Raw genomic sequence first — 71,156 nt, forward strand, 5'->3', positions numbered from 1 at the left:
AAAACCTAAATACTGAATGGAGCTTGCCTAGTTCCTTTTTCTTTGGCAAGTGAGGCAGCATCAAAGAGGATGCAGGGCTGCCTCACACCAGCATGCCAAAAGCCGGGGACCTCTAATGGCAAAGACCAGATCAATGTGGCACGGATAAATTAGCCAGGAATCCATGAATTAGGGGATTGTCCCTTCATTACACTCCTATTTAATCCACTGGAAAGCAGACTGAGGAAAGAGAAGCTTAATGTGTCAAAATCATGACCTGGTTTGGGATGGCCTGGGAATGAAATTTCCTTCCCCTTCCTCTGGACTCTCAAGTGTTCCTACATGACAAATGTGCTGGGGCAGGTTAATTGGGAGCCAGAGTGCAGAGGAAGAGTCTAGTTGGCAAAGCACCCCTGAAGCTGGAGGTGTCTCAGCCCCTCCCTCGGAGTAATTTCCGTGGCTGTTAGTGTGTTCAACACTAAGCCAGCCCCAGCTGAAGATTGTGCCTTCCAGCCTTGGACAGAAAAGGTGCTGGGGAGGGGGAAGAGAAGAAAAAGCCAAACAAAACAAGCTAGGGCAAAACACGCGTGCGTCTCCAAACACTGTTTAACCTGTGTGCATAAATGTGAAGTCAGTGCTGGAGAGCCAGCCCTGGAGATCCTGTTTTGCTTTCTAATTTTTGGTGTGTACTTAATCCCGTGATTTCCAATGAAGGGAGGGATATTTAAAACACTGGGCTCTCCAAGTAGGACAGCCCTAGAAAGGAAGTTCTCTGAGGGCTTGATGCCTGTTACTAAGAGGCTCAAAATACAACTATCAGTTAATCAAATAAATAGCACTTCCCAGCCTCTGCCAGCTAGGCAGCTAATTGACTGAGGCTATTAATAAAGGAGAGAAATTTACACAGAAGAAAGTGAGAACTGGGGATGGAGGTACAGAAACCTGGATAAAACCCATACTGGAGTTAAACGTGTCCTGGGAGAAAGGGGTAGTGCCTGTGCACGGGTTCTGTGGGTCAGAGATTTACTCCGTTCCTGCATCCCCATTCTCCCAGGAGCACATGGTGCTGTGATCCACAGGGGCAGTGCACTGCTTTCTAACTTTTTACCCCTTCCCCATTTGCAGGCATGGAATGAAGCTCCCTCCAGTCACCTGCTGCAAGACACATTATCCAGCTTCCTAACCTTAAGGATGAGACCCTATCAATATTGCCTCTGCTTTTGTGATCAGGGTAGTAGTGCAATATTGCTTATAGGGTCTTTTCTTTTGAGGGTTATTCTTCATGGAGAGAAGAAAGCCACAGCAGGAAAAAATAATCCCATGTGCCCACCGAGTTAAGGGAAAAGTTGTGAAATGCTGAGGTTTGTTAGATAGGCGAGTAATTGTACAGAGATGTTATTCGTGACAAATAATCGTGCTATTCTGGTGACTCAGGTTGTGAGTAATGGGCATATTTTTGATGCTATCACAGGATTCAAAACAGCCTCGTGTTTAAAACACAAGCAGTGATTGAAACCAGAGAGACCCATCATGGTTCCTTTTTAAAATAGTATGAGTTCTGAGACGTTTGAAGGGTGTCTATATTGCACACTGATGTAAACACCCACCAAAGGATGGGAGGAGATACATTGCCATACTTGCTGTTTCTGTGCCTGATCCCAGCCCGAAAAACTGTGGTGCAAAGCAGAGCACAGCACAAAGAGGCCGAGGCTCTAATCCCAATAACCTGTGCGGAACAAAGCTGATGCCTCTGCCCGGCGAGTGCGGCCCGCCGGGCTCCGCGGCCGTGCCCCGCACCCGGGGCTGTTCCAAGGTCGGGCGGCGCAGCGGGGCCGGGCACTGCCTCCGGCCCTTCCCGAGAGCTGCTCTCTGAGGTACGTGGGAACGGAGCGGGGATGGGGGTGTTAAATCTCCTCTCCGCTTTGTGAGGATCAGCTGGGGGCTGACAGCAGCCGGGATGGCCGGGTGGGTGGCCCTGCCTTCCATTTCAGGTGGTCCCCGCGGTCCCTTTCGGGACCTCAGGGGCCCAGGGAAAGGGGCGGTGGGAGGGGACTGAGGGCCGGATCAGGGCGCGGCGGAGCAGCCGCTGCCTCGGGGCCCGGCCCGGCGGGGTCCCGGCAGGGCCCGGGGCCGTACTGCGGGGCCGTGCCCGCTGCCTCCCCGCTATACGGCTGCCGCTGCCCTCGGTTTAACGCTCCCTCCCCGAGCTGCCCCCCTCCAGCATCATTCCAGCGGGAGTCGGCCAGCTCGGGGACAAAGCCAGGATCTTCCCACCCCGCGCGGGCTCTCCCTTCGTGCCCCCAGCCCGGCAGCCGCCGCAGCTGCTGGGACCACCGGCCGGGCTGCCCCTCTTTCCCTGTTGCACTACTGTCACGGTCGCAGCGAGCAGTGCAATAATGAAAGGGCGTCAGTGCGCCGGGGAGCGGCGAGAGCCGGGGACGAGCCGGTGACAGCGCGCGGGGACGGGACGTCCCGCCGCCCCCCGAGAGCCACCTTAACGGGGCGGGGGGATACACACCACACTGACGGACGGACTTGGGTTGTGCAACTTTCTTTGTTTAAACGCGCAGCGGCGGAGAGCGTGCGCGCAGGGGCAGGGCAAGGTGAGCGGCTCCGCGCACCGCCTGCCCCGCTCCCGCCCCGCCGGCCCCGCAGCCTGGGGCAGCCCTGGGGCTGTGCCCGGCCGACACCAAATAAATAAAGTGACCCCCGAGTCCCCTGTCCCTGCTTTTTCTTCCTGGGGGGGTTTCTTGCAGGTCAGCAGCCCCTCCTGCCTCCCCGGCAGCCCCTCGCAGATAAAAATCCCCTCGACGAGTTTTTTTGCCCTGCGATCCCGTGTGCTGCTCACCCGTTTGGTCTTGTGGGGAGAGGCCGAAAATGCGAATAGGAAACGAGCGTCTTCCTTCACTGTGGAGCCTGAAAAACTCGAGTCGTGCCCTAGTGCTGGGTTCAGCCACGGGGAAGCACGGGTAGGGAAGTGAGTGTGAGGCGGGAGGGGAAGGGATTGCAATAATGGAGATGAGAACAGTGCTTTGCATCTGGGAGCTGTGCTGGGAAGGCCAGGAAATAGCCCTTTGATTATTAGTGGCCACGGCGAAATGGATACTTGTATAAAAGAGGGCTAGGGAGGGGTATTTCCTTAGCAAAGGACCTTTCTGCTCTGGCCTTTTGAACCTGTGCTTCTCCCTGGCACTTTTTCTGCTTCATCATGACTTTTTGCAAAGGAAGGTGAGTGCAGAAAGCAGGCTGACTGTCGGAGAGGGATGCAATGTAACCCTGATGAAAAAGCTTTTACAGTCTATGCTTCATTTCCTATTTCTGTTGGGTTCTCTCTATCTTCCACCCCTCACACGCACAAGCAGATACAAAAGCTGAATCCTTCCCTGCAGCCTTTCTCCCAGGGAAAAGTCAGCCCCCTCCCCAGCTTCACCTTCAGGCTTTGCGCACACAAAATGGCTGCAGCAGCCTGTGGGTGGGCATGGAGAGCTCAGGAAGCTGCTTTTCTTTTTCCCACCCTGCCTGCCCAGGAAGCCCTTCTGCTTTTATTTTCTGTGGCATTTTGCTCTTGCATAGCTCTGTGCAAATCCAAGGGGGTCTCCAATGTGTAATCTATGCATGGAATGGGAGCTGGGGAGGGAAATGGCCAGTTTGCATGAGAAGGGGACCTGTCGGGCCCCAGTGTTTATTTTTTTGCTGACCTTCTGGGGATATGGTCAGTGAGAGCTGTGACAGCTGCTGGAAGCGGCAGGGGCTTTGAAGATTGTGAAGGTTGTGACCTCGAGGCCCCTTTCCTCTCTCTGTCCCAGGAGCTGCTGAGTCAATCAGGGAAAAGGGGAGGTGAAATGGGGGCTGCTCTTTAGCCATTTTTCAATCGGTGAATGAAACAGGAAAGGACAAATGCAAGAAGAAAAAAGAGCGATTACTTCCACTTTGGTGCATTACTGAGAAGAGGGAATCTCTCTTTGGCAAAAGATTATAACAATAATGGGAAACCACTGTGCTCCTAAGATCCAGCACCTTGAATAAAGGATTTAACTGGGCAAGGAGCTGATGGCAGATCAATAACAGTAAATTAGGGAGAAAGCCTACAAACTCCTCTTGGTTCAAAGCAAGAGGAAATCCACCTTTATTTCCACCAGATATCAGCTCTAGATGTAGCAGCAGCAACGTTCCCAGTTGGCCCACTAGCTCCCACCATCTCCTTGACCCTACAGTAACACATCTTCATCTTTGCTGAGCTCAGCTGAACCCTGTGGCTGAGATTGCAGAGGCCGCTGACAACGGCTGCACCACACATGCCAAAATAAAGAGACAAAGTACATTGTGCGGGGCTGTATCCTTGATGTGTGTGTGCTTTCAAATGGCACAAGCTCCCCTGGCAATAGACACCCCTGGGCAGCCCACGAGAGGGCTCTCACTCATCCCCAGATCCCTCTCTTAAGCCCAGCGAGAGAGGTTTAAGTCTTTTTCAATTTCTGGATAACATGATCCTATGGATCTTTCCTTTTAAAATAGTAATCAGAACAGCAAACAGAGCACCCGGCTTCGGTTGACCAATACACAACAGAGGCAAAGAAAGCAAACAGCAGGCTTTTCACTTAGTTTACACAGGGGGCACTTAAATACTGTATTGGTTACATAATACCATTTGGGGGTTGGGGTTTTACACATTCTTCTACTAAATATATCTGTGAGATTTGTTTTAAAGTGATCAACATAAATCCAGCCACAGCTTTGAGGCTATGATTAGACCTAATACCACGAGGTAGCTCATAGCATATTTACTGAAAACCAAGGCACAATAGAATTTTTTCCCTAGACCTGCTGATCCGCACTGCACTCGCTCCACTGCAGCAGAGGGTGTACTTTGCCTCTAGAAGGGCTGCCATAGACAGCCACTTCCCTGCAGGAAGCACGAATTGCTGGGCTTTAGGGCCATATCCTGCCACTGCTCCACATCCAGTCCTCAGAATTCGTTTCAGCACAGACTGGACAGGACATGTTCTGGCAATTACAACAAACTAAGTGCTAAGAAAGAGGATAAAGCAAAAAATCTAAATCCTAGCTGTAATTGATTAGGAAAAAAGGTACAGACTGTTAACTCCTCCAGAGAAACCCGTTCAGAAGGAATACCTGAAAGTATATTCCCTTCCAGAAAAGCCCTCCAGTAAACATCCTGTTTCCATCCAAAGGGAGTAGCAGGTGGCCAAACTGCTCCACTGGAAGTTTGACAATGGCATTATCTATCCAGCTTTTCAGCTGAAGCCTGGCTAAATCTGTACACAACTTCTGAGACTCCAGCTAAATCCTTCCCGGGAATGGAAAGCTTCCCCAGGCAAAGGTTGGATCTAGCAGCCCTGTATTCTTGGAAAGGATGCATCCCTCTGCTCAGAAGTGAACAGATGGGGAGAAAAGTCTCAAAGCATCAGAGCTTTAAAACAGTGCTCTTCTCTTTAGTGTATTGTCACCAGAAGCTCCATGGGCAGGGATCTCTGCCATAAGGAACTAGCAGAACAGCAGGTGGGTGGCTAATTGAGAATGGAAGTTCCTCGGGGCAAACCAAAATAGTCTTTGTGGTACTGCATGAAACTAGGTACAGTTCCTGGGCTCAGCATCAGACACCGACTGTAAAGTTCCTGCTTACTCACTCACCTGGGAGGTAGGTGACCCTTTTAAACATCTTGAGACACACAGCATAATCAGATGAGAAGGATAAGCCACTGTCACGGTGCAAACTTGAATGCATCACTTTGCATGAATGCAATAAGTCAAATATTTGAAAGTCACCCTGCTACTACTACAACAAATAGCAGAGCCCTGCCTTCCTCAAATACTGGTATACTAAGAAGTAACACCTTTGCCAGGTGTTTTTTACATCTTTGTGAGCAGTTTGCCCAATTAAAATCTATGGGGAGTTACACCGAGTACAAAAGCCACCATCACACGGTGCTAGAAACAAACTGGTTTGTTCCACCACTGTGAATTCCTGTCATATTTCAGAACAAGGTTGGGATGATGGCCATCTGGGTTTACACAGCCCTCCAGCACAAGATTCTGTTACCTGGTTTTGTTTTCACAGCGGATACACCCTTTACACACCTCTAAATTATTTTTAAGAATTTGAACAAAAAAGGAGGATGTGTTCTGAGAGAAGGAGAAAATCAAAAACTTCCCATTCTGAAGGAAAAGGGGATCGCACCAATCCTAGAGAAGTATGGAGGTCACCTTCATGTGCAAGCTGATGCAGACACCAAGAAGGAGCAAAGCTAAAGATTTCTTGCTGCCTATCCCCAAACACCAAGTGATTAACTTAGGACATTTATAGCAGTGTTTGGAGCACGTGTAAGAGTAGTTCTTGTTGAATGTCTGCCTGAATTCTCTGATCAGATCCCTTCTCAGATCCCCCTCATTTCCCTGTTCATGCACAGACAACCTTACTGAAAGGTAACCTTTAACAGGAAGAAAACTTAACAAACAAACAACCAACCACCAAAGTCTTCCTCATACCCCGAAATATCTCTCTCTCACACACATACACAAAAGAGGAGAAAAAAAAAAAAGAAAAAAAGAAAAAAAAAGAAAAAAAAAAAAAAAGCGATAATTTAATTAGGAGCGGCAGAATCAGGATAATACTTAAATCGGGAGAAGTGAAGCCGAACTGTTTTCCATCTGCACCCTGTATTACGGAAGCCAGTGGGCTGAGGAGTCTTTAAAGCCTGGCCCAGCTGAATGAATGGCTCTGGGCACTAGGGCGGGTGGGGTAAAGCCCCAGGCTGCCTTCCCCCTCCGGGCTGGGGAAAGCTCGCCCGGCACCGCCCCGCGGCCGCTGCCCCGACGGCGCGGCGAGCCCCGGATGCCGGGAGAGCGGCTCGGGCAGCCGCTGCCGCCGCCAAGAAAAAAGGCTTTCGGTGCCGGGGGCTCATTTTCGGTGCCCGGCAAAGGCCAGTGCACCGCAGCCGGCTAAGCCCGACAGCCGCTGCCGGGTGAAAGCGGCCCCTGCAAAAGGAGCGTTTGGGGGTTCCCAGGGTCTCTGACTCGCGGCTCCTGAGAGGACCCCGCTGACAAGGCGGTCCCGCCGCTTTGTTCGAAGGCTCTGGCCGAAAGGAAGGCTTCGAGCCTGAGGATCTTCCCCCACCATGGCACAGGGAGGCAGAGGCGGCCCCCCTTCCGTCGGGGAAGGTGTGCTTGAAGCCTCTGCCTTCCCCCGGTGAAAGGCTGGGCGAGAAGTCACGTCCGCCAGTCCCAGCAGAGACGGGGAGGGCAGGCTCAGGGCGGGGGCAGAGGAGACACCGGCTAAAACAACTTCTCGACATAGACCTCTTGAAATTTTTATTAACTGGGGGGGCACACAATAAATATAAATTTGGGGTGGGGAGACACGGCAGGAGTAAGTATTGCTCAGTCTATTCGGTCACACATTTCCGATTACCTCTGCCCAAAATCCAAGAACAACATCCTTCCCTGACTCTTCTCTATTCAATTTAAATCCACTGATGCACATAAATGCCCTGGAGACCAGCCTGGAGGGAGACCAGCCTGGAGGGAGCCCGTCGGGAAATCTCCCGGGCCCTCCGGAGGGCTTGGGGAGTGAGCCCCCGCACTGTGTTCCGCCGCATTTCCTTCAAAGAAGCGAGTGAGAGTCTCCCACCCGCAGCCCGTCGGTCCCGGCGGCGAAAGCACCGGGCAGAGAAGGGCTGAGAGGGGTGGGGAACACGCCACCCCCCAGCTTGGAGCAGGAGCCGCAGCAGCCCGGGCCAAAGAGGCGCTGGCTCCCGGCAGAACACCCAGCCCCCACAGCCCTCCCCAGGCTCCCACCCGCGGCCCGGTCACCGCGCAGTCCCTGGACAGCCGGACGGGCAGGCAGAAGTCCCTGCCTTCGAGGGACCGGCAGAAGTCCCTGCCTTCGAGGGACCGGCAGAAGTCCCTGCCTTCGAGGAACAGGGTGGCCGTCGCCATTTTAACCCGCTCCGAGCAGGCCACAGCAGAGGCAGCGGGTGATGCTCCGCCGCTCTGGGGGCTGCGGGAGGAGGGCACTGGGGAGGGCAGGGATTCACCCGGGCAGGGCACCCGCTCTTCCTGCTGGCCGCTTGGCCACTTGCCTCGGAACCCAGAGCACTGCTCACAGACAAGGCAAAGAAAACCTATAACTCTTTTCTAGGTGGGATGAAGAAGCACCGACATGTTTTTGGGATCACTCAGCTCTGCAGCTACAAACTGAGGGCTGCTCGTCAGTTCCAGTTCGGTATCCATTCCAAAAGATCCCTAGAGTTTAGCTAACACCTTGTGAGGATGGAATTTTATTTTAGGTTACGTATTAAGGAATTCTTTCAGTATCAACCATAGTGTCTCAGAATGAATAACCACCACTTTTCCTTTGGTTTCTTAAGGCATCAGATATAAAAAAAATATGATCTAGTGTCAAGGTGGTTTTCTGGCAAGAAATCTAGACTGGGCAACTTTCATATGCAGAAGAGCACAGAAAGCAGGTTGGAGAGAAAGGCGACATTCAACATTTATTATTACTTTCCCAAAGCGTATTTTAATGTAGCATCCCATTCAGCACCAGCCTTCCCAGCGCCGCCCCCGCAGCATCTTCTCCCCAGTGGGGCCAGTGGGGCATGCAACCAGCACAACCTCCGCCGCGGTGCCCCGAGCAGGAGCGTGCTGCGGGCAGAGCAGGAGCCGCCCCGGCGGCAGGTCAGCGCTGAGGATGCTGAACCCCCTCCCCTGGGCAGCTCCCATTGCACGTCCGCTCCACGCCTGCGCCCTGCCCCAGCAGCCCCCGCCCCTCCCCGCCGGGCACCGCCGGGCTCGGGAACCCCCGCTCCCCGTCCCCGACACGCGTATTCACTTTGTTCTGATGCTCCCCGCCGGGAATGTCCGGGGCCCCACCTCCCCGTCCCGGCACAGCAAGAGTTGCGGGGCTCACCCGCTCCCCGGCTCGGCTTTCGGGTGTCGCTGGTGAGGAAGCCGAAAAAAGGTGTTACGTCAAATTTCCAGTCTTGGGGGGGTTCTCAGGCTTTCCTCTGCCACCCACCTCTGCTCTCCCTTCAACTTCAGCTGCCGCTTCCAAAAAATCCCAAGTACCCCTACGTTTTTGAGTAGGGAGGAGGGGAGTTGTGCCCTCCCAAGTGCGAATTTACCCCTTAAGGAGCGGATCTGTTCCCGGCGGTGGGATCGCCCCCTGTCCCCTGCCGAGCAGCATCCCTCCTGTCCTCCGGCTTTAGCCCTGGCAACGGCAGTTTTCCTAAGGAGCGTCAAGAAGCACTTTTTCCCCCAGAGCCGACACCGAGGGGCTCCGAGGCTGCTGGGACTTCTTAAGCAGGATTTCAGTTAATTACTCACAATAAACAGCGCCCATAGAGAGAGACAAATATTTTAACATTTTAAACTATTTTGCCCTTGAGACTGAAGTCTCTAAGCTCGACTGAGAACCGCTCTCACCGTGGGTTTGTATTGCTGAGGAAACGCAGCACAACATAAATGTGTTTTGCTGTGCAGCTTTATAGAAAATTGCCTGCAGCTCGTCAGTAATCATCTGCACATCCGCACCCAGCGAAGGCAGAGGTAATGCGTTCAAAAGTGTAATATTTGCAAGAGAGAGCAGATGGTGCTCCCTTGGGTGCAATTTCAGGAGAAGCCTTGCATTCTGCACTTCTCGAGGTCTGTTTTACCCGCACAGATTTAATGTTATAGGAGCTCCTCTATATCTTTTTTCTTTGGCGATGGACTCACAGGCACACCTAACGCTAGCCCAGATGTTGCTGGCACGCGTCATGACCCTTCCCGTTTTGAACAGGCAGGGAGGATACGAACAGAGCAGACAGCTGATTAAACAAGTGCCTCGACGATTATTGTACCGCATCACCTTCCCTGTGCCCGCCGAAGGCAGTGACCGAGCTACACGGGCTTGTTCTAGGATGGGAACTGCTGAGAATGCATTAAGGCGTTTCTCTGCCAGTGCCAGCAGCCGGACAGGGCCGGAAGCCCTCTCCCGAGCCCTATAAAAGCACGGTTAGAACACCCCTCAGCACGGAGGCCTCCGGGCGTCCTTGGTGCGGGATGAGCACTGCGGGCGCCCGTGAACCTGTCGGCTCCCTCTCCCGGGCAGGTACTGACGGAGCCGCCGCTGTGTTTTCTCGGCACAAGGAGGCACAGCCACTCGGTTTCGCAGCCTTTCGGGCTCTCGAGCTACTGGGCTTTAAACTTGCCGCCTGGCCAGCGGAAGTCGGGCGAAGGCAGCGGAGGAATCGCTCTCTCCGCCGCCCATCGGGCACAGGCGCTGCCCAGCGCAGCCCCGGCTCCAGGAGCTCTCCCATGGCAGACGTGCCGCGCCCGGGCTCTGCCCGCAGCCGGGGCTCCGGCGGGGCCGGCGCACACCGTGGGACCTCCCCGCTCCCTCCACGCCCCGCTGCGGCGGGCGAGGCTGAATACAGAGACGCCGATCGTGCCCGGCAGAGAGGAGAGGGATGGGGGCAAAGCGAGCCGTGAGAACAATTTCTCTACGAGAATGAGGGTCTCCTGCCAGCACCCAAGGATCGCCGTTTGCAGCGGCGGGCACGCAAACCTGGTACCCGGGATCGCGGGAGGCTGCTGTGCGAGAGCATCTTTCCGCTAGACATGAAAGAATATCGGCAGGCGGCGGATGCTGAGAAACGCAAATTGCACCGCCAGGCAGACACGCAGGGAAAAAAAAAAAAATCTACGTTCTTTTGGCAGGTGAGCAAAGCCCTCGGCAATAGCTGCGCTGGAGGAAGGGGAGCTGGACCCGCCGCTCGCTGTCCCCACTGAGGACGGCTGGTGACCAACGAAGGCAGCGGGAGCTGCATCCCGCAGGGTGGCCGGGAGAAGTCTGGCAGCGGCTCGCAAATCTATGGCACGTCGGTAAGAGAGGGCAGCTCGGCTTTCATCCTCACGCCAAAGGGAATCCTCGGCGGATGGCACAGGATCTACTCCAGGGGAAGCGGTCCAGCAAGAGCCGAGGAGAGCCAGGTGAGCTTCATTAGGGGTATGAGCTGTTCCTGTAACTACCACTGACGTGCAGCCTATTCTAGTTAGGAACAGATAGTTTCGTTTTAGCTTTTCCTGTCGAGATCTTGCGAAATGCAATGCGTTTTTTGTACATGACATGACAAGGAGAGCTCCCTTTTAAACGATCCTTTTGTGCGTCTTCTTCCCCCACCGAGCAGAAACCGGTATTTAATTTTACAATACAGATAATTGCCTTAAACGTATACTGTAAGCAAACAGGCTTCATCCTTGGCCGCACTTCAACGATCCTAAAGAAAAATAGTAAACAGAAACGCCTGAAGCACCGCTTCAGAGCTTATGCTAATGGTTTAAACTTCCCTTTCGAATAACCGAGCAGTACAGGACTTGGCAGAGCGCACCTAAGGAGGCACGGCCGCACGGGCGGTCCTGCAGCAGCTGATCGCCTTAGCAGTGTAACGCGGGGGAAGCGGATGTTATTTGTTTCCCCCCGAAGAGTATAAATCTGCGGCGATCAAAGCCGCGCTGCTGAAACCCCGCCGGGCTGCCAGAGGCACACGGTCGGCAGGCAGGCAGCGCGGGGAGCGGCGCGGCAGGCGGAGGAGCAGCGCTGACTAGCGGCCGCGGCTCCCGGCACCGGGAGAACCAGACGCGCCCGCCCCTTTCTCCCCAGAATGGCCCTGTTCGCACCCACCCCACGCGAGGTGTTATACAGCTCATCCACAGGGCTGTTCCCCAGGCAGGATAGAGTAGCCACCAACATTTAAGCGCAGAGAAGAGAAACTCTCGTGTAAAGGCTGTCTGCGGGCACCGGCCAAGCCAGGGCTGTGAGAGAATCAGCAGATGAAAAGTAACAGCATCGGACACCTACTGCGTCTGATGTTCAGCTGTGCTTTGAGCTGCATGTAGATTCACCCCACCTACTTCGATTTTCAGTACAGCACACACTTATATTGATAATGAGTACTCTCAGAAAATGAAGCTGAGGTGGATAAATAACCATCACGCAGATCAAGCAGAGGCATGGATCCGAGCCAAAGCTCGACAGTCCTCCAGACAGCAAAGCCAGCATCCTCACATTATTTTTACAGTTTAAAAAAAGCACATAGGAAGTAATAGCGCAGCTTTACAGCTTGTACACATTCTGATTAATTTGTAATGTGTTTAGTAAGGGTTTGGGACCCTTGAGATGACATACAGCTTCTAACACTTATCCTAATGAAGCAGGACACCATTTTCCCAAAGGACAGGAGACAGATGAATCCCTCACAGAACAGCAGCTTGAATCAGTATCAAAGCTATCAAAGGATTTCACTGTGAACTTTATGCTAATTTAGAGTAAGCACAATACCAAATATAGTAAAAAGGTTTTTAGAATCAGTACAATTTGATGCAATTTAAATAGAAGGAGGCACTGAACAGTGCAGCTGCTGAAGTCTACTTTTCAAGGTGCTCACTATATTCCCTCCTTGCTCATAGAGACCCAAAATAAACCAGTACTGTCCTCAGAGGAATTGGCTGACCGTATCTCAATCAATTCCCACGCATCATGGCAATTACAGCAAGTTTGATTCAGGAAACAGATGAGAAGAAGCTAATGCTGGATTTCCATCCTTTGCATAGAAAGTAAAAAGAAATCATTAGATGTAAATACCACATGCCCTACCAAAGAATTTATAAACATTCGGGAGCAGTAAGATGCTTAGAATATCCCTGGAAGGAAAAGGAAGTGGTATGAAATATTTATTCCTTTAGAGTCCTAAGGTTTTTTAAAATGCTTAAAGTTTATTACTGTTTGTGACCTGCATGCATAATAAACCCTAAGGTAACGTTGGAATTGCCTTGTGTTTCCCATGTAACTCCAGGTTGGTAAGGTTGAATGTTTTATTCTTCTTTGAGGAAGAAAACCATGCCCTGTGTGTGTTTCCTACCCCACAGGACAGAACTAAGCACAGTGAAGAGAAAAGCATTTCCTTAGCTTCAAGCACTCCAGCTTAGCTTCTTTTTTTTTGCTTCCTTAAAAATCTTAATGACATAACCACAAGTGCTGTCTTGTAACCCCAAAAACACGGGTTCCTGAAAGGCAGCTGATGAAACAGCCATATTATGAAGCAATTAATTATCAAAGATAATTGATTGGCTGCCCTGGGCTGGATTACAGGAGACGTTTTTGAAGAGAAAACTGCAAACCCAAAAGGGCACAGGTGCAAACTCAAAACTAGAAAAGAGAGGCATTAGCATCAGCCACCCTACATACACCAATCTCTGATAGGCTCTCAGCCAGTTCTCAGCTGCCAGCAGGGAATTTAACAGAGGCACCAAGGATGCCAGGCAGGGAGTCAGACACCAGCAGGATGCTGCTGCTGGAAGAAGACACTGCTACAGTTCAGGCTCTGTCTAGGCCAGGTGTGAAACGTGGTGCATCTGCAGTGCCAGCTACTGCTTCAGTGCTGGGGAAGGCAGGCAGGAGACAGAGGAGATTCAGCAAAACTAACAGGCTTAGAAATGTGCTGAGTAAGAGCCATTGTTACAGGCTTGTTTTGACTGCATTTTTTTCCTCTTTAAAAAGATATGCTAATTTAACCTAATAAGAACAGATATACCCAATTAGTACTCCTAAACACAATAAATCAAATTACAGTTACACCATTTAAATACAAGCACTGGTTTATGTTTAGCCTCAGCATTCAGAATCAATGATCAGCACATCCTTTCCAGCACATTGGAAGAACTAAACCCAGGTCTCATTCATCCTGACTGAAAAGTCAAAACATGTGGCAAGTGTTCATATGCTGAGCACTTGTGCAGAGCTTTAAAGAGCTTCCAGAAAGAGTAAAAATATCTGTAGGCACACATTTGCCTCCAAAATTAACACATCTAGGGAACTCTTTGTCATTTCATATTGAACTAGATACATACATATGTGTAAAATGCACTATTTGACAGATTGCTTTCAAGAATGACTAGTCTTTAGCAACTATTCCTGCTGAGAACAATTATAAATACAGATCTCTCAAATTCTTTCCCCAAAAGCCTTTCTGTTTTTTTAAAAGAAGAGTACAAAGCAACATTGGTGCACCTTTTCAGAGAGTTCTTGTAATAGAAAAGCAAGAAACAAGAAAGCACCTGTCAGTTATTTGAAAGAATTATTTCCTGCTAGCATCAGAAGTCAAAATAAACAGGTTTCATTCAACCTTGAAGCACACAGAGAATTGCGATAGGAGGTATAAAATTTATCACCTTAAAATAAAGGAAAATAAAGAAACAAAACAGCCTTCCCAACTTTTATATCCACATCTCTCAGTATTTCATGTTTTACCCTAGAGCCCCAACAGCTTTAGGCAGACAACAAAATCATACGGAAAACAAACACCACCACACAGCAATGCAAAAACAGATTCTCCAAGTCTCTAATCCTCACCCACGGGGGCAGGACTAAAAATTTGAATTATGAGCAGCCAAAGTAAATAAAAACACCTGAATCACACTCTGAAATCTCAGTACTTGCACAGGAGAACAAGCCACCATTTTTCACAGCTATAATTTTTGCACCTCCTACATTAACATGACTTTTGTAGCCAGAATTCAGCATGCTAGGAGTACCAATAGTTGTTGAAGTACTATGTTAGGCCTTTCCAAAATAAGATGGACTTCAACCAGCCTTATTTGAGAGTCCTTCAGAAGAATATTACAGTGATAAAAATTGGGGGAATAAAACCAAACCAAACAACCCCCCCCCAACTACTGTGACACACACTCAAGTGAAATATTATTAAGTCCAACTGACTTTTACACTTTGGTCAGAATCAGAAGTGGAGGAAACTCAGTTCACCGGAATATTGTTGAACACGTCTTTAAATAAAACATTCATGGGTATATTTGTGTGTGGCAGCTTGGTTCTTTAGGAACAAAAGGTACAAATATTTTTCAAAACAGAACATACTGGAAAGTATGCAATAAGGACTAAAAGTAAGGTTTTTTTCACAGCCTCATCAAACCAATTTGGTTCAAATCCAGAACAGAAAGCCAAACGTCCAGTAAGATCCCACTCAAGCATAATAAGACTAAAAACCACCTTTGCAAGGGACAGAAACATCCAGGCACAATCACTGGGTGGGGATAATACCTGGCACACAGAGATGAGCCCCACAGCTCTACCTCTTCTCAGCCGATTTAGTATTCCCCAAGTGCACAAATACTAAGCCCAGATGGTGTAGGCACAAAGCATTTTAGCTCTTAGTGACAGAGAACTCATTGCCAAGACTATTTCTCCTTCCTGTCAAATGCTATCACATTTTTTGTGTTTATGTATATACCACCTTCAAAAGAAAAGCTCTCCTTAATAAATGAAAAGCTTGTTGATGCAGTTTCGGTCTGTTTTTAAACAGTTATCCTTTTATAGATATAACCTCAATACCAATTAGTCAGGAGTATCAGTGAACCTGAAATATGAATCATGTGAAAGTTTACTTCTAATACAAAACAGCAAAAGCCAGTCTAATCTTCAAAATGCCTGCAAACCTTAAGTACACAATGCAACTAAAACTAGTAGAAAAACATTCTTACCTTTTTTTTTTTTTTAAGAAAAATAGTGAGGTACACAGAAATACCGTGACAGAGGTTCCTTGTTCCATAGGGTTTGGACAGATCTTCCCTAGCAGGAAACCCTTAAATTAAACCTGGAGCCAGCCTGAAGTGCTGCACGAGGCGCCCAGAGCAGCTGCTGGATTTGTAAAGCTGAACTCAACTGCCTGCAGCACCCTCTCAACACAACACCAACACTGCACCTCCCAACCCCTGCTGTTTAACTGACTGACTAACGAGTAGTAAACTATTTACGCATGCAAACAAGAGCATCTGAATGTTCTGACTTTTCTCACTCATTTGATGAGCTTTTCAATTTGAAACAAAATCACAAATATACAGTGTTTTGAATTTTAATCAGTATTTCCAGTAACACTGTGTAAAAAAACTGAAGAATTAATTTCTCTTTTCACAGAGGAACACAGAAATTCTTAACTGGCTCAGTGAAGATTCCTTGCTAGCACCCCAGTGCACATCACTGTCAGAAATGCATGACCAAACCATTGTATCTGTTTTAGCTCTTCTGGATTCACACACAGAAAACCCCACATAGGTGTATACCTCACTATTTATTCACCTGGATTGTCATACCGGTCTTGTAGAGTGACACAGAAATAAGCCAAATTCAACTGTTCCTTTGCACCATAAGAAACTTCGTAAAATTCTAATATTAATTAAGCAAGCAGCAGTTTTCTGTACCTGTTCATAGAGCAGAGCAGCCTTACCAATGGACAGTCAGCTGTACCATCACTACTAGAACATCTGAATTTCTTGGACGAAGTGCAAGTATTAAAATTTTGTCGTCTTACTCCAAGATATACAATATTTTCAAGTTTTCCAATACAATACAGAATGAAACTCTCATAAGACATTGGACGCAATTTTCAAATGGATACTTTTTTTTAACTCAAAGACTGAATAGCCGACTGCAAGTCATTCAAAAAAACACCACATTTCAGAACCACTTTTCCATTTCTAGACTCAATCCATCTCCTCATCAATAGCATTCTTTCACTAGGACGTAGAAATCAGTTTCCAAATATTTAATTATAGTTGGAAAAAGATTACAAAATACAAAGTTTATTGTACTCGAGACTAGAGAAAAGTATTACTTTCATTTTTTCAATTCCTTCAAATTCGAGAAAAAGTAACAAGCAAACAAATGACAACAAAACCTAACAGATATATGAACTAGTTTCACCAATAAAGGTTGGAAATTCAGAAAGGATTTCACCAAATAAATGTCAGTGGCTGAACCTGGCAGAAGGCATTCCCCACAGAAATGCTGCATTCCTAGAATGAACTAATGCCCTTCAGTAAAACAGAAAGTCACTCAGGCAAGGCAGGACTTAGAAGAGACCAAGGATTAACATCTCCGAACACTGGAGTCAAATGAAGCATTTTGGATGCTGTGCCAATTCAGAGCTCATCATGTTTTGCAGGGTCCAGGCTGGGTTTGATGAAGACTCCCTCCATGGCTTTCCAATAGTTGTGGTGGTTGGCGGCAGACATGCCGTGCACCTCGCGCTGGCCCCGGATGGGGTGCCCGTACTGCTCCCCCGTGATGGACAGGAACACCTCGGTCCCCACGTGCTTGAAGCGCACGGCGTCCTCCCGCTCCCAGAAAGTCCCACTGCACTGCACAATCCAGAAATCCAGGTCATCTCCTTCGCCATCATCCCCAAAGGCACTTACTTCCTGTCAGAGACACAAGCTTCCTGAAGTGAAAGTGTAAGCAAACACCTCCAGCACACACAAATATCAACCGCAGACTCAGCAGAGTTCAAAGACAAGGGTGGGGGAAGAAGTGTTGTTGTTTTGCTTTGTCAACAGTTACCAAAGCCAGAAGCACTAAGGCTCCACCCCTACAATCTGAACACAAAGTAACAACAAACTCTAGCCTGTAATCTGAGCAAAAAGTGCTAAAAAAAACCTCAAACAAAACAAAACCCCACAACAGTTGAACATTCTTACCTATATGAAGTGTCTACACTGAAAAACGAAATCTGGGGGAAGGTTTTAGAGTCAATCTTTCCCTTAAACAATTCTTTTGAAATGTTATTTTTCCATCACTTCTTTTAATAATCAGATTATCTAGATAGCCTATACAGAGCTGGACCTTATTGTATCAGCCACTTTACTCATGATGAAAGAAAAACTTTTCCACAAAGAGTCAGATCTTCCAAGTCGAATGTGATAACCTATCTACATAGCCTGACATGACTGACAACAAAAATCTTCCAACAACTGCATTATTTCAGAGAGATTTTCAGTCTTGGAGAAATAGTTGTTCAAGGACAAGACTGGGGCTGAATTACAGTTAGAAATTACACTCCTCTAGATATGTACAAAATTATAGATAAATATGATTGCAAGAGCAGATTCAGTTTTCCTGTGGAAGAAGGACAGACAAATAAGAAAAGTGAAATGAAACAGGGATAACAAGAAGACAACTGACACTAATAGACTGGATCCCAAAGAACATGGACATAGGAATGCCTAATGTTATAACACATGATTGCCTGGATCTAGAGCAATCTTCACAATGTTGAGGGAGATACTCAGTCTCCTGCATCTTGAAAACACCAAATATTTCAGGACAGTCTTCCCAGTAGTAACGGTGCACAAAAAAAATTTAAAAATATATTAAAAAAAAAAGCACAGCAGATTTGTTAAAAGTACTGTGAAATACCAATACTGGCACATACTAATCTTACCTCTGTCAAGAACTGAAATACATAATTTCCAGATGCAGAAAAGCCTATACTTGAATCTGGATATGCACAGACACACTGCTTCTGGCAGCCGGTACTCCAGCCTGATTCTCCAAAAACCCAAGTAACTGGAGAGACTATTGTCAACAGCATGCAGTACTTACACAAAAGCTCAAGGTTTAAACCAACTCACTTGGTTATTGGAGAGTGGTGATGGGAAGTGATGAGTGTGCAGGTTTTTCCCGGTGTTAACGTGGGTCAGTCGTATGGCCTGCCCACATTTCACTGGCGTCCCACGCTGGCAGCTGCTGTCACTCTTCCCACGGATCCGCCAGTAGCTGTTGGCATCATCTGAAGCTTCAACTCCTGTCACTGACTGCTGCCCACTTCCTGTTTGGATAGAATTAAATGGCACAAGACTTATCCCGCTTCCCCAGTTCAAAAAGACATGAGAAAACTACAGAAATTTGCTTTAATGTTGTCATGCCTTCATGTTTACGAGATGCTTAATTCTCACAGTGCCTTTACTGACTGCAAAAGGGATGCAGACACCAAATAATCTTTCTGATGGAAGCAGTGAAACACAGTGTGTGTTACCAGATGCAAACTGTCAAAGTTCATGGCAAACGCACAAGAAAAAAATCTGATCCATGACAGGTACTATTAACACCATCCCACCTTTATCGAAAATACTATCAAGGTCTTTGTGTTGCCAAACAGACCAACACCTTCGTTGCCGGAACAGACACTGGGAAGGTTCTGCTGAGGCCCCTGACAAGGGCAGGGCTTTCCTGAGGGACGGGGGCAGAGCACCCCTGTCACATCCCGGCTCCAGGGCCCACACAGCAGCTGACACAGCTCCTGTCCCACAGGCCTCAGCATCCCCGTGTCCCTACCGTGTCTCCAGCCCACCCCTACACCCCATCCCTGCCCCGCCGCTTCCCTCTGCCCCAAGGACACGGATCTCGGGAAGCTCCAACTTCCTCCACCTTCCCCACCGCCCTCACTGCCGGCCCGCCCCCGCCATTTCCCTGCCAGGCACCGCCTGTTCCCCCACCCCGCTTCCTCGCACCCCTCACAGCTCGTGCCCCGCCACTTTCCCGCTCCCCGGCCGGGCCCTGCTCACCGGAGCCGTACTTGACCTCGTGCGAGTGGAGCCGCACGCTGTGGCGGGTGTTGAGCAGTTTCAGCACCGAGCCGCAAGTCACGGCGCCCGGCGCCGCCTCCCTGCCGTGGCACAGCCCGGGCAGCAGCGCCAGGAGCAGCAGCGGGAAGAGGCGGCGGCCGCCCCGCATCGCGCCGCACCCGGCCGGGCCCGCCGCCCCCTCGGCCTCAGCCGCCACTGCCGCCCTCAGCGCCGCGCTTCCGCTCCCCGCCGACCGCCCCGCCCACCGCCGCGCTCGGCCAATCCCCGCGCGCTCCCCTCCCCGCCGCGCGCTCTCATTGGGCAGCGGTGAACCGGCAAGGAGGGAAATGGCCAATCGAAGCCCGCGGCGTGGCGGCCCCCAGAGAAGGACGCGAAGGAGAACTGCGGGCGCCGCTCCCTCACGGGCCCCCCGGGCCCTTTCCCCCCGGCCCGGGCCCGGAGCGGAGTCACCGCCGGCTGCTCGGCACCCCCGGGGCGGCGCCCACAGGGCTCTGCAGCCTGCCCAGTTTGCCCTTGCTGAGAGCGTAGGAGGAGAGGCCAGGTGTGTCACTGCTGCCCTCCCGTCTAACGTGGTCTGGGCTGTATGAGAAATTACAGCCGGCTCAGGCTGAGGGGGTGTTAAAGGGCGGGAAACGTGCTGTGGGTAGGACTGTTCGGCCAGAGCCCGCGAAGGACAGATGTCCTCACAGCGAGAGCAGTGACGGAGACAAAGGGGCTCTGAGGTCACGGCCAGGTAGGGGCAGTGTTCAGATCCAGCCTCGGCAGCCGCAGTTGGCGCTGTTGGGTCAATCGGGCCCTGCTGCTCCGTTCAGGCCACGCCTGGCTCAGAGCTGGCAGGCGGCACATTTAGCTCTGCTCCTCCCTGCAGTTCTGGCTCTTAGAATGGAGGAAATATCTACCCATTTGGGGGGGTTTACAGAGAAAAGTAACACAGTGTTGAAAAACAAAGGGCATTAATCTTTGTGAAGTGACTTGGATGACAGTACAACACAGCTCCAGTAATTTCTGGATTATATTAGAGCTTCTAATTATAGGGCATAAACACTACAGAAGAAATAACAATGGTTGCTGTAACATTAAGCTGCAGCAATAACGTAACGTCTTTGCTTTTGGATCCCAAAATTCACCTTCTGTGCTTCAGTGTCTTGCAAAGTTCTTATAACAAAGAGATTATTAAGCTCTATTCTGTAGGAAAAAAAACCTGCATAAATTAACATACATACTGTCCTTTATTGCATAGTCTTGCAAGCTGAAGAAATACCTCCTCCCCAAAAAACCCCCAAAAATCTCCGTAAGAGGCAGCCATTGACAAAGGGACATATGAACTCCTACATGTTTTGCATCTAAAACTGCTCCTTGGATTGACCCACGTACCACATCACAGCCTTGTGTGTCACTTAAAACTGAGAAGAATTCAAAGTAATTTAAAAGAGCAAAATATTTTGATCTTCTTAGTGGCAAGGAAACAGGTAGAAGGACTCCCAGCTTGGGACTTAAATCTTTGTAATAATAGTACATTGCCCTTGCAACAGCCAAGAACATTGCACTTGATATTATAGGATGATTTAGGAAGCACATTGGTATTGCTCGGTAGTGCAAACATCATAAGATGCTCAGCTGACTCTCTCTTCCACCAGTCCTGATGCTGCAAGGATTTTTTTCCTGCCCATGTGATACCACTCGATTGAATGGTTAGAGATTTTTTTTGTGCTGGCTTTGGCCTGTTTTACATAGCTATACCTACAGTTAAGAAAACTCTGACTTAAATGCCAGGCCAGAAAACTCTCTGACTTAAATGCCAATGCTTTTCTCAGGACTAAAAACTCATTCCCTAGTGCTGGAGGTATAAAGCTTTACACACAGAAAAGCAAAAGATCCCCCACTGACAGTCAAATGCCATATTTTTATGTCATTCTAAGCAGCCTTGCTGTTCTAACTGAGACAAGAGCTCACATTTGCTTCTGTTGTTATAACTGGGGCAAAACCAGATGTCTGTGGTTGCCATTTTAGCCATGGAAAATCAATCATATGGGGCTTTAGCTGGCACCTGTCTATCTTTCTGGGAGGTCGCTCAGTCTCAGTGCATTTAGTGCCGTTTACATGGTGCTCCCTACAATGCTTTTCAGTCCCACTTTAGAAACATAATTGGGTTAGAACGGTTGCCAACAAAGAGCCCATCAACGCCAAACACCCGCGGCAATTAACAACCCCCTCGTTGCCACAGGGCCCTCTATTGTTTCTGGTAGATTGCTGTAAGCTCCAGGTAAAATTGCCTCAGAAATTATGTGGCTTTACCTTAGTCATGGGAACATCAGCGTTTTTTGATAGGAATCTCTTTATGATTTTTATTTATGCACAGAGACAAAACAATTCAGTGGTGCTGTAAAAGAGGAGAATGTAAAATACAACTACAAAGCCTTCAATCGCTAAACATCCCCCCCTCTTCTTTTTGCACAATTGATTTTCAAGCGTTTTGGAAACTCCTACCATTTCCACTCAGGTGCAGCTGTAGGTGTAACCTGGCCCTCTCTGAAAAAAATGGTTGAGCAGTGCCAAATGCTTTTGACATGCAGGAATGAAAAATCTGTGGCAAAAGAAAATTTCAGAGGGTGTATGCTTACCCAAAGCAACAGATTATAGAAAAATGACACAGTTTTCATGTTGGCCTTTGTTTAAGATGCTTTAAACGTTCTGTTTGCTTTGCATGGCTGGAGCAGTTACTGACAACTGAGGTAGCAGAGCTGGGAACTCCTGGGTGATCTACAGCCCAAAAAGCATCTTTTGGTATAGACAGCCCTTGATTTATGGAGAGCACTACGGCAGCCTCTGGGTTCCTTCGCAGACCAACACAAACCTTAGGCCAAACAGTCAGGGTCAGTTCTAAAGCCATTAGTACCTGATACAGAAACAAGCCCACATGAGCTCTTCCACTGGCTTTTCTCTGCATCTGGTCCCTTCTCTGATGTCAATAAAGATGAGCTGTACTGAACTCAACAGAGTAACTGTAGACAATCAGATCTGCAAAGATTCTGTGCTTTTTTTTTCCTGTCTCCTTCCTTCACTCCACACTGAGGAACAGCTGGTTATAAACCTCACTTCAGATGAAACATTTGTCTCCACTGGCATTCCCTACAACAGAGCTCTTCCAACTGTGACCCCTAAGCCTCATACAAACAAGGAACAGGAGTAATAATGATAAAATGCTGTCACCTGGGGAGAAATCCAAGTGACAAAAAGTGGCTTGCCAAAAATTCATAGAATTCCAGTTTCTTATCACTCAGCCAAAGTTTTTTAAGGACAACATAACCAAAATAATTTGCTTAGATTTTTTTTTTTTTGCATTCACTAGATACAAACATAATGTAAGAATAAGCAGAGTAAGTAAATAAGAAGACATTTGACAAAAAAAGTATTAGCATATACATATTTACATATTTAAAATGAAGATTTTTTCATCCGGGGGAGAAGATTTGATGTTTTTTAATTGCTGTCTTCTATTTCTAGTCTTAGAAGTAGAGAGGATTTCCTGGGAAATTCTGCAGAGTCCTGGTGATCTGTGCCCATCACTGTCACCATCTCTTGGCCACTCTGCTGCCTGACACTTGTCCTTCAAGAGCAAGGCATCTCCCCTCAGAACCCAAAAGGAATTAATCTGCATTTCTATTCAATCAACTGAGATTTTTCACGTTTTCAGTGATGCTGGGAGGCGACAACCATCACTGTAAGTGATCTGCCAGATTAACCTGTGTAGTAAGATTGCTGAGGTGTTCCTGATGTTTGCATTGATTCCTTTTTCCCCCCCATAACATGAGGACCTGCCTCTAGTATCTTTAATTCATTTTAATGACCAACATTTGTAAAAATCAGGTTCAGCTTAACTCTGCTTTTGTTTAGACAGTGTAAGTTGAAGCTGAGGAAGTTATTTAGAATTTGTAGGCATGGACTGGAACTGTTGTTTTGATGATTAGCTTCTATTTTAGAATAAGAATGTAAAAATGTATGTTACATCAGTTCAGGCAGCTTTTAAAATAACTTAGTTCTTCATGGGATTTGAAAAACCTTTAGACATCTGTTTCAGTGGTAGGTAAATATTAATGTAATTCTGAAAATTCCACTGAACATCTATGCATCTTTTATATAACCTGCTCTTTTCTGACCTCAATAGAGATAATTTCCTCTAGGAACCTTTATTATAAATGCCAAGAAATGAGCTCCAGATAGTATAATGACTTCCAGAGAGGTCAAACTGGATTCCTGATGCAATCAAACAGTTAATGGAATCAGATAGTTTAGGTTTACTTATTAATGTGCACAGTCAAACAGTACCTATTTAGGACCCATCATTTAATTGTCTAGGAGAAATATTTCCAATCTTAACTGTTTTTTGACCAGGTGCCTTCGTATATTTAATAGACCTCAAGGTCAGGCAAAGAGGCAGGAATGTGCAGGCTTTACATCATCTCAACCCCAGTTAGAAGTCACAGATACTGCAGCTTAGTTCTTATTCAAACATTAATTTTTACCACACATTAGACCCTGTAGGAAATCCAGCAGAGAGGTAATAACCCTCTGTAAAAAGGGGGAATGGATTAAAATTCACCATCAATGAGCCAAAGTATCACCAAGGACCAAAGGCTGGTAGGTGCATCAGGAGGGGTTTGAGTTTGGTGCTTTTAGCAGTCCTCCATAATTTAATGCCAAGTTCAAGTAAATAAGAAGATCACAATGGCAAATTTTGCCTTTCAGCCACCTTGCTAGGACTGCACACCTTTCCAGGTACTGGCATTATTTTGTGCTGGTGTAAATTCAGGTATTTCAGACACAGGTGAGGGAAGGTGGCAGGTACTGCCTGTCTGTGTCACAAGGTAAGCAGGGAAGCATTTCACTCTTAGCAGATGTACCCCAGAGTTTGGGGATTTCAGCCCTTTTTGATGGAGGAAGATGTTCTATGGATGAAAAACTGTAGTTTAAGCATTTCTACAGAAGCCACTGAACTTCAAAGATTTATGAAATCTTTGAGGCTGGGGCAGAGAAGAAAATGTTTACATCCTTTCATTTAAAAATGTATTTTACTTGTCTCATTTCAATGCCTTTTACGGTTCACACTTTCAACAAAATTTCATTCAAGGAAAAGACAAACAAAGTCCTACTGTGCCACCATTGTAATCCCAAATGAACTAACCAGCTGTGGCCAAGGGAACAAGAAAAAGAAAACACATTTTTTATGTCAACATGTAAACAGAAGCCTTGCTGGAAGCAGTAATTGTTGGAAAACACTTTTGTGAAATACAGGAAACCTCGAAATTTGCTACTGATTAACTCAAAGTTCAGGGAAAGAAATTCAAGCTCAAAAGCAGTAAAACACTTGAGGATGGTGAGAGCTCCTGCTGGCTTTTGCAACCAAGCTGAGGTAGGGCTGTGCTTTGTTTTAGTTAAGCTGCAAGATGCAGCCTCTCCTTAGTCCATGTCCTGGCTTATGCAGCTCCACCAGAAATATGTGCCTGTGTTCACTGCAGAGGAAAGACTGTCCAGAGGAAGTCTGCCTTGCCTTTCAGCTCCAGGTGGAATCTGTAAGGGCCTTTCCCCTCTGGGCTCTGTGGGGCTCAGCTGTGAGTGCAGCTGCAGAGGATGCACTGCTGCTGGCTGAGGGGATGGGCCGAAGGGGCAAGGCTTGCTTGCTGGGGAATGTTTGCCTCCAGTGGCAGGAAGGAGAGCTGGATAAACAGGTATGAAATCAGAAAAGAAAAGCCTCCAGGAAGTGCATTAAATATTTAAGAAGGATGTTACTGTTAATAGCATTAAATGCATACTAAGGTTAAGAAGGCTGAGAAGGCAAGCTTTGTCTAAGGTTCTTATGTCGTGCCTCTCACCTGTGCAGAGTCAGGGAGCACTGGCAGTTCTAGAAAGAGGCAGAAAACCCCAGAGTTTGCATTGGCAAAGAGAGGAGGTACTTATTTTATGATTCATGACATTACTTGAGAGTTGTGCTGACTTCAGCTGTTACAGTAACAGCACTCATCAGTAAGTGAAGCCTCTTGGGGAATGTGGGCAGGCTGTGATGTTCATCTCCCAGAAGAAGAAGCAAGTAGCAGTTGCACAAATATCCCCTCTGAAATGCCAAGGGCACTGGAAACCTTTACAGAACATCAAAAACTTTTCTGTAACAAAACCATACAACTATCAAATGACAGAAAAGCTCACAGGAATTGCCTGAATGAAGATTTAGCAAGTTGTCTACAGCATTTTAGCATGACCTGTTTTGAATTTCATTTCAGATAATTTTTTTTTTTCTAAGAGAAAATGTCACTGAAGAGGCAGGAGGCTGTCTCCAGGTCTCATCATCATTTCCAGTAGTCATTGCTCATTTACATGAACAGGGAAGAGCAAGAAAGAGTAAGAAAGTGACAAACAGCTGATATCCCCTCTTGATGCAGCAGAAGTCTCCCATACTCCCAGTCTCCCAATGCTGCCCATTTTAGGGCCTGTAGGGCGAGCACAGCCTAGGAACTAATTTTTCCCATGAATAATATTGCTACAACCCATTCTGCTTTTATTTTTCTCCTCCAAAGTATCAAAATAAACTTCCAAATTGCCATCCAAAACTTAGCTGCCCCTCAAAGTACCCTCAGGCTAATGGAAGCAAAGTTCTCTAGCAGTTTACTACCCGGACTGCAATTGATGAGAGCCTAAATATCAACAGGGCTGCAACCTACCTCAACTCAGTGATTCCAAATTCCTTGTTAGGAGGCATTCCTGGAAAACCACTACTCTCACAGGTGTATAGGTCCTCACACAGATGTTTCAAACTTCAGGTGTGAAAAGGGTGCAATTTCCTCTGCTGAAGTGTGCTTTTATGTCTCTAAATTGATAGTTCTTCCTTTGCTGAAGACAGTCAGTCTCTGCCAGTGCCTACAAGTCATATCCTTGACTTTGGGGCATGGCCACACTGGCTGTCTTTTAGGAATTGAATACTGCTGAAAAAGAACACACCTAGAGGCTTTGGTTTCTTTATACATTCTTTATACATGAATTAAACAGCAGGATTGTCAGTCCTTTCCCACAGAAACAACCCTTAAAGCCTTTTCCAACCTATTTCACTCCAGCTGCTGTTCCAAGAAGCCATTTCTTGGCTTATCAGCTGTTTCTGCACTTACCACCATCATCCATGCAAGAGTCCCAGCCCCAGTGTGATCTCTGCTTCCTGGAATGAGTTACAGCAAAAACCAAGACAGCTACCCTGGATCCATGGACATGTTGCCATGGCACTTTCTGAGCTGCCATTCTCCCTACCCTAAACATGAGTTTGTTGTTTCTCCTGCAATATCAGAAGTGGGTGAATATGTTGGGATAACACTACAGACCAAGGAGGGGGTTGTTCTGCTTTGATAGAACTTCATCCTCTTCCACAGGTGAAAAATGCAGGCTAACAGTATCTTCCACTCTCCACTCCAAGCTGAGTACTTGGCACTTTCGTTCTGGTAGATCCAGAATAGTTTTTCTGCAGTAAGAAAAAGCAGTTCAATGCCAAGACAAACAAGATTTTACATGCGGCCTGATGGGGAACTGGCTGACATCCAGCACTGAATGACAGCATGTTAGAAGCTACCCTTCGTGAAACTCCTGTCTGTTCTCCCTGCCCTTCTCTAGCCCAGCACCAAGAGCTGTGGGACCTCCCGGCCGGGGTTTGCTGCCCTGTGGCTCTCAAGTCAGACTGAGTGCACACTGCCAGCAAACCAAGGCAGGGAACACAAGCCAGCGGCTACTGTGAGGTCACCGATTGCAGGATTATATATCCACGCCATGGTTGAGATCATCAGTTTAGCGCTGAAGCCAGCACGGAGCACGAACCGAATTGCTTGTCCCACCCTCAGCCACCGGGGAGTCTGGAGCAGAGACCACGGCAGAGAGCGGCACGAGCTGTGCCGTGCCGGGCTGTGCCGTGGGCCGTGCCCCGCCATGCCGTGCCGTGCCATGCCTTGCCGGGCCGTGCCGTGCCCCGTGCTGTGCCGGGCCGTGTGCCGTGCCGGGCCGTGTGCCGTGCTGTGCCGGGCCGTGTGCCGTGCCGGGCCGTGTGCCGTGTGCCGTGCCGTGCCGCGCTGCGGGCCGCCGCCACCAGGGGCCGCCGGCGGGGCCGCCCCGCCGCTCCCGCTCTCGGAGGCGCCGGCGCCGCGGCGGGGCCGCCCCGTGCTCGGCTGGCCGCGGGAGCTCCCGCCCGGGGCCGCGGGCAGGGGGGATGCGCGGCCGGGAGCCGCGGGCACAGCTCCGCCGCCGGGGCCAGCGTCTCCCCCGGGGCAGCGGCGGCCGCGGCCCCCACACCCGGCGGCGGCCCTGGGAGCCGGAGCGGGCCGGAGCGGAGGTACGCAGCGCCCCGGGCGCGGGAGGAGGAGGGCTGGCGAGCCCCCTGCGCCCCCGCCCCAGCGGGAAGGCACGGCCGGGCCGCCGGAGGCCGCTCCGGCCCGGCTCTCCCCGGGGACACGGCCCGCATCCCATCCGGCCGCGCCCGATGGAGCCGGAGATGGGTGCCCGCGAAGATGTTACGGCGGCGGGGTTGCCTCAGGTGATCCGCACCCGTGTCGCTTCACTGGGCACCGCGGGCGAGGGTGTGCCCGGGAATGGAATTTGACCCTCTGACGCACCCCCGATTGATTAAATCATCCCACCGAGTCCCTGAGCTTCCGCTCGCTCCTCATCGCGGAGGTGCAGAGCGCACGGAGGGTTTTCCCCGCAGGGAAGGGCACGGCTCTGCTCCCAGGCAGGAGCGGGCAGGGATGGTGGGTGTGAGCCCGGAGGCCACACGCAGATCAGACCGCTGTGCGAGCTGCGAGACAGCGGCGGCTGAGGTGGAGCAGGAGGAGTTTAGTCAGGGCTGAGTCACCGCAAGGTTCGCCCCCGGTAAGCCCGTCTTTTCCTGTTTGCCTGTGATCTGCAGACTGCCGCGTGTTCCCATTTAACCTCCTTTTACTTTTTTGCCAGGGATGACATCTAAGGATGCTTCAGGTGAAGCTCATAGTAACCGGAGATGACTTCGGCTATTGTCCTCGGAGAAACCAAGGCATTGTGGACTGTTTCCTGGCTGGTGCCATATCTAACGTGTCCCTTCTAGTCAACGGAAGTGCTGCAGCAGATGCAGCCGAGCTGGCAAGGAGGTAAGATACTTTCTTTAGCTCCTTTGTGGACGGCCTCCACGAAAAAACAAGCCTGGAATATTTTGTATTTTGTAGCCCCAGAATAAACACTGTATCATAGCTCAGGATGGTAAAAGAAAACTGTATTCAGACACCTTTACTAAGACTCTTCATAGTAAAGCCAGTGATCTGCTAACTAATACCAGTAATGGTCTCTCTAGTATTAGCCACTGCACCTTTCCCCTCCTCAGGATGGGAAGCCATTTCCACTATTTGACTAGTAGAATTTGGGCTTGCCAGACTTTCTCCTTCCACATTTCTAAAAGATGCATAATCAGAAAGAAAATGCACATTATATACTCAGACCAATCTACTACCCCTAAAACTATAAGAGCATAAAAGCACAAGTCTTTAAATCTCATTTAATTGATCCATTTCACCCAGGTTGAGCACAAGGTCAGCCACGCTCATTGCAGAATCAGGGAAAGGAGTGATTCTGCAAAGGCTTATTTATAAACCTGGGCAGTGGAAAACTTGACTTTTTCCCCACTCCATAAACTTTTTTTAAAAGCACATCATTATTTCTATTAATTCTAGGCTTGGTAAACACATCTGTAAAAATGCATACACAAAGAAAGGGACAATACCTTGTACCTATCACCTTTACTTCTTCACCAACTTCAGAGGCTGCTGGCACAGTTAGCTCTGCAGCAGATCAAATGCTACGTGGCAGTCTCATGATCTAGTCCAGCAAATCCTTTATCAGGAAGCATTATTTGTATTTAGAAGGTAAAACCCAGCTAATGCTTCAGCTCTGGTGTGGGCAGGCACTTGGAAGCAGGAGTATGTCCTGAAAGAGAGAACATCAGGGTTGAGAAACAATTTAGGAAAGCAGAAAAGGAAAGGAGCTGTACTCCTACTAAGTAAGCTGAGGCCTTATGCTTCAAATGCAGCTGCTGTGGGGGAGAGTTTCATGAGAGTCCTGCTGTCCTTGTTGTCATTGAGCATCTCTCCTCAATTTCCTGTTGTTTTAGGGGTACTTGGAAATTGCTTGTAGCTTCTTTGGTGTAGGGTAGTGGAGGAAAGCAGGGTGTGGTGTTAGTGGCAAACTGGTCTGTAAAAAGGCTAGAGATTCCCCACAAATATCGAGGGAGGAACTGCCTGGGAATGAGAAGGGGAGTGGCACGACACCAATGAGATTCCTAAAATCCTGTTAGCAAATGAAACATAAAACACAGAGATAAAGCCAGCACATCTCTCAGACACAGAGGCATTGTGAAACCCTTTAAGCCCAGTGCTCTAGTAATGTTGTCAGCTATTTTAGTCATGGTCTTTAGCAGGCTTTTAAAATAGAATCCACCTGGCCTGGTTTCCATAGCCAGGAAGTAGGCCATGTAATCAGGGGGTTAAAAAGCATCTTTGAATTCAGGTCATGACACTTGTGCTGGCAGCTGATACGGGTGTGAAAAGCCAGGTTGTAGGGCAGGGGACAGCAGAGGCTGCAGCATGCTGCTACAATTTGATTTTTTGTGTGGGAGTAATGTAATTTTGAATTGTCAATGTGAATGAAATGGATTTTAATCTATTTCTGAGCATATAAGCAGGGTGACTTTGGGGACATCTGCCAGCTCTGAAGATCAACAGCCCAGGTTCTACAGTTCCTCATTTGTGTAACTCTCTGCAGGTGTGTTCAGCCCTACCCAGGCATGGAGGGAGCATTAGCAGGTGTGGAGAAGAGGTTTCCTCAGGTTGTAATGCAAGCCCAGGTTCAGCTACTGCTAATTTGCACCTGTGTGTGTAAACAAACCCCTGTGTCACCTCTGAGATGTTTGTTCATGTTGTAAAGGCTGATGCAAACTTTCTACACAGATGACAAATAGGTCAGACTTGCTAGAAATTCATTGAGTCCTTCTCATCTTCTGGTGCAGGAATGGGAAAGTGTCACTTGCTTCATTACCTTGCCAATATTATTCCCTCTTTCCCCTGCTTGTGTTGTCTCCCATCCCACTGTAAATATTGAAGCTTTTTATTTTGTGGGATGAAAGTCTGCCTGGTTTATTTTTTTTTTTTTTTTAATCCCCACATTTGTCTTCCCCTATTCAGCCTTGAGCAGTGGCATAAGCAGGAAGAGTGGATCTATCCCCAGCTGAGAGAAGAGGCTTGAAGCAAGTAGCTTGTCCTTTCCTGGGGCACATTCCAGTGCTGTGGATTTTGGTCTTTCACACACACTGTGCCAGGATTGTCAGAGTGATGGACTGCTTTTTATCTATTTGATAAACTGTCTATGACATGATTGCTTGTCACTGCAAACCTTAAGCTCTCACTCCTCACCTGGTTTTCAGTTAATTGGACACAGGCAGAGCTAATTAATAAGTAGACAACTTCTCCTTGCTAAGCACCTCACACTGTCCTACAATGTTAGGACTCAGCATCCTTCAGAAAGGAACACAGTTCCTCTGAAATTTCTTTTTTCCTTTCATTTTCACAATAATTCTGTAGTTTCTGGATATACCATCTGTTGCCCTGAGTCTTGATTAAAAGCCTTGGCAGATATGTGATGATAGTCAGCAGATCTTTGTATCAGCTCTAACACAAGCCAACAGCAGAACCAAGCAGTAAAAAATACATCTTCCCCAACATTCAGGCTCAGCACCCTGGGCTTTCCTCATCCACTGTCACAACTGGGCTGAAAGAAGGGGCACACTCATTTCTGGCAGCAGAGAAGTTTCAGCAGAGGTCTGATCCATCACCAAATGTCAAACCTATTGACAGCATCTGCCAGAGCAGAACATAACCAGTGCAGCAGGTGGGAGAACAGACTGCCATTGTGGGTTGAGGGTTTTTTTCAGTAACTCAAAGCTTTTCTCTTTATGGGGCCTCAACTGACTGTGATTTCCTGCTTATCCATATAATGTAATCTCAATTTTCTACTTAACAGGCCCTGCCTTGAAGTCAGCCAGACTTCCTGGTGATTTTTCCAGAGTCTTTCCCAGAAACTGGAAGGGTATTTTTGTATCTTGAAATGCAGAGATGCCTTAATTTTTCCTTAGAAATATGGAGAGAGAAATAGAGACACCTAAGACAGTTTGCTGCCATATTCCCCCACCCCTCCCTTTTATATCAAACAGCTCAGGTATCACTGAGCCTTAGGACCTTTTTCCATCTCGTTGTGTCCAAATGGCTTATGAAGAGTGACATATTTTAGAACACAACCTCAGTCTTCCTGGGTGCTTTTTTGCAGCTCAAATACTGAACATCAGCCAAAGCCCCCACAACATCTGGGTACATTTAACAGAAGAATCTAACAAAGCCACATTTAATTGCTCTCTATGTTTTCATTTCCTTTGCCATCAACACTAATTGCAAAATGTGTGTGTAAATTGTGGCTTAATTCTGACCCTCCCAGTGAACATCAGACTAATTTAGAAATCTCTCATGCTTTCTCATCACCCTTTTATGTGACTGTTAATCACACAGCAGACAGTTCCTCTGCTGAACTGTTTGGATAGGGGTGGGACCCAATCTGAAGCCTTACACTGGAGTCCCAGATCATATTGACTTTACTGGCAACAGCCCATTTTTCTGACGTAGGGCCACAGACACAGGAGCTGCACTCAATACAAAGGTGTAATTACAACAGAAACTCAAGTCCCTAAGCTGTGTTACAGCATCAGCTCTTAACACTGCAGAGGGTTTAGAGCATTTCTGGCAGAAGAAATAGCTTTTTAGCAGTAATAGAGCAAGAAGATATGCTGTTTGATGAAAGACAGATATTGTTGAATGGTGAAAGTGTGTGAAGTGAGGAAGTATGCAAAGGCCAACATGAGGAAACTAAGAAGTGCACATTTTTGCTCAAAGCCTTGCTTTGTCTGGTTTCAGACACTTGAGTGTTCACTGAAGTGAGATGTTTAGATACAGATGTTTACATGAGGCTCTGACTTGGGTCACACTTGGGTTGAAACCTGATGATCAACAGTTTCCTGGATGATACAAATAGGATGTTGAAGGTGGGGTCTGTTTATCCGTCAAGGGAAAGGGTAAAGTGCCATGCTTATGCCAGAGCATGAAGCCTTCAGCAAGGCAATTGGAACAGTGCTTGGCAAATCTCATAATCCCCACAGCCATGGCAACTGCTCCCAGCAACACACAGAGTCCCATGGCATGGCCAGGCAGGACCCAGGACACTCATCCACCAGCCCCAGAGTGACTCAGTGCAGTGCCCAGGGTCCCTTTGCTGCCCAGGATGCCAATGAACAGGGATTGCAGCTGCACATTGCCTCAGCAATTTGTTCAGGGCACTCATGTGGCAAAACAAGCAACTACTTGAAAAGGAAGCACTTTAAGTAGTTTAACTGGTTGTATTTCCTCTCTCTTTGATAACTGGACTGGGCCTTGCTGACTCAGAAATCTTTCCACAGTGAATTCCTTCATGCTCATCCTAGCACTTGCTGTAAGGATATTAACTCCTGCACCAGCCTCTCCTTTTTTCCCCCACCTGTACAGGGAATGCTGAGAAGAGAACCACAGAGGTAACAGCCAACTTTCAGTGCAAACAGCTTACAAGTGCGTTAACCTCAGTGGCCTGAACCTCTTCTCTCCAAGTTCCCAGGCAGCTCAGTGTAATGCTGCTCCTGCTGTAGGATCATACACCTGTAGCCAATGTCCTGTGGCTTTATCAGGAGTGAAGTGAGCCCCTGTGCTAAATTCTGCTTCACACCTCTGCATTCCCCAGGGCACTGGGATAGACCTGCAAACACAGGGAGGCCTCTCCAAACAGACTGGAAGGGTCATTGCAGCTTGAAAGAGTCATCAAAAAGGATTTAGAGACACCAAGTAGATTATTCACATCATTTTCTTTTGGCAATGGTAGCTGCATGCAGAAACTAAACTGTTGCCTGAAGCCCAATGCCAATCTTTTTATTTTGCATCTCGTATGAGCAATTAGCAGTTAATGACCAGCAGTGACCAGCAGGGCTCACCCTGTCCCATCTGGAAAGGGCTTGGGCAGAGGAGTGGGTATGAGGCCAAGCCCACAACAGCTGAGCTCTGGTCCCAGGGCAGCATCACATGCTATGTAAGCTGCTTGAGCTGCTGGTCTCTGCTTCACTATTTCAGCCAACAAATAAGCAGATATTTTAGTCTTTTGAAAGATGTGGGCAACTATAAAGTGTTCTTCTGTAGCAGAAAAAAACATATGCACTCTGAAAAGTGGGCCCTTTCAGGATATTCCTGCACCTTGACTTTTCTCCCTGCAAGCCTGCAGTAGAACTCTGCGGTACCCACTGAACTGTCCTCCTCTCCAAATCCTCACAACCTTCCCAGCATGCCTTCTTCTGTGCACCTCCCACAGATGAATATTTCTGAACAAGTTTCTCATGTGCAGCATTTTGAGTTTTGCTTTCAGTGCTGTATCCCAGAGCCATTAAATTCCCCTCCAGATGCCTCAGCATGCACAGTCTGTCAAACCAGGACTGACCCCACGAGAAAACTATTAAGATATTCAGCTGGTGTTAGGCAAAGCTCTGAAACTTGCTCTAATGTTACAGTCAGGGTCTCCTCTTACCCGAGGACAAGGCCAGCTCTCTCTGCACTTCCACATTCTGCGCATTCCCCAGCTCCAGGGTTGTGTTCTGCTCTGGCCAGGAGCTGCTCTCATGTTCCCCAGTGCAGCCCTTGGCTCCTTGGTGTCCCACACCTGTCAGAGGGACTTGCCTTCTCCTGGAAATAGCCTCCCTCACAGCATTTGAGGCATTGCACAATTGGAGGCAGTTCATTTGATGCTCCTGAGAGACAGCACTGAAAGGCTCAGCTGTTCATTTCTTGCCCTCCCACAACACATGAGAAAGAGAGTACTCAACAGAAAAAGTCCATCTGCTGATTCATGGTAACACAGGGATCCTTTTTTTCTTGCAAACAGCACTGGCTGTGGTACAAATAATATTCCAGCTGATGGAGTCAAGAGCTTCCCAGAGACACAATAAAGAATCTGGGGTGGACTTCTAAAAGAAAACCAAAACAAACCCACAGGCTTCCCCTCTGCCTTTGGGCTCATGCAGGGTGCCCAGCAGGATGGAGGGGAAGCTCTCCTGCCAAGCATCCCTTCTGCACTGTAGCTGCTCCTGTGCTGCCCTGCAGCCTGTCACCCCCAGTGACACACCTTCCACTTCTTGTGTTAGCCAGGAGTTGGTGTGCACATGTGCTCAGGCTCCTGCTATAATGAACATTTATCATCAATTAAACTATCAGGCCCTGCTGCACAGAAATCACCAGATCAGAAAATCCAGTGAGGACCTTTTCCTCCACAAGCTGTTTTGCTCCGTTAAACAAACATTCAGGCTCCTTAATCACGCAATAGACTCATTTTGTTCCACAGAACTGTGTGCAACTTGACTCCTAACATTTATGTCTTTGAGAAGTATATCTAGCAACTGACTGCACCGTGGATCACAAGACATGGAAGAGCCAGGAAAAAAAGACTTTCAGTCCTGCAAGGGCCAAAGCCTTAGGATCTGAATGAGCTAAATGACTCTGACTTGGTCCAATCCATCCACAGTCGTGTCTCCACTGAGCTGCTGTTTCATCAGTCAGCTTCAGATGTCAGACAGAAGGGCAAGATCTCGGTTTTGCACCCTTGGCCTAAATGGAGACTGTTTTTTGTTTTCTCCTTGTGGTACAAGGGCTGTACGAGGGACAGACCACACCCATTTTTAACAGCTCCGCGCAGAAGTTCCAAGAGGGTTTTAAAGCATCACAGCCTTGTTGCCTTGAAATTCACTCTGCAGCATGACTCAGACTGGGCAGCACAGACGGAACATTGCAGTCCTGTCATCCACTCACTGGGTCAGCCAGAGGCCACGGGGTGTCTTGGAAAAAGTTTCAAAGCATCGTTTTGGCTACTGATTCTGAGGATTTCCAGAAATGCTAATGAGACCCAGCACAAATCCAAGCACGCACAAGTCCTGTTCTCATTGCAGGGGAATCCACAGCACAGACCAAGAGGGAAACACCAGCACTGTGCTGAGCCCTGTGCCTGAGGGGAGTTCTGCAGCCACACCAGCTCCATAGTTATTTTTTTTTTTGGGTTTTTTTTTTTTTTTTTTTTTATGTTACAGAGTGCAACTGGGTAATCAATCATACCCCTGTGACTCCTTAGCAAGGCTCTGCACTTCACTGTGGGCCTCCTTGCACTAATCCTTCTTTGGCTGTGCCAGGGAGATGCTCTGTACAGCTCAGCCTTGTCACTCACTGAGTGATTGCTCCAGTAGACAGAAGCCTGGCCACTGCAGGCAATTCCAGCTGCAGCCCCTCATATTTACACCTGAAGCCTGCTCTGCTGCCATAACAGCTTCCTTGGGCACTGTTTATATATAAATGACTGGATTCTACTAAAGGGCAGTTTTAAGAGTTGTCAAATAAAACTCAAGTGTCTCATCAATGCACCATCTTTAGCAGGGTGAACAACTCAAGGGGATACCTAGCAAGGGCTAATGAAGCACTTTAGAAAAAGCTGCAAGATCTGGGTTTTTCAGTTGGTTACCAGTGACTGCAGTTTCCAGAGTGCAGTTACAGCATTTAGCCCAAGATACCTTGTGCTGTGAGCCAGGGTAGGGACAGGGTTTGGGGGCACTCACAGGCTGGCCTTGGCCAGAGTGCTCAGGGTGGTTACCTGGAAATGTCCTGCTCTGGTTGGGGTCACTGCCATCCTTTCTGGCAGAGCAGAGACACAAAGATGTAGTCCAGTGAGTACTACAACACCTCTGAGATCAGTCTGGTTCTCACACTTAAATCTCCCCCTCTTTGACCACAGTGAGGGAGGTGCAAAGCTCAGCAGATATTTATTTCACTCTCTTCCAGACACAACATCCCAATAGGCCTGCATGCCAACCTCTCCGAGGGCTCCCCTGTGTGTGAGGTGCTCAAGACAAACTCTTCTCTGCTCAGCCAAGATGGATTCTTCCATGGAAAAATGGGATTCAGAACAGCTCTATCAAAAGGTCTCCTGAATATGTCAGAGGTAGGAGAAAGCCACATACAGCTGTACCACTTGCCTTGCTGATACAAATCAGCCTGTATTTATCCCAGCACATAACAGCTGAGGACCTTTCCCAAATCCCAGCTGTGAGGCTTAGAGATGAGTCCTGCCTGTGCTGCCTGAGCTGGCTTTTAGGTCCTGGGCCTCATTCTGCCAAAGGCTCTGCAGCCTTTGAGAACCCATTCCTCTCTGGTTCAGTGCCTGTACACACTGTTAATTATTTATCTGAGGGGATAGGAAGGCCATTGGAGCAGGTATTTACAAAGAACCTCAAGATCAGTAAAGAGCAAATGACAGAAAAGTCCTAAGTAGGCACCAGGCTCTTCATCAGCTTCTGAGAAGTTTTGGTTCTCTAGTGAGATCACTGGTTTTGCCCCATGAGCAAGGAGGAACATTTTCAGGTGATCAAAACTGCATCCATTTTAAACAGAAATGGGTGTTCAGATATCCTATGAATTTAGAACATCCCTATAAGCAGCACCACAAAGAGCCCCATACCCAGGGGAGCTCTGGGCAGCCCAGCAGTGCTGCACATCCCTGTACAACCACAGCACCTGCAGCTTCCCAGAGCCAGTCAGGTCCCATCACTTCCCTGCTCTCAGCCTCTGCCAGGTCTTGCTCTGACCCGTTTCTGCTGCACAGGTGAAGCAGGAGCTAAAGGCCCAGGTGGAGCTGTTCCATGAGCTGACAGGTCACCTACCTCCTCACATGGATGGGCACCAGCACGTCCATGTTCTCCCAGGTAAGAAAGAAATCCTCCCAGCCCCAAGCAGGTGAGAAAATCAGCTCAGAGGAGACTGCCCCTGCCACATCTCCCTGTGTGGGCAATAATCCCACCATGAGACACCTGCTGGCAGCTGCAGTTTGAATGTTCCCACTTGACCCCACAGTCCTGCCCACACCCAAACTCTGCTTGGAGCCCTGGGTGTTTCCATGGCAGCACCAGAGCATTAATGGCACAAGTGGCCCAGGTTACACCTCTTCCTCCAAGGACCAGTAATGCTCCTCAGCATCCTAATTCCTTGTTCTCACCCACATTGAAGGAGGCAGACCAAAGGCAGCAGCAGACTGGGCAGTTTAAACTGGAATGTTGGAGTTTGCAATAGCTGGTGGCTCTTTCAGATCCTACAATCCTGTCTGTTGTGTTCTCACCCCAGTCCCTGCCTGCAGGTCTCAGCTTTAGAGATGAGCAAGGATCTTTTGTCTTTGTTTTGCAAATGAAGTCATTGTGGTACACAGATGGAAAATGGAGTGAGAAAAGAATCCAGGTTTTCCCAGTCCAGTACTAACTGCCTCTGGATAACCTTGCTCTGGCTGTACAAGGACTTGATGAAGAATTTGTTCCTGACAGTGCAGTCACCTCTGGTGCTCTCTAAGACCAGAGTCACTCACTGAGAAGGGGGGCTGGACTAAAGGCTCAGTGCTGAAAGGAAGAATGACAAGGCACCTACAGCAGAAGTTCAGGGAGAATTGTTTCCAGTATAAAAGTTGACCCCCATACAGATGGGTTTCAGCAGAAGATAAACCAAAGGGAATTTTATTATCTTAAACACAGAAAGGAAAGAAGCCTCTGTGCTAACAGCTTGCAGGGGACGTGGGAAGCTGGTTATCCAACTCCTGACTGCAGTCTCTGGTTTTACTTACAGAGGTCAGGCATGTGTTTGCAGAGGTGTTAGAGGAATATGGGATTAAGTACACACGTGTCCCAATAGAGCCAGGCCTCCATAACTGTGACTGGATTCCACCATCCCTGATGGACTTTTACCTGGGAGTAGAACAAGATTCTTTTAACACAGTGGATGTGTTTACAAAGCATGGAATAAGGTAAGACAGTTATTACTCATCCCTTTTTTTGTAGTAAAACATTAAGATTTTATCAGTTCCTGATAGTATCTTTCAGAAATTGAGCACCACCTTTCTCCTTCCTCCTAGGACTTAGAGAGAGGTTCAGGAGGAGCACAAAAGTGCCAGGGGCACAAGAGCTTAGGAAGTTTTGTTTGAACAGAGATGAGTCACTTTCCACTTGAAAAGGAATGTTCTTTTCAGGGTATGCTTCTCAGCTTTTCTAGTGAAGCTGCATCAGCCTGGCGTCTCAGGAGAGATGCTGCATCAACGATGGAATTTTAAAAGTATCCAAGAACTAAATTTTCATCTTCCTGTCATAGTAGAGAGAGGGTTTTAAGTAGCAGGAAAGAGACCAATTAGAAGCAGGTATTTGTTAAGGGGAAGCAATAAGCTCTGAGAGCTGCCAGTACCACAGCAGGTGATCACTGCTGTAAGCAAACAGCCTGGTCAGTGTCCTGCATCTCAGGGGCCAAACACGGAAAGCTCAGCCCTTCCCCAATAAAATCCTCCTCTTAAAAGCTTAGACAGTGTTTTATGTATTAAAGGCCTTTCACTAGAGACCCTTGCAGTCTCCTGTCCTTTGGAGCAGATGTCATTACTTCCTCATTCCACTGGAAACGTTATTTTCTGGGCTTTATATATATGTATATATTGTATCAGTTGTTCTGAACACCAGCAGCAGGCTGGCATTTCTCCCTTCTCGACAAGAGCCGAGCTGGGCTCTTCTGTGATCATTCAGGTAAAGACTCCAGCCATGATTTCTTCCAAAAATGTTTTCATTCTGCCCTCACATGCAGTGGCTGAGCTCTCCTGGACTCGTCCAGGCCACACTTAGAACTGACACTTGCAGCCAGACTTGAATAAAGAATTGTGCGAAGCTAAGAAACAGCTTGTAGGTGGTGTCCTCTAGGAGTAACAGTTTGTCCAGTTATTACGGCTCTTTGATACATTCTGGCAGAAGGCTTCTTTAGCTGGGTGGTTGCCATTTTATTTGTCACTTTTATTTCTACTTAGCTGAGGGTTATTATTCAGGCTTAAGTTATTTTGGTAGTGTGGCATTTCTCAGTTTAGTGCTGCTCTTCCCTTTTGGGACAATAAAATGCACCTGTGAGCTCAGAGATGCCAAACACTCCATGTGCTGTCACACTGTGCTGGGGCTGTGCTGGGCCTTGTTGTCCCTGCAGAACTGCTGCCTGAAATGGGATCCTGGTTTCAATCAGGAAAAGTTCTGGGTTTACTTCTGTTTTTAAGTTTAAAGTTTTAAAAATCTCCTCCCCCTTTCCTATCTTAAAATTTAGATAAATTCTGGTTCCTAATCCACTGGATGTCACACAATTCTCTACCTACCTGTGCAGCACTAACAGGCGTGTTCCTCCTCCGGCTGCAGGTGGGCAGACATTTACATCGGGCTGAGCACCATGGGCAGGAACATGTCTGTGAGCAGCGTCCGCAGCGCCATCGACAGCGCCGTCCTGCGGCTCCGGGCGGGGGCGGCGCCGGGCGGGGGCGGCACCATCGAGCTGATGGTGCACCCCGGGTACCCCAGTGTCCCCCCCACCGGCGGCTGTGGGGAAGGACCAGATGACTTCTCACAGTCCTGGGAGCGCCTCCATGAACTCCAGACGTTAATTAAGCCGGAGCTGCAGAGCTATTACAAAAGCAGGAACATTCAGCTGTGTTCATTCAAAGATCTTTAAATAAATGAGCATCCATCCATCCATCCATCCATCCATCCATCCATCCATCCATCCATCCATCCATCCATCCATCCATCCTCTGAACACAAGTGGTTGGTAACGTCCAGAGAAGCCAGATCACTGTTATCAGTGTCACAGGAGCTGTGAACAGCCTGGGAATGGACACCACCACGCTGTGAGCAGCTCCAGGCAGTGCCCCAAAGGCCCAGCTCTCAGTTTCAAGCCCACAACATCTGCTCAAAATGTGCCAAACTCCTTCTGTGACAGCTCCTGCACAGCGCCCCAGTGCAGCACACGCACCCAGGGCTCAGCTCCTGCCAGCAAAGGAGCAGCACAGGGACAGACCTCGCTGAGAGACACCGGAGCACAGCACCCTGAGGGCTCTAAACATTCCTCCTGCCAGACCCGATGGCAAAACAAGAACTGAGCTGGGGAGCAGGTGCTGCTTTGGAGCAGCCACTCAGTGTGGGTCACCCACAGGAAGGCTGGACACCTTCAGCGTTTGGTTCTCTGAAAGCAGCCAACCCCTCCACTTGTACCTGCACAAATGAGGGGTGCAGGGACACGTCACCCTCAGGCTCCTCTGGGCAGAGCAGTCAGGCCACACGGGGCCCAGCGGGGTCTGCAGCCACCCCCGGGAGCCACAGCAATGGTGTCTCTGCCTCTGGGCACTAAGCCCCCCCCCCCCCCCCCAGGAAAGTAACATCAGCCACGGGCCTTTTGGAGAGGCTTCTTATTTTTTGGATGACTTTGCAGGAGCAGCAACTGTTGACCCATGTGCTATTTCAGTAACTGCTGTGCATGAGAGCAGCAGCAACTGGTCCTGCACCACCCATTGCCCCTCAGGACAAGCACAAGCCAGGCACAAGCACGGCTGTGAGTGGAGAAGGTCCCTGTATTTGTCCCTTTTATTCCTGTCACCAGAGCATTTGAACTCCAACTCAAGCCTCAGTAGTGCTGATATATTCTTAACTGCAGCCCTGTCATTCCTGTAGGGACTTTCACATGGGGAAAAATTATTTTAGATTGTTTATGCTCGTTCTCTGCACAAGAGTGATCTATTTAACATAATTTGTTTTGTTAACCATGTTTTTTAATATAAAAAACATCAGTATGATCATCATTCTTTTAAATGAAAAATAAACTCAGGCTTTTTCTATTGCAAAGCTTCAGGAGGCTTTTGGGTTTAGTTACACCTGAGTTCACCTTTAGTTCACCCGAGTGAACTAAACCCACTCTCCTGTCTGCTCCCACACCGCTGGCAGGGCCTCCCTTTCTGTCATTAATGCGAACTGTCTGACCTTTCCTATAACATATCTGAGGAAATTTTTGTCCTGTACAAGCAGGAAAAGCACCAAGGATGCGGTAAGAAATATTTTTCCCGATTCTTTCCTATATTCCAGCAAACGCCTGAGCCGTCGGAGCGGGGCCGGGTGCGGCAGGGCCGGCGGTGCCCCCGGGGACGCCCCGAGCGCTGCTGCCGAGGGGCCCGGGACAGACCCGCGCCCGCCAGCGCCGCCCCGCGCCCGCCGCGCCGCACTGCAGAGCCCCAGCGGGGCCCAACTCTCACCGCCTTCTCACGGAGGCTTCTAAACCTGACTGTAAACATTTACACCGCTCCATGTTCTAACCGCTGGACTGGCTCTGATCGTACCCATCACCTGTGGAATTCTGGATGCATTTCCTGGCAGCTGAGCACTGATGACCTGAGGGCAACCTTTACCCAAGCCCTGTACTGTAAAAAAATTGATTTTATAAATTTCTTATTTTTAAATGAAAACCATTAAACCCCAAATTTCCATTTAATTAGAGAAATTAATAATGAACTACTAAAAGACTACGCAATAGGGAACCTTTCAATTGCATAAAATATAGGGAGATAAGGAAATTTCTCAGCGGTTCTGTGAAAGCTTTAAAGACAACCCAAGTTCAAATTAAAACACTTCTACGATCCCAGTTAATTCCCAAACCTCTGTGAAAATAAAACCATGCCACAAAGCCTTTGAGAGCAATTTTTATTAGGGTAGCAGAATGGACTTGCAGAAAGCCTATACCAGTACTCCTGGGTGTAGTTTCACCAGTGCGCTGCTTTCATTGTGGATGTTCAACTGCACGTTTAGAATTCAGCATGGCTTAGGGAACCAGAGAGAACAAGAGCTTGATTTCCTGAGTTTTCGTAGGACTTCGCACTTGGATTTCTCCTCCTCAGCCTTCAGCCACACAGGTGCCGGATCCCTTTGTTCAGAGGCTGCCCCAGACACGCCAGCACTTTGTTTACAGGTCTCAGTTTAGCGATTGACTATGAAGAACACACCAAGAGCACTGAGAGCGAGCTGTGTCTCCGTGTGAGCTCAGAGCTGGATGGGAGCGGAGTCCTGCAGCCCGTCCGTCCCCTCCCGCGGCATCCGAGCACAGCCAGGCAGACAGACGCAGTCTTTGACCTGAGAGGCTTTACAACCACAGAGTAACTATTGAGTAGCAACGAGGGCAGCAGACTAGTGCTACAGTTTTGTTTCAAAAAAAAATTTAGAGGATGGTAAAGTTTCCATGCCAACGGACATGATCAAAGGTACAGTGACTCAGGTGATGCAGAAGTTACACACTTCGGTTTGACAGATAATTTGGCATTATTTTATTATGAATCTGAGTGAGCGTGAACGAAACAAAATCAGTACCAACTTTCTGCAAATGAAGACACAAAGATGTGAAATTTGGTAATAGTGCTCTCACAAGCCTGAAAACACTTAGGAAATGCAAGTTTCCGTAAATAAGGTGAATGTGGTTTAACTTTATTTACCTGCCAAAGAATCTGTCTAAGAACACTTAAACATAAAATTTCTTAGCTCCCTAACTTATAAAAAAATTTACTTTCAACAGAGGTGAGGTACTGGGCTGTCATTGTTTACACTAAATTGGAAATGAAAGCCAGAGGAGAGGGATGAATGAGGAAATAGCAAATACACAAGACATTAAAACCAAGAGAGAGCTACTGCTTGACACACTAGTTCTGAAAGGTTGCAAAGGCAGAGGCTGTATTAAAACTGAATTTAGGAGTACAGGCAACCACCTAGGTGTCAGGGTTTTTTTTAACTCAGCTTCCTGCACATAGAAATGATATGTGCTCCCAGATAGCAATGGATTTCTGGAAATAATCCATTCCTCAGTAGCAGGCCCCAGCTGCAGAAGGGGAGACAGTAGGTTGACTGTGTGGCAGTTTGATTGTGGAGCTAGAATCACACTCTGGGCTGGGGAGGAAAGGCAGCAGAAGCAGCAGAGACACGGCAGAGGATGCTCAGCTCTGAACAGAGAGGGCTCCCTTTCCTTCAGCATGCTCAGGAGTGCCCCGGGGGCTGCAGCTCCAGTGACACTGAGCACTAAGTGCCCTGCCCCGTGTGAATACAGCACAGCAGCCAAGCACAGTGTGTCACACCTCAGCGCTCAGGCCTGGCCTCGCCCCAGCTGGGAACGGCTCAAGGGCCGCCCCACAAACACAGACACTCCTGAGGCATTCTGAGGGAAAACGTTCAGAGAGGACAGCAGGGCTGTCAGATTTAGTTCTTGAATTCAAAATTAATGATTCCAAGATAGTGATTTTAAAGTCAAAAGACAGTTTGTCACTTTGGTACCTCTTGGTCCCCAATTTCTGGAACTCTCCTGGATTGGTTGCAATGTTGTTCTGTGCACGTTTCCAGCTACTCTGCACAGGTATTAAGGATAGAAGTGAAGGAAGTTTGCAATCACATTCCACTACTTGTTTGCTATAGATTTTTTTTCCAAAGTTTTCCAAGAGCAGAACATAAGCCATATTCTAATTCAAGGACGCACACAAAAACTTGGGTTTCCTCATTTAATAGACATTGGCCAGATTTACATCAGACCCAGACATTATTTCTGATTGGTTTTGTGGGGTTGGATTTTGTTTATTATGTTACAAACTGAAGTTCAGAGGAACTTGCAACAAGTCCCACAAAGCACAGTGCAACATTTTGAAAGAAAAGTAAATGAAACTGCCAAACACTCAATCGTTTTCTGCCGGAACTGGGATATTTTTCCTAAGACATCACTTTGAGGAGGGGTTAAAATTCAATGTATGAACTCAAGATAGTGGGAACTGCAAGGAAAAATAAGAAATGACAGCCACAACCTTTTCAATTTAAGGGCAGAATATAAGTCTAAGATATTTTTGATAAATTCTGACGAGAAAAAGAAAACAGCATACTTTAAAGTATATTGAAGCAGTGATTTTTAAACAAAGAAAGCAGAACTAGAACATCTTAAATTTTAATCCTTTCTTTACAGGTTACCTAGCCCACTTTTGATTAAGAAAACTGTAGAAAGTTAGTAACAGCCACAAGTTCACACCGAAAGGTGGCACTTGTCAATTTTCCATAGAGTCCTGCTTTACGGGGTGTCTCAAATGCACTGCTCCGATCTTCTATCATAGGTTGCTGACAGCACTTGTGTCAGATTTTAGTCCACTGGTCGCTTCTCACCATATTTCTTTGTAAACTCTTCAGCGTTCTTACAGAATTTTTTACGGTCCTTAGAGTATTCTTCAGCTAGGTCAGCCCGGAGGGGGTGCTCGGGCTGTGGATCATTCACCAGTGCTATGAGGGACTGGATTACTGTCAAAAGAAGTATAAATACCGTCAGAGACTTTGATGGTTAATTTTTTCAAAATCAAAATGTAAGCAAAATTCCCCTGTAAGGAAAGAGCTTTAACTGCATTTAAATACATCCCCATAAATCTCGGGCCTTTTCGAGCGCAGGGCGTGATTAAACTGCAGTGATATGCCAACATTTAGTTCAATGACCATGAATGAACACCAGAAAATCGTATTTGTAAACAAAATCAACATGAACAGAGACCAAAGTGCACTACAAATTATTTTCCACGTAATTAGCATCCCATGTAGAATCCTCTCCTATGGGTGAGAATGAATCAAAGTTCTCAGACAGGTTCACTGAAGGGATTGTGTAAAGATGGAATTTGCACCATGAAGAATTTCCCAACACCTGTCACAGTGACACAGCTGTGACTGAGCCTCTTCTGGAAACCCTTTTTTCCAGCCTTATTTCCCTATGATTCTTACTTCTCCTGTGAACAGCAGGCAAGTTTTCCCTTTACTCTCAACTGCCCAAGGCAGCCCCCAGTAGAGATGCACTGGGCAAACAACGGGGTAGAGTGGCAAACTGCTCACAGCAATGTCACCAATGTCCCTGTCACTTTCTGAAGAAAAGTCATTCTTCAGGAAATGGAAATGCACCTGACATTTACACAGTGAACCTCACACCCCACAGTGCCATTTATTGCTACATTTTTCTCACACACATCCTCACAGCCATTGGAAGCTCACAAGGTCAGGAGTCCCATTGCCCAGCCACCCAAAGGTGTCAGTGTTCCTGGGCAGGGACGCAAGTTCATACAATGATGATCCCTCCAGCAGATGTTGGAACACCAGAGTGGCTTTGTCTGGGGCATTGATCTCAGTGTTTCCCACCCATGATCAAACCTCAAAACAAATACTCAAAGCCATGGTCAAATCTGATGTTTGTCTCTAAACTGCTAAACAGGAACATTTCTTGCCACAAATCCAAGTTTAAAGTGCAACAAACTATCTAAGGAATGTAGGATTGATACCAGCTTCCTTCACAGTAACTCACCAGTCCTGGCCTTACAACACCTGCCATCACATTGCTGAAACCAGCAGAAGTGGCAATCCCTTCTCACTGAGCAAAGCATACAAAATCACTGCAGAGAAAATGTCTGTTCAATACCTTAATCACAGTAACAAGCCAGAAGAAACAGGCGTGGCAGAACAGGAGTTGCCTCTATACCCACAGTGTCTGAAACTATCCTGCCATGACAGTTGCTTTAAATATAAAGCATAAATTAACAAAAAGTACAGCAGCAGGATGCACATTTAGTACGTGAAAGGTAAGTTAATGATTTATGATGAACTTAATCTCTTCACTTTTTTGCCACCTGTGTGAACAAAACCAATCACTTTGATGCTGTACTAATGATGTCACACTATTTCACTGAGAAAAGCTGAGAGTGATTTTTCAGTGCAGAAGAAATCTGAAGAAAAAGGAATAGACATTTAAGCAGGGGTTTAGTAACTTTGTCACAGGTTCATACAGCCATGTAGTAACAACAGATGTTGACACTAAAGCAACTTATTGAAGAAAGACGTAAGACAAACAAAAAATCACAATACAGCAGACCTTGAGATATTTGCAGTATTTTGATACCCAGGATCAGTTCCAAATTTTGATTTTTTGCACAGCTTTTATCCACTCTGTCAGATAAAAAGGGAATTGCTACTTCTCAGGGAGACACTGACTATGTCCTGCATGCAAACAATTGTTTCAGTAGTTCCAGCTAATGACAGCTTGTTTTTCAAGCTGGGTAGAGACATGTAAGTCCTTTAGTTAATTAGCAAGGGTTGATAGCACCAAGACATGGCTGCTCAGGTGTGGAACAGAACAGAAACCTTCCACATGTACTTTCCATGTCCTCTCTCCCAAACATCTTTGTCCTGTATAATCAGGGATAAATCTACAACAAATCTAAGATCTTGGCCATCCTATTTCACAGGTTCTTTTTGCTGCCGCCTCCATTCTCACCAACATTCACCTGCTTTGCCTTTTCTAAAACAACTACAGGAATTTTCCACAATCACACAACTGGAAGTACTTTCTGTAGCGTGCAGGGGTACACAGAAAAAAAGAAATCTTAAGTACAGCATGGTTTCCTATCAGGAACACAGATCATGTGAAAATAACCTTAGGAAGAGCCTGGAGGAGAGAAGTACTTTCCCCTAAGGAACAAGATTCTTCAGTGTCACTGAAGCTCTATCACTGCCCTAAACTGCTACTCATTTGAATTAATATTCTTTAAAAAAATAAGCATTTTTGCAAGGATGTTTACTTCCTATGTGTATAATAACAAAACTTAATACTCAACTAATCATTACCTGCCAGACAACACAAAATTCTCACCCCAACAACTCATGCAAGCAACAGGAAACAACCCTGCTTATATTGCACTTAAGTCTGCCACAGAACCTGACAAAACAAACAAATTTTTTTCCTTAAAATATTTAGATTCTTATCAAAGACACTCTACACAGCAAGCCCGACAGCAATGACTTTTTAAGAACTACAAGTTAATCTGTGGTATTATTTCAGATTCTGTTTAAGACTCCCGTGATACTTTAAGCTGTATGTTCAAAACACTGAACCACATGGCAGATCATAAAACACAGAAAGCCTTGAGGTGTTTGACCCTTTCTTTCAAACAACCAGGAATTTACTCAGCACCTTTGGATTCTAAAGTCACTGTTTAAAAAGCAACAGAATAACCCCCACACAAACTACCAGCAAAATTGCAAAGTATGCCCAGGACACTTCCTTAATAAACTCCTTAGTCAGGAAGAGTTTTGTGGTTTCCTGGAGGTGGAAATGCCACTTCAGTGCCAGTACCTCCCATTCCAGTAACAAAATGAGATTCCACAAGAGTTGTACTCTGTGCTCACCACATGTGATTAATGACACAAACCTTACAATGAATATACCCTCAGCACTGAGAAGCTGACAAGTGAAACATTTTGAGCTTTAAATTCAAACACTCCACAGAGTTTCTCAATACCCATTTTTTTCTCCACACGGAGTCCTACCTTGGTCAGTTTTGGTTGCTGGCTTCCAGTTTTCAGCACTAATTACTGGCAGACAAACCTGCCCCTTTTCATCGATGTTAGGGTGATAGATCTTTGTTTTAAATGTAATCTTAGGAGGTTTGAATGGATATTCTGCTGGGAAGTTGATTTCAATTCTGAAGGCTCCTTTATCATATGGAGGATTGTCCTGCAAGAAGAAGGCAGAATGTCAAGAATGTGGCACGTGCTAATGGCTACAAGTGAAAAGCAGCATGGTAGAGACTCGGGTTTCTTTGATCTCTTGAATGAGCTCTTTGAAAGGCATTTTCTACCAACACTACTGCCAGGTTTATGTGTCAGGAAACATCAAAACCTATGTGAGAGGCAATACAACCTGCACATTTGCACCCACTCTGGAAAAAGCAGGTTGCCACTGTCCTACAGCTGGCTGACATTTCTGTGGGAAATCAGCTCCATTTACTTCCAACTCAAGGCCCTCTCCAGCAAGTAGTTTTATTCCCAGCTTTGTGTTTCAAAAAACATAGTAAACCTTTTCCAAGACACAAACAGCAAGCCTGACAAGGAAAATGGGTCTCTGAACAGTTATTCTGTGTGTCTCACAACATGGTGGCATGAACAGCAATGCAATTTGGTTTGCCAGATCTCCCTAAATGTTTCGAGAATGTTTTTGTGCTGACTACACAAAAATCTGCTGAGCATTCATTGGTACTAAAGATAGATATTCACTGTGTTTGCTGATGAGAACATTCTGAATTTGTATGCAGTTTTAGCACCCACTCTTATCAGATCAGTTTTGAAGGAGCAGGATGAGAGAACTGTGAAGTGAGCAAAGCAGTTCTTCATGCTGAAACAGAAAAAACAATGCCCAGAATTTCACTTTTAGAAAAACCTGTTAGACTATTGATACTGATGCTTCAGATGCTGCACAAGAGAGGCAGAACAAAAATAAACTATTGCTACATTTAAAGCCTATGAAAATATCATTCTGCACTGAAAACAGTAACTATGGAATGAAGCCTTTCCAAACGCTCTGGGAACAAGAATCAAAGGATGAGAGTTTCCAGTTGGTGTAAAGTATAATCACACACATTCTTCATTAGCGACCAGACCCTTCCCTGCAATCAATTCCACTCCAGAATTTACCAATACTTGGGGGTGGGGAACATTCTATTAAAATATTTGTCAACAGGAAACATTTAATTTTAGGCTCATGCATGTGGAGAATCTGGCTGTGTGTTTGTAAGAAATACAGCAATTTCTGCCAGGGGGAGAGAGAACTACAGTAGCTTTAAAATCACTTTTTACCCAAGCAATCCTAAAACCTTTGGAAGTTGAACTAGTAACTTGTGGTGGTGGTGACAACTTAGGCAGTCGCTGCCCTCTTTGCCCACAGCTCAAATGTTCCTGCCCCCATTATGTGCTGTAATTTGTGAGGATGTTCAGTGAACTGACATGAGAAGTGACCTGCCTTAAAAACATCCACTTTTTTCTCTGTACCTCTTACATGAATAAGGAACCTGGGCTACATAGTCTTGTTTTGATGTTGAAATCAAACAGTCTACCTTGGCCACCCACAAGACACAAACTCCTTCATTTTACAATTTAGAACAGGAAAAGAAGTTGACCAAATTGAAGTATCTCCAATTTGCTTCTCAACTGAGTGAACATCCTTAAAAAACTAACATTTGTTCTGAAGAACAAAATATGTTACAAATAAGAGCTTTTAAAGCTTTACAGCTCACCTTTACATTATCTTTCACAGTAATTCTATATGAACACTCTTAGAAATAATAAGCATTACCTTTCACACCTTCAGTAAGCAGCTGACCAACAAATGCCCAGTTATAGCATTTAATAATCAGTAACTGATTAGTCCTACTGAAATGTGTCTTTAAACCCTAAGTAAGAAAATTTGCTAAAATGGAAACAGCACGTGAAGCAAAAGCACAGAGAAAAAAAGTTTAACTTTCAATGAGCTCATGAATTGCATTTTTAAGCTATCAACTCTGGTACCAAAAATAGCTAAAGAGACAGTAACACTAAAACATCTATAGCATGACATCAGAATAAAAACATGCTACTCTTTGAACACAAATAACACATTTGAAATTACTACAGGAAGTGAAATTTCATAACATAATTCTCCCTTAACTATGTCAGCAGTGAATTTGAGGCTATTTCCCCTGTAACAGGACATTTAACAAAGCAAAAGGAGCTCTGGAGCACAGTTCACTGCACCAACATTTAAACACTTGTGATGCTGCACAGCTTTGCAAAATAAACACCATGCTCATCCTCTGTTGAGCAGAAACTGTTAAAAATAGCTGCTGTACACTGCACATTCCTAATCCTAACAGGAATAAACAAGTATTTTTGTGTTTTGTGTTTATTAGTGATATTTACCACGCTTATACTGCTTCAAAGTATTATCAAAGCACTAAACTGCTGTTACACATGAACCACAAAGTGGCTGATTAAAGCAAGTTGTTCCTCAGCTCTGTCAAATCCCAGTGTCAGATCCTGCTTGCTTTGTTTGCAGGAGCAGCGTCAGCCACTCCAAGGAATCACTTGCAGGCACAAAAGTAAACAACAAACTTAATGTATTCCACAGCACTGGAAGTGTAAAGGCCCAGCCATTCCCTCAGCCTGTGCCATGTGAGCTCCAGAGCAGCCTGTGACTAACGAGGCAGAGGCACTGCTACAGAGACGTCTCAAAGTCTTACTCATGTCATGAAAAGACAGACTTACACTGCTTGGGGAGGATTTTTGGCAGCACCCACAGAAAACCACAAGTGCTTCCCTCATGGCCCATCCCCTCTTGCTGCAGATTAAAAATAGCTCTTAGAACCAAGCCAGCCACTGCCCACTGCTGTGGGCCACAGCAGTGGGAAATACAAGGGGTGAAAATCCAAGTGACTTTCAACCAAGAGATCAACACATCACATTTCCTGCTTTCCCCTCAGTAACAAATCCCTCTCTATTTAACTAATAAAATGGTTATCTACTTTGATTAAACATTCCCTAAGAAGACTGTAGTGCTTTTAAAAAAATTAAGTGAAATAGGCTTATTTTGGCACTAACTAATGCCTAAATAAAGATTCTACTTTCTTTTAAAGAGCTCACTTTGGAAAATCCAAACCTTTTCCTTCCATTGAATTTTTCCCAATACTCAGTTTTATCCTAGTAATAAATCTAATAAATTAAAAATACACATATTAAAGAGTGAAAGTATTTCATATTTCCTTTATTTTTCTTATGATCATATAGGTTTTGTACTTCAGGCTAAATGTAAAACCAAACTTCACTTGGTTCCCCTTCCCAACACCTCTCCCCAGGCCCACAATAACCAATTATTTCATGGTCACCAGCAGCAATACTGAGCTGTGGATTTATGAGATACAAATGATCCTCATTTTATTTTAAAGCTCATAAGGAGTAGTCTATACTCACAGGAACAATAAGCCCTTGCCAGGTCAATAAATTAGCTTCATCAACCTGGATATTACGGAAGTTTTTCATTCCACACTTGCGGATTTCTTCAAGCTCCTGAAAAGCAAAGCAAAGTGTTAAGTGTGTAAGTTAATAACTGTATTAAGCAAGATGCTCACATTTATTTTTCAAAATGCTTAAAGGTCAGTGTGGGTTTCTTTAATTAGTGGTGGCAACCCACATACATGAGAAATAAAATTTTATACCTCCAAAAAGTAAAATTCTGAGATGAGATATTAAAACCCTTCTTTTCTGATATGTGAGGGAAACACAAAAATGTCTTGTTATTAAGAAGACACAAAGAAGCAGAAGTATTAAAAAAACCTACATTTTAAAACACATTTTTATCTCAAATGCAGATCAGTGCCTTTGGTCACAGACTATTGATAATACTCTGAGGTGCAGAAATAAAATGCATCTTAGGATTTGGGTGAAGGAGAACAGTGATTTGGAAGAACTATTTCATAATAGTTTTAACCAGGGATAAAACCACAGAACAGGCCAATTATTTCAACTGAAAATGAACAAATTCCTGCATGAACAGCTTAAACTGATCCAAACCCAGAAAAATATCAATCTAAGCCAAACAAGCCTTGTTTGGAGCCATAACTTGAAAAAAATCAGCTTCCTCTCTAGTAGCTCAAAGCTCACAGCACACATTAGGATTCCTCTCTTTAAAGCTGTGTCAGTCTTGAGCAAGGTTATCTTTCTGCACCAGTTGAACTATTTTTAATCAGTTAGCAAACCAGATATCACCAAAAATAAGCATTTCAGCATTTTTGTATTTAAAATGACATATAAGCCCTACTGTAGGGCTGCTTCCTGGAGTATTTCATAAGACCTAAAAAGAAACACCTCAAGGTTCCACTTTTATTTTCCCCACAACAATTACAGTCCTTTGTGGTTGAACTCTGCCATTTTATCTTTAAAGAGAATTTAACCAAATACGAATTCAAACATCATCCACAGTGAAACATGAAAGTTTCCCAGTGCTTTCAAAACTGCAGCACATGCCTGGTGGCTGCATAGGTTAGGAAAAATATTGCTTATGCAGCAGCACTGGGGTGCTCTGACAGTGCTCAGCTCTGCTCTGGGTGCAGACATCTTGCAAAATTAGGTTGGCTCTAATTATGATAAACCCACCAATTACAAGCAAAGGCACTACACAATGAGAAACAAAAGAGATCAGTTTTCTTGCTACAAGTGCTGTACTGTCCACGGTTTGTTTTCTAAAATAGTTCTGTGTTCATCTTGGATCAAAGCTTTCTGCACTTGACTGGCAGAGTTAATACTTGCAGTAACCTCTTGCATAAATCCAGCATCATGATAAAATTCAAACCCAAAGGGAAAACGAGAATTCCAAATGCGTGTGGGAAAAAATCACGAGAGTCAAATATCAGCAAATGAACATTTATATTCCTACCCACTGCACCTACTAAAGCAAGAGCATACTCTGAACACAGAAGTTTAACCTTGGAGGCTTGGATACTGAATTGATACCCAACATTATCTTCATGACACTGACTTTTTAGTGTAGACCCATGGAATAATCCCTAAATTCCACTGCTGCTCGATTTATGCAATGTCACAGACAGTTTGGGTGTTTTTGGTTTTGTTTTTTTTTTAAAGAGCTAAGAGGATTATTCTATTTCCTTAGAGAAGGAAAACATAAACTCCCCCAAAATAATCCCATGAAGCATATTTATAGGGATAGAGAGCAAACCAAAATATTCCAAAGAAAATAACCTTTATGACGGCAGCTCTAAGAGGTGCTTTACCATCACTCAGAGCGCAAATCCCCACAGTGCCCTGAGAGCTCCTGCACAAAGCAGCAGCTCAGGGAGAGCCGGGGTCAGGAGAGGAACCTGCTCTGACCTGAGCTCTGCTGCTCACTCCCATCACACACACAACTGTGAAACCACCACTCCACAGCATGGAAAAGGAATAAAGTACACTCTACACTGGATGGAACACATCAAACACTGAGAGCAAAATAAGCTAATTTTGTGCGTATTTAAGCATGAGCACCAAAGTGCCTTCACTCTAAAACAAGGCAAGGAAAATGGGTTTGGGCTATTTTTTAGTTCCTGTAGTAAAAAAAAAAGGACATGACAGAAATCTCCCCCATTATGCCCAGTGTGACTGCAGCTTCCATGCAGGAGCTTTTGTCCCAGGTTCAGACAATAGCAGTGCACTGCTGCTGGCCCAGAGAACAATTATCCACATGCAAAAAAAGGGAAGGACTATGACTCTATAATTCAGGTATGTTATTAAGCTAATAAAATAAATTAGAAAAGCATGGCTTCACACTGCTGGAAAATCAAACACCTACATTTTATAGTTAGATTCAGGTTAAAAAAATGGATGCTGAATTAAGAAATGCAAGAATCCCATATAGAGATCAATATAAAATTGTAAAACTTTGATGCCATCAATGAAAAGTTAAAATAAATATGCAAATTGTTTCCCACTTCTTCTCAAGTCCGCCATATGAGAGAGGGAATTAAACAGTAGAGAAGCACTAAACCAGACAAAAATTATTCAGGCCATTTTCCTCTTTGAACTGACATGTGAGGCCTTGGCAGGAAACCACTTCCAAAAGCAAAGCCGTGTAAATGACTGGAGCGCGGCAGGCCCGTCCTGTGCCCTGTGCGGGAGGAGCTGACAGCTGGGAGGGACGGGCGGGATAAAGCCGGCAGCTCCTCAGTCCTCACACGCAGCCAGGACTGCAGAGGTCAGGGACAATCCAGCCACAGCCACCTTAGCAGGGCACGCACCTCAACTGAGGGCTTAGACAGATGGCAATTTATACCACAAGTGACTTTTCTTGTACTAGGAGTGCTTCAGACTTTGTATGTCATTCCAAATGAATCAGCTCCGTGGTGGAGTTCTTTACAAACAGCTTTTTCCCCACCACTGTCCCCACAGCGGCAGCGAAACTCTACACAGGCCGTGCTTTCAGGAGTGGTAAGAGCTTCACCATTCACAATTTAATTGTGAGGGGAGCTTGTTTTGGTTCTTTTCTTATAGCAACTGCCAAAACCCATAATAAAGATCTAACTGCCTCAGGCCTAGGGAGGCAGACACAACTGCAGTATAAAAGTATTGTTAAAAAAGTGAATGAGCTACTAAATACTTTCAAGCAGCACAGATTAAAAACTAACAATACGTTTAACATGGGCTTGAGCAACTCCAAAGGGACAAAAATTACTTTATGAGGTAAAAGGATACAGTCCACATATTTATTTCAAAGTAATACTTAGGAGTCCAGGCAGACAGTAAATTGATTAATTCCTTTTCTTGTCCTCCACCCCTTAATTTTGTCAAGTAACATAATTAAAGGCACATAGGAGGAGCATAACTAAAGGTTAAATGACTGCAGTGAGAATTTCAACCAATCTTCATTCCCCACTCCTTTATCAACCTTGCATGTGACCTTGCTGCATTGGTTTATCCACTTGAAAAACCGAAATGTCTCAGCTCATGGGGCTTTCCTCAGAGATGATGGTTGTAATTTGGGAATGTTCAAAGTGTTATACACAGCACATGAAATGGAGACAACACTGCTTCAGAGGTGGTACCTGATCTTCAAGCATATAATGCTGAAGGTAGTCATAAAAGGACATACTATTCTCATATATAACCATTATAGGTTTAAATTTGTCATTTTCAATACTGTTGTAATCATTTGTGCTGTTCAAATCAAAAATTAAATATTTGAAAGCAGAAAGAAAAGCAGCATCAGCTTAAAATGTAGCAAAGTCTTTTAAAAAACCTCCAAGTGTTTTGTCCATGCACCTTTCAAGTTTTGTGACTTCTCTAAAAGCCCAGGCCAGATAGGAAAATGGAGTGAAGGCAAATGCTTGTGAGAGTGCAATCCCAGAATATGGGAATAAGTGTAAGAGCTCACACTGACTTTAGTAAGTTCTGCAAGCCCAGAATGCTGCTAAATTCACAGATAAAACCAAGTCTCCTGAAATAACTCTTAAATCATGATTACAATTTATGTTTATCTGTTAATTAATACATTGTCCAAAAAAATGCCTGTAAGCCAAACAGGCTCCAAAACACTGATCAGGAACTGGCCAGTTTCACTTTCTGGATTTACAGTACAGAATCTGATTCTACCTTAAAATCTGATCCTACCACACACACACAAAAAACTCCATCACAAATCCAACCAAAACCAGAAATAGAATCAGCAGTAAGTTTCCTCTGCAACATCACAACCTTGTATACTCACTTCTTATTGACTGAGCAATTATATTTGGCAAAGTATTTTCATTTGATTAAAAATCCTTTTGTCAATTCTCAGTTTCAAAAAGGGAAAAATGCATCAATATTCTCACTTCTGCCTAAGGACAATCATATGTTGCTCAAAACCACACTTCTCTTGTTACTAAGAACTGAAGTTTGGATCAATTTAAAATTATTTTTCAAGTATCAGAGTTGTTTAAAACCCCTTTATTTGGGAGCACTACAGTGTTTACAGGACCACAGCATCCTGGAGATTGCAGGCTACCTACCTGGGTGTGGTCCCACGTTTGTATTTTATCATGGAGTTCAACAGTTGCATAAATGTTTGACTATGCAACTATGGAAGCAGAGTAAAAACAATAAAATTAAAATAATTGTCTACATATCTCACTTCCTATGTGAAGTGTTATTTACTCTTTAAATCAGTTTTCAATTCCTATCACTAAAGGTACCTTTGAACATGCAAAAACCAGGACAGCAAAGCAGTGATCTTACAGACACTGAGCTCCATCCCAGGCAGTGAGCATGGCAGGGCTCAGCTCCACACCCGGGGCAGCAGAGCCCTCCCCAGGAGCACCCAGACACTGCGGGAGGTGCAGCTCAGCACCACAAGCTGCATCACCCTGCAGGTACTGTGAGTGCCCAGCCACAACAGCCCTCCCTCCGCCCCTCCCCACACCAGCTACAGACCCAGCAGGGAGAACGGCCTCCCTCACATTAGTGGGTGGCAACTGTGCAAAGCCTTTCCCTGAAGTCTCTGGCACAGCTCTGGGAGATCCATGTTCCTCATCACACAGCATGAAGACTATTTCCTTTCTATGAGAAAGGGCCATGAAGCCTAGTACTCCCCTCAAAGAAAAGCCTTAGATCCTCTCCTAAATATAATCAATCCATATTTGCCCGTTTTAACCCTGAGACTGTCCATAACATCCCAAAGATTCATTCTCACTGGTCACATTTCACAAGGAGTCAGGATTCAACAACTGGAGCTCTCTGAAGAGGTGCAATGGTGGCTCACAGATCAAACCTCCACCTCAGATGTCACCGGAACATGAGTCATTAGCCATGTTTATTCCATGTTTTTGCTAAGCTAGGTGTGCTCCTGGAAGGGCACACCTCCCCAGAGCTGCTGTGAATCAGGGGAGAACACTTCGGTTAGATGGCACCATTTGATGGGATAAAACCCGGCAAAAAGACACCATAAAAAAGGTCTTTGGCCTAGGGAAGGTGATTTGTTCAAACACACCCTCAGATAACAAGCCAATCTTGTTGTCTTTATAACTTGAATTCATGTTGAAAACTGAACAGTACAAGTACGACAGCAAAATTTGTAATGCTTGTCTCACAGAGAGGTTTGTGAACTCCAAATGGCTTCCCCAACAGGAAAAGGGCATCAATTCCCACCTGGACAGTGGACACGGCTCCCAGTTCTCTACAGGCAGACAGGGAGTTATTATGGATGTACTGCATCCAGGCTCTTTGAGCCACGGTGATTAATATGAATAACTATGATGCATGACTTGAGTCCAGAAAAAATGCAGTACTTCAAAATGTTGGCAAGACCTTAAGGAAACAGGGATTGCTTAATTTTATATAACTATAAAAGGTTTAAGGTTTAGTCTCATTTATCAAAGACAAGCTTGATTATTTTGCTCAAAGAAAAGACAGCTAATGCTTATCTTAAATTATTTTAAAGGTAATTGACTGATAGAGTGAAAAACCCTATTTCCTTTAGTTGTAATCACTCATCACTCCAAGACCCTGACAAAGACACCTCCAAGACTCTCCCCAATCACAAAACTTCAACAGTGAAAGACTTTAAATCAAAGTCCCCGTGAATCTAGGCCTTTAACAGTGATATTAGACTGTTATTAGACACATGTGAGTCTGGACCTTCACATCATGCTGCAGCAATCCCGATGACATCATCCCCACTCTAAAAGAGAGCTCGACTTTGTTCCTATCGAGATGAATGGCACGAGCAGAGCCTTTGGGGCTGCCCCGACTCCCCGGAGCAGGAGGGAACTGCTGATTTAACAGCCTCTGCAAGTCGTGGGACAGAGCATCCCACAGCTCCTGAACTGCATGGAACCCACACACAACATAAACAACACACAGACATTAGGCAACAAAAACAAAAGTGAAAACATAATGGGTAAGTTATCAATGTCTCCCTCAGCCCCACACCACTCCCTCCAAGAAACAACTGCCACACCAATGTTCTAGAAAATGAAGTCACATTATCAAAACTCCTTTTTAGTCTGAAGTACAAACTACTGTTTCAGAAGTATAGTGAAAATGAGGAGGGGAGCTGAAAAGCAAGAGGCACTGAAAATATTAAGAACAAATTTTCTTGCTTTTCAAATTTTTATTTCCTATTTTAAATTAACAAAAAAAATTGAAAATACATATTATTACTATCATAGCAGTAATGTGCTTCTGAATAATTTTTTTTTTTCAGAACAGGCAGAAAACCTGCCTTACTTAACTAGTAAACAACTATTTAATTTTATATCTGAAACTAAGGGAAATCTGAAAATAAGGGAAACCTTATTTGAGTATAAAGTAACAGACATAGTGATTATGATACCACAGGCCTGAGAAAATACAGAGCTATCAAAAATGAAATAAAAAATGAATTCCATCTCACCAGGATCCTTAAGGACAATTAAATGTTTATGCCTACTGATTTTTAATATGAATGACACTGCACACTATCTACTATTTAATTTTTAAATGCCCCAACAAAACAAATCTTACAGAAGTGCTGCTGAGCTATTGGTTTCTTTCAAAATACCCAAGTTATAATGGTCATTTATATATCTGCACCATTAAGGAAATGCAACTTCGGGACGTGCCATGAACATGTCCTGGTGAAATCCCAGCCCCACTGGGGGTCCACGGCCTTGAATCCAGCTGTAAAACTGGTATTAAAGGATTAAGTTTACCAGAATCACCCAAGTATCTGTGAAATCCCAGTGCAGGGTTGCTCTGCCCCCCACAGGGCAGGGTTTTTAATAAGGGTGAAACACTGACAACAGCTACGGGGTCTTTCCCCTCCATTTCCCAGGACTGGCCTGTAAAGTTCATTGATTTCCCCACAGGCACTTTGTATGCAAATCTGGGTTCTGCCACAGCATTTTACAGTTGAATAAATTTTATGCCACTACGTACGTGTGTCCTAGGCAAATCTCACTGCTTACAGTTTGTGATGTTAATTGGCAATTATATACAGCACATCGAATAAATCTGTGTGCTTTGGGGGCAATGGTTACTATTTTCCTTCTAAGAAGCACCACCCTCCTCAAAGAGAATAACGAGAAACATAATCCCGAGTGGTATTTAACCACAAACTATACGTGCTCTTGGTTACAGCCCAACCGGGGCCGAGTTTCCATTTCCAAGTATCATCCACGGTTCAGAACAAATAAAGAGTGAAGACAAAAACATTACCACGTCCGCAGCGAATGAACAAACTTCTGAACCCAGGTCCATGTTTCTGTATGATAAGCCTCTTACTCATACAAGGAAGAGGTTACTCTCCGAAACAACGAAAACGAAATGATTTCATCCCTGGGCGTCTGGGGACGGTTCCTCACCGGGGCGAGCGCGGGGGAGCGGCGAACCTCCTCCCGCAGGGAGGGAGGGAGGGAGGAGAGGGCGCTTCCCCGCCGAGCCCTCCCGCCGCCCCGGGGATGCCCCGGCCCCGGGCGGCGGCGTTTCCTTCCCCCCGTCCCTTCCTCTTTGCTTAGTCACCCTGGAGCCCCCCGAGCGCAGGGGTCGGGGCGGCCCGCGGCTCCCGCCCCGCGCCCCCGCCCATCCCCGGGCGGCAGCCGGGCCCGCGGGGCGCTGCCGGAGCGCGGGGCGGCGGCGGCGGGGGGGCGGCGCGGCCCCTCACGGCCGCGGCCCGACCGCCGGCTGCTCCCGCTCCGGCCGCCCGGGCGCGGGGCGCCGCCGAGGGGCGCGGGAGAGGCCGCCCGGCCGGGGCGCGGCGGGGGAGGCGGCCCCGCGCCGCCGGAGGGGGCTGGGGCGGAGGGGCGGCCGCGGGAGCCGGAGCCGCCCGCCCGGCGGCCCTGCCCGGCGCTGTTACCTTCATCAGCCTCCTGCTGGCCGCCATCTTGGCTCTGCTGCTGCGCCCCACAATGCATCGCGGCGCGGGCCGGCCGCTAAGCCCTGCGCTTCCTGGGGCGGGGCGGGCGGGGCGGGGCGTGCGCTCGGCTCGGCTCGGCTCGGCTCGGCTCGGCTCGGCTCGGCCCCCGCCGCCTTGAGGTCTCGGTGGTTCCCTTTCAATCACCAACACTGATTTAAAAGTGTTGCTGTACCTCTGTCTCCTTACTGTGCATCCCCAAGTTCGGTACCGTCTCCCTCGGTGGGGAAGAGAACCGCCCGTAGTTACAGGCTTTCTCACACAGGCTCATATCCTCTTCAGAGCCCTCCATAAGATTGATTTCTTATTTTCCTCTGAAGGGAGAGGGAAGGGCGGTTTCAGATCTGAGGACAGCCCCATCCTCAGCCCCGCTGGTCTCTGATGAAACCTCCCCTGGCCTCACCTCACCTGGAGCAGCCCAGCCCAGCCCCACGCTCTGCCTCCAGCCCCCTGCCGCCATCTCCGAGAGAAAACTGCTGTGGAACAGGAGAAAACCCACTGTCAGTGCCACTCAAGCCTGTCATTTGCCTTGTGCTATTTAGCCCTTTAGTGCTGCTCTGACCCACAGGATCCAGCCCCAGTGCAGGTGTCCTCAGGTATCCAAGACACAGGGCTGGCAGAAAATAAGTTACTACATGGGCCTGGGACATAAGTTACTACAGCACATCTAAAATGCAACCAGACATCTGTGTTCAGGTACCTGGCTTGCTCCCTAAAGCCTTCTCCATTGGCCCAGTGAACTCAGGAATTACTCCAGGACTGCTGGATGTGTGGCCTCAATTCCCCTTTCCCCCACCCTTGTGTGGGTTCTTGTCCTCACTTGCTCTAACACTTGTTCTACAGAACTAGTCACCAACCAAGTTCTAAGCTGTAAAATAAACTTTACATGCTCGTACAACCTGAAAAAGGAAACGTTGTGGTTATTACAACAGGCTTTCAAAAAACTTGTAAAAATGCAACAGAAGTTCCCAATTATGAAGTACAGGATTATAATCTTAAAATTAGTCTTTGAATAAACTATTTGCTAATCAATATTTACGTTAATATAGTGCTTATTGCTACAAAACTCAGTCAACATTTGTTAATGAAATAAGCTATAGAGCACCTAAAGGGATCACCTTAATCCTCACCTACTTCATATGCATATTATGAAATAGTTTATAAGTAGTTATTACATATACTTGATGATCATGATAATTTTATTCTATTAGCTATGTAAAGATTTTTGCATTCATTTTACTCCAGGAAAATGGAGTCAGAGGAAGCTGAAAGAGGCAGACCCTCGTGGGGAAGTTGTGGAGAGATGCAAAGGCAGCCTGTGCTGACTGGGTGGAGAAGTTACACATGCGCCAGGCAGGCACGGGCTGTGAGAAAGCAAAAGCTGCAGAGGCTCTCTGAGGATTCCTGATGTGCTGCTGAAGTGGGATGCTGGTGATGAAGATTTAAAAATGCTGACATCTGATAAAAGAACTAGTTCAGATTCTATGATTGTGAAATGTAGAAATACCTAAATCTGATACCATGGTAACTTGGAAGAAGAGTTCTTACAACTCATTATCCAGATGTCTACAAATATGAAAAACAAGCTGCTTCAGATACTATCTTGATTTCTTTATTTGCCAAAACTCTATTTATATCTTCAGCTCATCTTTATTTGACTGCACAATTTTCCAAGACTACCATATGTCTTTGCATATTCTCTGCAGACTTTTTCCCCAAAATACAATTATTCCATCCCTCATCTCTACCTGCATTCAGACACAGAGCCACAAAACACCAGAGGGTACTAGAAGCACCACAGGGAATTCTGAAATTACTATAGTAATTTTAATCTGTAGTTTTAATCCATGAATTTACAGCTTGTAAGAGAGTGTCAGAAGTAGCTGGGATAATTATAAATTAATCCACATTTCCTTTAACAAGACAAAAGTACCTCCCACGCTATAACTAACAACAGCCCAGCCAGCTCTTGAGAAATTGGTGTTGAGTGCAGCTGTTCTCACAAATTGACACTTAATGTTGAAATCATTTATTACAACAGTGTTTGAGAAGTTTACACAGAACTGGGCACATCTCACACACCTGCTGCCAGTACCCTGGATCCTTCCAGTGCCTAGGCCAGGCTGGATCCAGAGCAGATCTGATGGTTCCAACACTCACGTGCGTCTTGGGGATGACCAAGGACTGCAGTCCTACTCCCAGTGCTGGATCTTACTTGGGTCCCGGTTATTAAGTCAGGACACACTGCTGTACAATCCTGGAGAAGCAGCAGGAATTTATTTTCAGACAGAATTTCATCAATTATACCTCCTACTCTTCTGTCAGCAGCAAAATCCTGGCCATTTGTTACATAGCTTGGAAGATGGTTCTGCATTTTTAAACTTGTCTTTTGGTGTGGTTTCTAGGTTGTATCCATTATTTCAGTTGACACTTAAGAGTGTCCAGAATGCAGGTGTTAGTGTTGATCCTGTAATATCTTCAAAAGATTGGACACTATACTTACACCTGCCCTCTGCCAAAGATAACTTTCGATCACATTTCCACTTTTTAAAGCAACGTAACGGTTCCATTTTTAAAAAAGAAATTGTGCAAACAGACTTTGTGAACAAGTGAGCCACAAGAGCCCAACCATGGAGAACTTCAGAAAAAATTCTCTTGGCTACTTTACTGTTATGAAATGGCCATCTGAAAGAAAACAAAAAACTTCATGGAAACTGAAGGGAAGAGAAAAGAATAAGAATAAGGGAAGAGAAAAGAATAAGAATAATTCAGTTCCTGTATGAAACCTTGGTACCCCCAAATTGTGGTTACGAGAGGGAGACATCACTGCACCACAAGAACAACACAACAGAACAGGGAAGGTAGAGAGAAGGGCAGAGGTGCTGATCAAGAAAGTGCAGCAGTGATGTACTGAGAGAGATTAAAGTGGCCGAGGCTCCCTGCAGGGGAGGAGGCTGAGAAAATATGATCAAGGCTTATGAAATATAAAGGCAGGGGCTGAGATGAATATGAAGCTGTTATTTGGCAGATTGGAAGGAAGGTACACACACAGAGACTGATCAGGCACTACAAACTGCCCAAAGAGAGGGCCTTTTTCCACAGCAGGTAATTCATGTTTGGAACTCCCTACCACAGACTGTAGAAAAGGCAACAGTCAGCAGGCTCAAAAAGAAACTAGTCAAACTGGGTAACAAGTCTATACATGGATTAAAAAAGAGAATAGGCATGGAATAATCATCTAGCATCTCCAATTGATGCCTGGTCATAATTAAGGATACTTGGAAATGTGAGGTGACAAACTGTTGGCTTGCCTGGTGATCCCTAAATAAACCATCCTCCCCTGCCATGGACAGTGAGAAAGGAGTTGATAGGTGGACCTCTGTTCTGGTCCAACTGGACACATTCAGGATTCCTTGGATATGATGGTTTCCAGAATACAGACAGAATTCAGATTTCAAATCAGTTCTAATACCTTGAAAATACAGCAAAGGGACCTGCAATCCACAAGGGCAAAATTAATCTCTAGGAGCAAGGTAAAAGGTAAAAAGATAAGATTAAAAAAAAAATTAATGCCTTAAATAATGATATACCTCATAGACCTCTCCACTGGAATTGTTAAATCTAAAATGGTTAAACAAACAAACAAACAAACAAACAAAAACCCAAACAAACAAAAAACCACAAACAAACAAAACCAAAAACAAACAAACAAACAAAACCCCCCAAAAAACAAACAAACAAACAAAAAACCCCCCAAAAAACCCAGAAGAAGACATAATTTATTATTCTGTTGACAATCCTCCATCCTTTATTCCTGGCCAACAATTTAAAGTTTTTATGTAGGTTTTCTTGTCTCTTCACTCTCTTACATCTCTAATGACAAGCATTTAAAAGCAATTAATTATGTATGATGATTGTCATCTGACATTTGTTCTGTCTAGTAAGTATCCATTATAGAATTATAAACTCATTGTCTTCCTCCTGCATTTTGTGTGTCATGAATGTTATTAAAGTGATTCTGTCCTATACAGATACCTTTCCCCTTGAATGCAATATTTCTTAACTTAATAAAATACTAAATGCATTAAATCCCCTTTGATGCTGGAAACTGGTCTAGAGATGGAGAGGCGAATGTAGAGTATTGCAACAATAATACCATGAACTTTATGCCCCTTTCTATTCATGCTTCATTAGCTTCTATCAGCCTAAATCAGAGACAAGGTCCCATAGTGCTCAAAACTCTGAATATCACAATGAAAAAGATCATGTGTCTTCGAAAAAATCCCTGAGCAGCTATGATGGTTGGGGACAATCATTCCCAGAGAGACCTAAAGGGCATGGAGGGACTATGGAGCGTTCTTCAAAACAAGAACTGCCTTGGAGGCCAGGAAGCTCTCTGGAAGTGTGGCAGGAGGCAAAGCAGCACAAGGAGACTGAACTGCTCCTACTGCCCAGCAGCTGGAACAAAGAGACAGGCAGTGACACAAAACCACTTTCAAGGCAATTGGGTCTGGGCTTCTTTCAGATGAGGCCACAGAGACACAGGAATCAGTAACAGACAAGTGTTCCTTAACCCTAGAGTCTCCAAGAGAGTACGCTGCAAAATTTGGAGTATTCTTAGCTCAACATGGCTATAACCCTTTTGATGAACCTAAGGAGCACCCTGAAGTAGAGCTTTCTCTTACTACTGGAGAAGTGGCTTACAGCTTTTGAGACTTAGATGGGGATGGTTGATTTGAGGGAGAGCTGACAGATGGCAGAGGAGAACAAGTCCCCTCTAATGTGATAGAAGTTTCAAAGGGTGACATGGTGAGCATTGAGCCTCCACAGCCAAATGAGCTCTTGCAGAATGCAGATCACGCAGTGAGATTTTGCAGCAGAGGCATGAGTAATGGAGGAAAAAGGAATTGTCTTGACAAAGAAATCCATGTCATTGTGTTGGCTGATGGACCAGGAGCTACAGAGATTCCCCTTAATCATGTGTCAGTACCTTATCCAAGAAATCTCACTCTAGTCAAACAATTTGGAAGAAGTATTGCTGTTGGCTGGGAGCCTCCACTTGTGCTAGCTGTGTAGATATTAAATGCTTTCTATAGCTGGTCAGCTCAGAGACTCAAGCAGTGATCAAAGATTTGGATTTTGAAAAGTCAGACCTACCAAACTCTACTTCGAAGTGTAATATAAAAAAGAAATTCCTGTTATAGGCAACACAACATCCTAGTAGGGAGAGACTTCCAAATAGCTCCAAAATGTTTAACACTTAGGAGCATCATCCTGTTTCAACAAAGGTCACTTGGATGCCAAGCAGCAATTATTTACATGCTGTGTACCCTAATGAAAGGTACATGCCATGAGGCAGAGATCCACTGCCCTGTGTTCCAAAGCTTGCAACCCAACCCTCAGCAAAGAGCAAAAGTGGAAGTGTGACCTCATGATGTGAAATGACACATTAATCAAGAGCAGGAGCAAAACTCAGCACTAGTGGGATTTGTTACTCCATCCACACATCATCAGTGAACATTTTGTAGATCAGCTGCTAAAAATGCCAGATCTTCCAAAGGAATGGTGTAAAGTGTGACTCACAGCTAAATTATATGTGGAGAATTTAAAAGTAAGCGAACATTCAAATATTTACATTTAAATAACCTTATTTAATATGATTATTTATTTAGACCAGTGGAAGGTTTACTGTTTTTTAAAGCATTGTTGGTTTTTGTATCTATCTCATTATTTGTTCTGAGATACAAGTGTGTTTTGTGTTTGGTTTTTGCAAACATGGGTGTTGGAGATGGATTTCTTGTGATACAGGCTTACTTAAAGCAACATATTTCGTGTAGTTTTTCAGCATCTGCTTTTAAACCCACTATTTAGTGAAGGATAAACTTTTAAAACCTTATGAGAGTTATCTTGCCTTTGCACTGTGTTTAGTATCACAGTTAACTCATGAATGAATCTGATGAGAAGGGGATTTTGCAGATGTAAAGTGACAAGGTCTAGTGCAGGTTCTACTGATTTGTGTGGAGAAGCCAATCTGTCCCTCCCAGAGGTGGGGACACTTGTGTGCCAGCGACATCCCGCACATTCCAGGAGCTGGAATGTGCTCCTGGCCTGTCTGTACGAGCACCTAAAGCTCTATCACTAATTTAGAAGTTGCTTTTAAAATCTTTTCAATTTGTGAGCCTGAGGTGGTTTTACAGGGAGGCCCAGAATACAGGAAACCTCACCTGACTGCTGGCATCACACTGCCCTTTGTTCCTCCCTGCCGGATGTCTCAGCGCCGGTCCGTGAGCCCCTGTTTATCAAATACAAAGGGGAAGGGAAGCAGTCGCTCCCCGACCCCGGCAAGGAGCGGTGCCCAAGGCTCACTCGGGCTGTGGGGACACCATTAGGTGGCAGCAGAGCCCGGGGAACGAGACCCCGCGTCCCTCGAGCCGGGCCGGGCCCCAAATGTCCCTTCTCTCCTCCATGGCCACAGTGTCGCCTTCAGGGGATTTTTAAAAAGGAACTTTTAAAGCAAAATAGGTGCTTTTCATCAATGCCATACACTGTAGCTCTTCTTACAGCATATCAACTCTAGAGAGTTTCCTTAAAATACTTTGATACTTTCCCCTGCTACCAGTACGTTCAGCCCGTTGAGAAAGAGGTCTGCAAAATGAGCAGGGCTGAGTGGCTCTGCCAGACACACACAGGACAATCCACAGGCTGGTCCCAAGGAAATCCCAGGAGCTGGAGCCCACACACTCTGCTTGCCCCACTGCATGAAATGCTCTTTTACAGCAAAGCTGACACAGGCTGGGTGCACTGATGGGTGCCCTTCTCTTCTCTACTCTTTGCTCAATTTGATGGGGCAGACCCTGTGGAATAGCATAACCTAACATTAACGCAAGTCTAGTTTTATAATTCCAGTATTTCAATCCCCCTAATGTTGTTCTTATCAAGAAGAAGAAGCAGGAGTGTCATCCACTGAAGGGGATACACTTGGCTATGACTTTTACCCCTGACCTTTCCTGCACAGCACATTTTGTTCCTGTGACCCAAGCACAACTGTTAAGCTGTCACATCCGTGCAGAAGGAGGACTAAGAGCTGGCATTAGCAACTTGCTGCTTATTCATAGACTGTGACAAGAAGACAGGTCCACAAAGTAGGATCCAGCCCTTCAAGCTGGCAAATTTAGAGCATGCTGGTTGGCAAAAAGGTGAATTTGTATTAGTTATTTGTCTTCTTCATGGTGTTCAGTGGATATGCCTTTACTTCTTATTGCTTGCAGGTAGAAATGTGATGAACATGGTTTGGCAGGGAAAGTTTAGATTGGATCTTCTTACAATAAGTCACTAAAGAAAATAAATCCTTATGTGACTTATTTCCCCCACATGACCAAAAGCATGTCCCCAGTGAAAATGGCATCCTCCATTCTGTAATGGGTTCAGTTCTGGCTATGTGCAAGGGAACAAATGCCTCCAGCCCCTGTCTCCATGGTGCCTGTCCAGTCACAGGGAACTCATCCTGTCACAAGTTAAAATAAGGCAGTAACAAATATGACAGTCAACCACAAGTGGACTTTTGTCCACATGATTGAGAAAGCCTGGAGTGAGCCATAGGAATTGTTCTGCCACTTTGCATCTGGCTCCCAGTCCATGTTTTTCACATTTGCTTTACTTAAAGGATCTTTTCCATAACAGGTGGAATAACAGTGTTTCTCAGGTTTGACTGCTCCTTCTGCATTCCCCAATTCCCCTTCAGAAAAACAGAAGAGGAGTGGCAGGAATATTGCCAGAGCAAGTGATGACTGTCAATTTCTGCTGTCTCTTCTCATAGTTCCCAGAGATTCAATTATTAAAAATTTAAGAAAACTTTACATTTTAAGTCACCCTTATTTCTAGTTTACATCACTAAACATTGTCATCATTTTCCTTCAGATCATACCAGTGACTTCAGAAGGATCCAGGACAACAGTGTCTATAACTGATCTGTGAAACCCCAAGATCAAGAAGTTGATCTTTTTTTATTAATGCTATTCATCTCAAAATCAGAGGACATGAAGAAAGTTCTTAATGCTTCAAATAATCAAATCACAAAGTAGGAAACTATCTAAGTTCTAAATCAAACTCCTCAAACATGATCTCTGAAAGGGCTCCCCGGTGACAAGAAACATGGTAAAGACAAAAATTATTTTTCAGCAGCATTTACATTGTATTCTATATTGCAAAATAGCTCTCCAAATTCCAACAGAATTCTCCATTGCTTACCTTACCCTACTAAAGAAAGACAAAGAGCCCAGGGAGAACAGAGCTTCCATGGCTTATGGCTTTTAGAAATTACCTGCTAAGTGTGTAATTTTAAAGTGATTGTCTTCCATTAGGGCTACAATAAACAGCATGGTGGAAAATTCTATCTGATTAGCTTTTCTAATGAGCTGCAGGAGGTTGTGGAGGCCAGAGCTGTAGAATCTTAAACATTGCATCACTGATTATAAACCTGCCTCTGAATTAATCAGATAATGAAGTGCATAGATTTAATGAACCTTATGCTGATCAACAAATTATCAGTGATTCTTGCAGATTTTTGGCAGGCTAAACACCTTTTTAATAAGATTTCCTAAAGTAGAAAGTTATAAATAAAGTATGTTCTCTATATATAGTTTTTAATGCAATAACCAGTAGATATAAACTTTATAATTTACACAATTATTTAATTTACTCACAGTGTGTTTAAGTTCCTGTTGGGGCTCTGGGGGGCTGTTATTATCACAGATGCAATTTAATTGAGACAGCAGCAATTAAAGATGAGCTAAATCTTGAGAACTTTTAACTACAATCTCACTGGAACAAGTGGAACTCTGACCTGGAAATGAGAGAACAGGTTTTAGGCATTGCCAATAATGGTACTGTGGGCAAGTCCATGATCCTAAACCCAAACCATCCCTTTTGGTAGAACTGCTCCCCATGCCAGCATCAAACTGCCCAGCCCTGATCTCCTGGTGTCCACCCTGCATTGTTCCCCCTCCAGCCATTTATTTTCCCTCTATGTTTCATTCCTGTAGCTGGAGTTTTAATTCCACACTTCCATTTTGCAGAACAACTTCCCAGTTCCCCAAGGCATTGTCCCTGGCTGGGCAGGAGAACCAGACCAGAGGATGTTATTGGGACACCTCACACGTCTGCCCTGTGCCATGCCCAGCCAGCCTGGGGCCACTCCCTGTGAGATACAGCCAGAAATGGCCTCACCTGCTCCTTCTCCTGAGTTTTGGAATGTTCTGCTCTTGGGATCGATCTGTTTTGATTTTCTGCTTAGTCACCAACTTAATACTCACTGAAAGATCAAAGTTCTTACTGTTAAAATCTAATATACTGCTCTTGGCTACTGATGGATCTGGGGTATGGACTAGATAGACCTTTGCTCTGATCCAGGATGGCATGTCTTATGTTCCTATTATCACTTAAAATTTACTTTTCCCAAAGGGATGTGTTTGTAGAAGTCCATCTGTCAAGTGATTCATGAGAAGTGGACATAAAAGAGAACCGAATATGACTAACTGAATACATTAAAAAAATTAAACAAGTATTCCTGGCAAATGAATACGTGAAAGATCCTAAATAAAAACACTAAGAACTTGAATTTGTCACCTCTCTAGCCTCTGCTTTGCATTTTAAATTGTTGCACCTTTGATGAAGCATTTTTTTAATGTGATGTATGGCCCTTTTCTTATAAAAACATGTGGCTTTTCTTTCTATCTCAGTTGTTTTGAATTAAAAGAAGAAGAGGCAATTACAGAAATATCAAAGAAAGAGACAGAACCAATCGCATGGATCAAATTATTATCTCATTGAAATCCAGGGGCCTGTTATTTGCAAGTTCAGTCAGACCAGGATTCATCCTCAGTGCCTGGAACAGTGGCAAATTGGTTTTAATCTCTGCACATTTCTCATCTGTGCCCAATATGATTTATCTTGCAATGCTAGGTTCTTGGTATTTGTCTGGTTGGCTTTTAATAAAGATTGAATAAAAATGCCAAACATCTTCTGTAAAATAAGTTTTGTAAGAAATTTCATTTTTATTTCAATTCCCAGCTTCAGATGTTCAGAGATACTGTGAAAGCAGAGCCATTTGACAGACTTTTTGAAAGTACTTTTTATGATGTTTGTTGCTGAGGAGTGGGAATAAGCTCAATTTTATGACAATAACTATTTTACACATTATTCCCAATATCAGTGTGTATCTTTCAAGTGGTGCCATGTGTGTGTTGTAAACAAGGTATCGTGATTCTGATAGGGCATAATCAGAATAGATCAGCCAATAGATATGTGAGGGGGGGAATGGCACAGCAGTGACACTTTCATAAAATAATTGGATAATCTGATTTTTCTGCCAAATGCAGATAAAGTATTGCTCACTGTGGGTTTGAAGGTGACATGTGTCTCTAAAATGTCTTTTTCCAAGCACAATTTTGAACACCTATTGTCTCATTGCTTTGGAGTTTTCATGAAAGGCTTAATTCATAGTGTTAGAAACCAAGACCTTACCAATTTCAGCAGATAAAGATATATATATGGAAACAGGAGATTGTGTTTGTCCTCAGCAAATATCCACACACTCAGAAATGAAGCCTCACTATTTAACATAGCACCCTTTGCTATAAATTAGCCCACTATCTCTTATCCTTAGGTGTTAGTGTACCTAAGGAGTGATGGTTTAAAATAGAAATATAAAATAGAAACACCATTTACATTTTTGGAGTCTTTCAGTTTCCCTCATTACTTTTCTAAATTTAATGAAGACAGTTCTGTCAGCCTTTCCTCGCAGGTCATGTTTTCTCAATCTCTTAGTGCTTTAACTCTCCCTCTCTTTCTCTGCCTCCCCACTTTTGCTCTTTTCACACTGCAGAGTCCAGACGAGATCCAGCAATCTGGCTCGAGTCTCACAAGTGCTAAATTGAGCAGAGCAGCCACCTCCTATTTCCATATGTGCCTTTTGCAGACACATTCAGTCTAGAATGGATGACAACTCTTCATGCCATGCAGCTACTAACCAAGAGGAAAAGCCATTCCTGATTTTCAGCTAATTAAATGGCTGAGAGTTACCAAATCTCCATGTGTGCCAGTGCTGAGCAGGCTCGGTCCCATCCCAGCTGTGGGTTATGGTAGAGAAGGCTGAAGAAAGATCTGTTTGATGGGTCAAAGAAAGTTCTTGGCAGGCAACACAAGCTCTTGGTCAGATGTTATGCAGTCCTGTTTTATATCTTGTCTTTTATGTATGAAATTCTTGTGAAGTTCTCAATAATAAAACTCCTGTTGCTCTTCTGCATGTTGTTCCAATGTCTGAAAATCTACAGACTGAAAATCTTGGTGCTTTTGTTTATGGATGCTTGAATTCACATATTTGCTATTGGAAGTTATTGCCCATCCATTTAACAAATCTAACATTTCCACATGGTTCCCAAATTCCCTCACCTCAAGGTCCTTCAGGGCACA

General features: G+C 45.6%; 3 protein-coding genes across 4 annotated transcripts; 1 reads left to right on the forward strand and 2 right to left on the reverse strand.

Annotated features, from left to right (window-relative positions):
* Positions 1 to 12,391: 12,391 nt before the first annotated feature.
* On the reverse strand, positions 12,392 to 19,561 carry SDF2L1 (stromal cell derived factor 2 like 1; the record flags this gene model as incomplete). Its single annotated transcript, XM_083873797.1, has 3 exons — positions 12,392 to 17,250; positions 18,460 to 18,656; positions 19,393 to 19,561. The coding sequence occupies 3 exons, from the start codon at positions 19,559 to 19,561 to the stop codon at positions 16,972 to 16,974; spliced, it is 645 nt and encodes a 214-aa protein (XP_083729923.1). The 3' UTR covers positions 12,392 to 16,971.
* Positions 19,562 to 27,708: 8,147 nt separating this feature from the next.
* On the forward strand, positions 27,709 to 40,133 carry YDJC (YdjC chitooligosaccharide deacetylase homolog). Of its 2 annotated transcripts, none has more exons than XM_083873628.1 (6): positions 27,709 to 27,769; positions 28,387 to 28,559; positions 36,393 to 36,552; positions 37,213 to 37,312; positions 38,217 to 38,394; positions 39,803 to 40,133. In XM_083873628.1, exons 2-6 carry the CDS (start codon positions 28,402 to 28,404, stop codon positions 40,110 to 40,112), a joined length of 906 nt encoding a protein of 301 aa, XP_083729754.1. In that variant the 5' UTR covers positions 27,709 to 27,769; positions 28,387 to 28,401; the 3' UTR covers positions 40,113 to 40,133. The 2 variants fall into 2 exon arrangements, with proteins under 2 accessions (XP_083729754.1, XP_083729753.1); XM_083873627.1 differs by lacking the exon at positions 27,709 to 27,769 and adding an exon at positions 28,086 to 28,305.
* A 2,587-nt stretch (positions 40,134 to 42,720) lies between these two features.
* On the reverse strand, positions 42,721 to 59,730 carry UBE2L3 (ubiquitin conjugating enzyme E2 L3). Its single transcript, XM_083873798.1, has 4 exons — positions 59,631 to 59,730; positions 51,245 to 51,340; positions 47,795 to 47,981; positions 42,721 to 44,737 (listed from the first exon to the last, which is right to left on the reverse strand). Exons 1-4 carry the CDS (start codon positions 59,655 to 59,657, stop codon positions 44,583 to 44,585), a joined length of 465 nt encoding a protein of 154 aa, XP_083729924.1. The 5' UTR covers positions 59,658 to 59,730; the 3' UTR covers positions 42,721 to 44,582.
* Between the last annotated feature and the right edge of the window lie 11,426 nt (positions 59,731 to 71,156).

This window comes from Zosterops lateralis (assembly GCF_965231275.1).
Source record: "Zosterops lateralis genome assembly, chromosome: 17".
NCBI classification, from domain to species: domain Eukaryota; kingdom Metazoa; phylum Chordata; class Aves; order Passeriformes; family Zosteropidae; genus Zosterops; species Zosterops lateralis.

Coding starts and splice junctions, on each gene's coding strand:
- YDJC (XM_083873628.1), top strand. CDS start 28,402: ATGCTTCAGGTGAAGCTCATAGTAACCGGAGATGACTTCGGCTATTGT. Junction 28,560..36,392: donor GCAGCCGAGCTGGCAAGGAG/GTAAGATACTTT, acceptor ACTCTCTTCCAG/ACACAACATCCCAATAGGCC. Junction 36,553..37,212: donor GTCTCCTGAATATGTCAGAG/GTAGGAGAAAGC, acceptor TCTGCTGCACAG/GTGAAGCAGGAGCTAAAGGC.
- UBE2L3 (XM_083873798.1), bottom strand. CDS start 59,657: ATGGCGGCCAGCAGGAGGCTGATGAAG. Junction 47,982..51,244: donor GGCAAGGGCTTATTGTTCCT/GTGAGTATAGAC, acceptor TTCTTCTTGCAG/GACAATCCTCCATATGATAA. Junction 44,738..47,794: donor AGCAACCAAAACTGACCAAG/GTAGGACTCCGT, acceptor TTCTTTTGACAG/TAATCCAGTCCCTCATAGCA.